This window comes from Perognathus longimembris, unplaced genomic scaffold, assembly GCF_023159225.1.
Source record: "Perognathus longimembris pacificus isolate PPM17 unplaced genomic scaffold, ASM2315922v1 HiC_scaffold_5453, whole genome shotgun sequence".
Classification (NCBI taxonomy): Eukaryota; Metazoa; Chordata; class Mammalia; order Rodentia; family Heteromyidae; genus Perognathus; species Perognathus longimembris.
The window spans coordinates 56,100-128,188 of record NW_025960882.1 but is presented as its reverse complement, the minus strand read 5'-3'; the positions used below and the strand labels follow the sequence as shown (position 1 = coordinate 128,188).

The following is a 72,089-nucleotide window of genomic DNA, read 5'->3' as shown; positions in this document are numbered from 1 at the left end:
AGCCAATTTGATTATATACCAACTTTACTTATACGCTCTAATTTTAAGACATACTGATACCAATTGTCACATACTCACTTTCTAGGGATTGTCTTTCTCACTTTTAACATGCCAAAACCTTTTAATCTAAAGGAAACTTTTTTGTTTTCTCTCTCTAAAGTCTTTCCTTATACAGTTTTATAATCTGTGTCTTATAAAATTTAACATATCCTCACTCACACCATCTTCTACTTCCTCACACCATCAGTGACTTACTGGAACATTCTGTGACAATTTACTTTTTAAATCCCTTTCTTATCCAGAGGAAACCATTTCTCTATCCCTTTCTCCAAGGCTTTCTATACTAACTTTCCTCTTTACATTTCCTGGGCCTTCTTTGCTGCTAGAGTTTTAAACTGTCTACATTTTCTGGTTTATCTCAACTACATCAAGGCAATTTACTGTGACTCCACCCACAGGCTGTTGGGAAAAACAAAGATGGGGCAATCGTCAGTACAATGGGACTGCTGCTCCTAAGAAGCCAGAACAGAGCCAACTATCATGAGCCAACTATTCTATATCTGTATTCTATATCTATATTCTATATCATGAGCCAACTATTCTAGAGTGAATTTCTCCAGTTTCCAGTTCCTCCAAGTGCTTAAGGTTGGCCAGTGGCATCTGTAAGATCCACCACCAGGAGGGCTCCATGAAGATGCCCCCGGCAGTTTAAATCTCTGTCCAGTTACCATGGTACCTGGCACACCTGATGGCAGTTACCTCCCTCTCTTCTCTGAGGTCACACCCTAATCCATCTGGACACATTTTAATACTCTTGGACACACCTCCCACCCCAGGCATTGCCTGGAAGTGATTCTCCAGCCTGTCATACATGCTTTGAATTTAGCAGCAGGCCAGTATGCTTGAAAATTTCTTACAATATCCAATTTTCTTAACTCCAGTCAACTCCAGTCAACTCAAGAATGTCCCCCCAAAATTTAAGTTTTAGCAGATCCAAAGCACTTTCCTGCACAAATCAGAAATCAGCTACGTGTGATGAGAGTCCCATCTGAAGATGTAGATTCTTCCAGATGACTGTTAGACTCTCCTTGATCCTCACTCAAATGCAATGGGCAGGGGCCGTGGTGTTAGGCAGCAGTGGCTCCCAGTGGTTCCAGTAGAATGTCACACCTTCTGCTGGGTTATCTGCAACTTTCTCCATAGACTGGCTAGAGAAGCTTAACCTAAGTTAACCTAAAGCCTAACTTTAGTCAAATTTTTCCTGATTCCTTCTTAAGCACACTAGCTTTTGTAGGCTGGCAAAACACTGAAAGTCAAGACAGCTTTAGGCAATCAATGGCCCTTGTGTCATTTTGCCAGGGCAATAAGTTTAAATCAGATATTTCCAATAAGGCTTGGATTTTTTTTTAAGCCAACATAGAAGGCTTGGCCTGTAACCATTTCTCACAAATGTAGTCTCTGCATACTGTTACCTCTGTTTTCAATGCCTCTAGTTTATCATGCCTCCTCTTCCCAAAAACAACTCTGGTCTCTTGGTCCTAAAAGGGGAGGCTGATGGGCGAAGATCATCCATCTTCTATAACTTCTTCAGGCTGACTCAGGGACATTGACCTTACCTAGCCAGGAACCTTAACCTTAGTCTACTTTACCAAGGGGCTGCAGGATCAGATGCCCATTAGGAGCTTTACTCCAAACTGGAAATTACATTCAACATTTTAACTTTCAACTATACAGACTTCTTTTTGGGCTACCACAGTGTAGTCTTTTAACATTCTAGTTTGTAAAAGCTTTTTCCTGACTGGCTAGGGAACTGATCTCTGATGACCTAAAAAAAAATGCCTACATTACCTTTGCAGACCTTTAACAGATCTCAATAAGGACACAATCTCAGGTCTACAAGCTCTTTTTCCTGAACAGATGTATCAGCTTAAAATTCTCACTGCCAGTCAGGGCTTTGAGTAGATGCGGGGGATTGGGATTTTAAACTATCCTCCCATTTGACACTTACCCTTACTAACCACTATCACAGATGACTGGCAAGTTCCTGCCCAGTAGACAGACATGGGCATTAGAAAGGAATGCTTACGAACTATTCTTCTAGGACTTCCCGGCTTTGATTAACTTTTTTTTTTTTTTTTTTTGGCCAGTCTTGGGCCTTGGACTCAGGGCCTGAGCACTGTCCCTGGCTTCTTCCCGCTCAAGGCTAGCACTCTGCCACTTGAGCCACAGCGCCGCTTCTGGCCGTTTTCTGTATATGTGGTGCTTGGGAATCGAACCTAGGGCCTCATGTATCCGAGGCAGGCACTCTTGCCACTAGGCTATATCCCCAGCCCTTGATTAACTTTTGAAAGGCCAAACAAGAGTCACTCTAGGATCTGACACTATCTCTGCCATCCAAGCAGTGGCTTACTGCATCTGTATGCTCCATCACTTTTGTCCCAGGAGGAGTGACTTTTCTCTGGACTTGGACTCAGGGCTCTCCAGCTCAAAACTAGCACCCTACCACTTTTGAGCTCCACACAACTCCGTTCCCAGAACTCTGCTGGCTGATTAGAGACAAGTCTCTCACAGGGACCTTTCTCTGCCCGGGCTGGCTTCGAACTGCAGATTCCAGATCAGTGAGTCTTACAATAGGCCACTTTACTCCAATTAAAAGCAACAAGGTGGTCCACACAGAAGTAGTTTTTAAGCATGCTCTTACCTAGAACTTATTAAGGGCCAATGTTACATCTTGACAAACTTGTAGGAATCATCTGTCCTTCTTTGTAGGTCTGCTGGAAACTTACAAAAAACCTACAGAGAAACTAGAATGGCAATTAAACGCTCATTTTGGTAGCCATAATTCTCCTTTTCTCACTTTGCAATAATCATTTAGGACAATTTTACTTCCAAATTTCTTATCTATAAATGTATTCTTGATTTCCAAAGCCCTTTTTACTAACCCCTGCTTTAACACTAACACTTTGGCTTTTATCTGCATTGGAAAAACTCTGAAGCTTACAGGCATTCTGAAACCAGGTGTCGCCCTTTGCCTCCGGGCTGCTTGTTTAAAAACCTCTTTTCTTTTTTTTTTTTTATTTCTTCAGTCCCAGTTACTGCATGGCATGAAGACCTTTGAACTCAAATGACAATTTTTCCTTAATGCAAGAAGTACAATTAGAAATACTTATCCATTCAGCTTTCCAATATATTAGTGAGAAAAATTGGCCCATTTAGCCATTTCTTCCTACCTACATAGAATTAATGAGAGTTTACTCCTATCCCCATTAGTTTAATATATATCCTTTAAAATCCAAATTTCTGACACTTAGCTCTGATTTTTTTTTTTTGGCCAGTCCTGGGGCTTGGACTCTGGGCCTGAGCACTGTCCCTGGCTTCTTTTTGCTCAAGGCTAGCACTCTGCCACTTGAGCCACAGCGCCCCTTCTGGCCATTTTCTGTATATGTGGTGCTGAGGAATCGAACCCAGGGCCTCAAGTATATGAGGCAGGCACTCTTGCCACTAGGCCATATCCCCAGCCCAGCTCTGATTTTTTAATTACACATTTTTTTTTTGTTTTTTTTTTTTTTGGCCAGTCCTGGGCCTTGGACTCAGGGCCTGAGCACTGTCCCTGGCTTCTTCCCGCTCAAGGCTAGCACTCTGCCACTTGAGCCACAGCGCCGCTTCTGGCCATTTTCTGTATATGTGGTGCTGGGGAATCGAACCTAGGGCCTCGTGTATCCGAGGCAGGCACTCTTGCCACTAGGCTATATCCCCAGCCCTAATTACACATTTTTAATTAAACATTTTTAACTATAGTTCCTCTTTAAAACAATGCAATAATCCTTTGAAGCATTTGTTAATGCCCAAACTTGATGACCATTTGAATTTAAACTTAAACTCACTCAATTTTACTAACAGTCTTGAACATGTTCACATGCACACACACACATATTCAAAAGATCTTAAAGCGCGCAAAATAAGCATCGACCATACATTTTCCAATGGCAAGAGGTATTTTTGTTAATCTTACTCCTGCAACACCCAAATTTTAAGATAAAACCTTTAACAAATGATTTTAGCATTCTCCAGCCTCATTTTCCAGGGCTTGATAGTCTTAGTAAAACCCTTATTGGTTTCTCTTTTGTCTGGATGGCCCAAATGAGGGGTGTAGATTAGGTGTTGCAAAGTCTTGATCTTACCTATGTCAAAGCTTCCCTCAGGTGGCCAATTAGTTCCCTTAAAGGTGGGCCATTCTGACTTGCACAGGGTGATCCACTTTTCCTTCTTAAGGGCCACACTCTGGTTCTGAGCTATCTCCTTAACCGCCTTCCAGTGAGCTAGGATCAAGTCTAGGGAGCTAGATGGAGGTTCCCATGATAGAACTGTTGTGCCAAGTCGCAAGACCACCACCAAGAAGACCACCAAGACTCAGACATTCCGAAATGCAAAAAAGCAAGGCAAGGCTTTATTTAAGCAAGCTGCAACTCGAGCCTCGTCCTACCCACCAACACAGCGGAGGTTAAGAGGAAGCCCTGAGCTGTGATTACACAGGGCTTATAAAGGCAAAGAACAAGGTTACAGCAATCAGCTGTTCAAGCAAGCAAGATTAGGACACAGGTACAAATCTGATTGGCTCAGGGTTCTATTCTAAAATGGGGCTCGCGTGGTAAAATGGGGTTCACATGGTAAAGTGGGGCCTGACTTCAAAGTCTGGCACTTCATTTCCCCCTTTTTCTTTTTGGTACCTTGGGAGCCAATCATGGCTCCATTCTGTCCATTTCAATGGCTTGCATGTCTAGGGGATGATATAGAGGTAAGGCATGGGCCAGTAAGGCCCAAAGTAGTAACCAAAGGGCCTGTCACCATTTCTTACAAAAATAGTCTCTGTACCTCTGTTTTGCATGCTCTAGTTTATCCTGCCTCATCTTCCCCAAAACAACTCTGGTCCCTTGGTTTTAAAGGGGTTGATGGGTGAAGATCATCCATCTTCTGTAACTTCTTCAGGCTGACTCAGGGGCATTGACCTTACCTAGCCAGGAACCTATAACCTTAGTCTACTTTACCAAGGGACTGCAGGATTACTGCAAACTGAAAATTAACTTTCAGCTATACAGACTTACCATTAGCTGAACAGTGTTTAGTATCCAAATGTAAGCAACAAAATAATACATAAACTTCTCAACTGTGCTCTAAGGGTCGGGTGGCTATACCTGTATTCCTGAGCAAGCCCAAAACTACCTATAAGGGGGTCACCTCACTTTGGAGTGAGCTGCCAAAATCCCACAGAGGCGAGCTCCTTTAGTAATCTGTTGATTGGGGGCATTGGCAAGCTGACAGGCCTTGAAATTTTTAACAATATCTTCAATAAAGTTGATCTCCTTGTCTAATTTTCACTTTGGAGTGTCGGAGTAAGTCCTGCATTTTTCGGGTTCCCATGTGAGAAACTCAGTGGATTCCCTTAAGGATCCCCTTACCCAGCCCTTGTGGCAGGATAAGTTTCCCTTCACAAGTTTTCCACCAGTCATTGTTTCCTTCTCTGTCCAGGGTTTTGTGGGCCATGGGAATTTTCTTTATCCACTCCAAGTCTTCTTGGGAATACTTGGGTCACAGGAGGCAAAGCTCGTGGCCCTGGGTCTACTATAGTCAATACCTCTGTTCATATAGAAGCTTGACCATCTCAGCAAACCCAGGTATCCACAGCTGGCAAAAGCCTGCTGTTGCTGTTCCCAGGAACTCTGACTTGTCTGGCTGATTTGGGCACAGGGACTTTTCAGGACAGTCTCTTTACGTGCATCTGACAGCCAACGCTTGCCCTCTCTTAATATGAAGCCTAGATAGGTGACTTCAGGTTTACAAATGTGTGCCTTTTAACATTCTAGGGAACTGATCTCTGATGACCTAAAAAAATTACCTTTGCAGGCCTTTAACAGATCTCAATAAGGACACAATCTCAGGTCTACAAACTTTCTTTCCTAAACAGATATATCAGCTTAAAATTCTCACTGCCAGTCAGAGCTTTGAGTAAATGCGGGGGGGAGGGGAGGCAGTGAGATTTTAATCTATCCTCTCATTTGACAAACTTACCCTTACTAACCACTATCACAGATGACTGGCAAGTTCCTGCCCAGTAGACAGACATGGGCATTGGAAAGGCATGCTTATGAACTATTATTCTAGGACTTCCAGCTTTGATTAACTTTTGAAAGGCCAAACAGGAGTGACTCTAGGATCTGATACCATCTCTGCAATCCAAGCAATGGCTTACTGCCTCTGGATGCTCCATCACTTTTGTCCCAGGAGGAGTGACTTTCCACTGGACTTGGACTCCGGGCCTGAGCACTGTCCCCCAGCTCTCCAGCTCAAGACTAGCACCCTACCACTATGACCTCCACACAACTCCGTTCCCAGCACTCTGCTGGCTGATTAGAGACAAGTCTCTCACAGGGACCTTTCTTTGCCCGGGCTGGCTTCAAACCGCAGATTCAGATCAGTGAGTCTTATAAGGGGCCACTTTACTCCAATTATAAGCAACAAGGTGATCCACACAGAAGTAGTTTTTAAGCATGCTCTCTTACCTGGAACTTATTAAGGGTCAGTATTAGATCTTGACAAACTTGTAGGAATCACCCGTGCTTCTCTGTGGGCCTGCTGGAAACTGTTACAAAAAACCTACAAAGAAGCTGGAATGACAATTAAACATTTTGGTAGCCATAATTCTCCTTTTCTCACTTTGCAATAATTACTTAGGACAATTTTACTTCCAAATTTCTTATCTAGAAAAGTATTCTTGATTTCCAAAGCCTTTTTAACACTAACACAACACTTTAGCTTTTATCTGCATTGGAAAAACTGAAGTTCACAGGCATTCTGAAACCAGGTGCCGCCCTTTGCCTGTGGGCTGCTTGTTTCAAAAGAGCCTCTTTTTTTTTTTTTTCTTCAGTCCCAGTTACTGCTTGGCCTGAAGACCTTTGAATTTTTCCTTAATGCAAGAATCACAATTAGAAATACTTATCCATTCAGCTTTCCAATATATTAGTGAGAAACATTGGCCCATTTTGCCACATTGGCCCATTTTTCCTACATACATAGAGTTAATGAGAGTTTACTTCTATCCCCATTAGTTTAATATATATATATATATATATATCCTTTTAAATCCAAATTTCTGACACTTAGCTCTGATTTTTTTTTAATTTTAATTAAAGAACCCTGAGAAATCCTTTTTTAACTCTAGTTCCTCTTTAAAACAATGCAATAATACCTTTAAAGCATTTGGTAATGCCCAAATTTGATGACCATTTGAATTTAAACTTAAACTTAGTTTTGCATCATACTGCAGTCTTGAACATGTTCACACTCACACATGCACACACACATACATTTTCAAAAGATCTTAAAGCGCGCAGAATAAGCATCGGCCGTACATTTTAAGACAAAAACCTTTTAACAAATGATTTTAGCATTCTCCAGCCTCATTTTCCAGGGTTTGATAGTTTTAGTAAAACATTTTTAGTCTTAGTAAAACATTTTAGCACATCAAACAATTTTTTGCTTAAGAAGGCTGGGTGGGGGTCCCCTAGAGTTCTTTTTTGAGGACACTCTCACTGATTGACTGATTGTGGGCTGTCATCTGTACATCTTTCCAGTGAGCTAAAGTCAAGTCCAGGGGGGTGGAAGGAACGTTCCCCATCATCCGTTTGTCAGTCAGGCACAGTGCAAGAAAGAAACACAAAAATAATCACAGGCACAAAGACCAGACAACACTTACAGACAGACTTAGGGAGCTGCAGCTTACAGGTTCGACTGTGTCTCTCCTGCCCCAGTGAGGAGGCAGACCACACAGTCTCACTGTGCCTCTCCTGCCCCTGTGAGGGGGCAGACCACACAGTCTCACTGAGTCTCTCCTGCCCCTGTGAGGGGGCAGACCACACAGTCTCACTGTGTCTCTCCTGCCCCTGTGAGGGGGAAGACCACACAGTCTTGAGGCTCTCTCTCTCCCGTTCCTGTGTAGGAGCGGACCAGACAACCCCGAATATAGAGTGGACTGGACGGGTGCCCGTTAGAAGGGCCTCCCGGTCCAGTCCTTCAGGTTCAGGGTGGTAGTGGGAAGCCTGAGCCCCCTGTGCAGGGCTTGAGGTGTCCCCCAAGTCCTCCAGGACTGCCCATATGAGCGCGTCCACTCCGGCTGGTCCTTCATTACCTACAGGTTCAGATTCAGGCGGCTGGTCAAAACAGAAAATAAAACTACAAATCACACAGACACACAGAATGAACAGCGCTTTTTTCTTACCTTCGGAGTCTGGGGTCTCGGGGATCTCTGGGGCCATCCTGGACGAGCCCCCAACTGTTGTGCCAAGTCGCAAGACCACCACCAAGAAGACCACCAAGACTCAGACATTCCGAAATGCAAAAGCAATACAAGGCTTTATTTAAGTGAGCTGCAACTCAGGCCTCGTCCTACCCACCAACACAGCGGAGGTTAGGAGGAAGCCCCGAGCTGTGATTACACAGGGCTTATAAAGGCAAAGAACAAGGTTACAACAATCAGGTGTTCAAGCAAGCAAGATTAGGACACAGGTACAAATCTGATTGGCTCAGGGTTCAATTCTAAAATGGGGTTCACATGGTAAAATGGGGTTCACGTGGTAAAATGGGACCTGACTTCAAAGTCTGGCACTTCAGAATGTTACTCATAGCTCTGATCAGATGTTCAGTCCAAAAGGCTACAAAAAACAAAACAATTATAGCAATAAAAAAGGAGGAAAACACACACACCTGAGAACCAGATAAGCTATGAGTTGGAGATGGAAATATCCCAAGTTGGCCCACAACCTCCTGCAAAGGTGCAGATGCAGTGGACCATTGAAGGCGGGGTTCCAGGGGTCCCCCTTCAAGGGTGGAGAGTCTGGGGCATCACCCAGTCTCCCCAGGATTGCCAAGTAAGCGCGTCCACTTCGACAACCCCTTCAAGAAATAAGCAGAAGCAAAACAGACAAACAGACACATTACAGGACAAGACAAATGAACAGGGCTGTTTTCTTACCTTCGGAGTCTGGGGTCTAGGGGGTCTCTGGGGCTATCCCGGATGAAACCCCAAATGTTATGCCAAGTCGCAAAACGACCACCAAGAAGGCCACCGAGACTCAGACATTCCGAAATGCAATAGCAAGGCAAGACTTTATTCAAGCGGGCCACAGCCCAGGCCTTGTCCTACCCACCCAGACCGCGGAGGTTAGGAGGAAGCCTCAAGCTGCGATTGCACCGGGCTTATAAAGGCAAAAAACAAAGTTACAGCAATCAGGTGTTCAAGCAAGCAAGATCAGGACACAGGTACAAATCTGATTGGCTCAGGGCTCGAGGCATCCTGGGCGGTTAGAGTTCTTGACCGGCTGGCCCCTAATAAGCTTGCTCTGGGTTTGCTCATAGTTTAAACAGACAACAAAATGGGGGCTGCCTGAAAATGGGGTTTACTTTAACTCTTCATTCCCCCCTTCACTGGGAAGCGTTGAAGCACACTGCACCCTGGGTAGTGTCTGCCGACCTTTTCAGCCTAGCTACTTGGGATGGAGTAGAACAAATGGTGAGATGGAGGGAAGTTAGCTTGGGAGAGGAGCTCCCTCACAAAGCCTTCCCAATCCTCTGGGCCCTTGAGGCTTGCTTTTCCTCAGGCCCCCTAGGGGGGAGCATCTGGGCCCTGGAGGGATCTGTGGGGGAACATCTTGGATGGGAGGGAAACAGCCTTCCCTCTGCCTAGGAGGAGAGGGACTCAATGCCTCACTCCAATTAGCCCATAGACAAGCCTTGGCCTGATCCCCTGGATCCCGGGCCAAGCCCCTCAGCCCCGGGACACGTGGTGGACGAGCAAGGGTGGGGCGACCTCTGCCGCCTGGTCACCCCTCTCCCACCGGAGGCTTCCCACCATCTTGAACAGACACAGGAGAGGATCGCCCTGGGGACAGTGAAGGCCCTTTTAAGACACTCACTCCTCCAGCTTCTGAGGTGGCCTCAAAGAGCCTTGGAAGTATTTAATGAGAATGTCTTAGATGGAGGGGAGATAGCCCCCTGGCTGCCCAGGAGGAAAAGGGCTTATTTACTTAACATCTGCTTCAAAAGAGACAAAAAAAAAAAAAAAAAGGCTTTCGGTTCTTTTGTTGATGTTTGCTAAGTTTGGAGATTTGGTTAAGTTCTGATTGTTGTTGGCTAATGCCTTGCAATTCAAATGCTGGAGGGTGAAGGTGTCTCGCTCTGAGCCTGCTGAGGCTCTGACCAGCTCCACCACTCTTGTGTATGTGTTCTGTTACCGACTTGTCTCCCATCTCCTGGACCATCTCTGGTCATAGCTGAACTGGTTTTTCAAAATGTGGCTTCTTCATTTCCTTGCCAGATAATCTGTGAAAATTTTTGTTTCCTAGGAAAAGTTTTTGTTTTCTAACTGACCACGTGGTTCTACGATATGGACAAAATAATATAATTTTGCCACTGGAATTCCAGGAAACTTACATGTCCAATTCAGAAAAAGAAAAGTTTTTTTCTAAATGCGCCCAAAGCTTGTGCACAACTGTCTATCTCTGTCTGTCTGTCTGTTGGTACAACATGTAAAAACTGGCATCATGGTTTCAAAATTACTTGCTTTTGACTATTTTAACTTGCTTTAAAGTTTTATGTTAAACGGATCCTTGCAGCCTGTAGGTGGAGTCACAGTGAACAGCCTGGAGGCAACCCTGACTCTTCATAAATTTCATCGAATCAAGGGACCAGAGTCATTTTGGAACAAGTGTGCAAATGTGGCTGCTAACCTAGATTTTCCTGACCCAGGATTAATAATTTGCTGTATAGGATGCAGGTCAACATGTGTGCTAGCTGTGTGGACTGTGGCGGTTCGTGAAGCTGCCTCCACAGTCTGCTCCCAAACTGCCTGGTTTCACTACTAATGATTCCTTATTCTCTCTCTTGCATGGGAATCTGCTCAGGGAATCTAAGAGTCCTGTGAAGATTTTGATAGGCTTAGAGTGCTCCCAAGCCTTCTAAAATGTTTTTAAAGTTGTCACCCTGCTTAAATCAGTAGGACACCAACCTACAAAAGCCAGAATACTCAGAGTAAACAACCAGTAAATACTGGGAGATTTCAAATGTCTTTAACCAGTCTGTGTAGAAATTTGCAGGCAACCCAGCAGGAGGCCTGCTGACTCAGGGTGGAAGACACAGCCACTTCCAATCTGCTGAAGCTGAGACTTATGCCCTCTTCATTGTTATTCAATTGTGTTCTCTAACACCTGCCAGTAAGGTTAAATGATATGATATGATTTGATTTGATGACATCTATGTTAGGTTTTTAAAGTAGGTAGCCGGTAAAAGAGAACGCCATGCGGTATTCAGGCAGGAGAGAACGTTTATTACCAAACTGCTGGCCTGTGGCCAAGATGATCCATGGCCGGAGAGAAGGGAGAGAGAGAGCGACCCCCACCCAGCCCTGCTTTATTTAGGGCAGGGGCAAAGGGTGTGGCCAGGTGGATTAGGAGGTGACTTCAGGGAAAGGGGAGGTAACTGCCTCCAGGTCTGCAGGTTACCCAGGTAACTGGGTGGAGACTTAATGAGGTGGGGGCATCTGCATGTAGCCCTCAGGGAGAGGACCTAACATTCCAGCCTTTTAATAGTAATGAAAAAGGACGAAGACTCTCTCTGGCTGCTTCCTGCTGGCAAGGGGCGTAGGCATTAGGGGTAAAAGGCAGAAATGTGGCCTCTCCAGGAAAAGGCGAGCAGCAGGGTCCCTTGGTGGTAGATGCCAGTCCTTGAATGAAGCCTGGAAGAAGTCTCATGAGGCAGGGGCTGGACAAAAAAAATATTAAGGCAAAAGGAAGGGTTTAGGGCACAAAATTAAAAATTGGATGACTTGGACAGTTCTTATACTCAGGCATGGACATTAGATGGACAAGCTACTATCTCTTGATCCCCCGGCTCTGATTAATTTTGAAAGGGCGAGACAAAGTGACTCCATTTAGGATCTGACATAATTCTCCTCTTACTCCTCTCCATGATCCTTGTTCCCTGAACTGGCTGAGTCCCAGGGATCTAGGTGCTTGTTGCTGGGATGGCTTGCCCCCATTGGCATTCACGGGGTTTGAACTCAGGGCCTGGGTACTGTCCCTGAACACTTCTGCTCGAGGCTAGTACTCTACTACTTGAGCTCCACTTCCAGCATTTGTCTGGTAAGAGATAAGTCTCTTCAGCCATGCTTCCAGCCTGGCTCTTTGCTGATTAATTGGGAGATGGAGTTTGAGAGAGATTTTCAGCCCTGGCTGGCTTCGAACTGCAATCCAAGGAGTCTTTGCCACAAAAGCCCTTTTTGATTTCCAATTAAAACAACAAGGAGACCAAGGGGACTAGAGCTTACCTGTTCCTTGTCAAGAATTGACCAAATACTTGCCAGAATTCTGCAATGACAAAACTCAATAGATGTGATGAGTTTTAGCACAGATATATAGCTAGATGAACATATTAACAAATGACATTTACACAGACATACACACTGTGCACATAGGTTTTACAGCATGCAAAAATGAATTTCAGCAGTAGACTCTTTCGGAATTCCAATAGTAAATGACAGGGGTTTTTTTGCCCAATATTTTAAAACCACGTGATCGATTAGAAAAACAATTTTGCTAGCAAACAACAATTTTCAGATTATCAAATGGAGAAACCATATTTTGATAAACTCCAGTGGGATGCCATGTTGAGGGGGGTGGCAGGAGGACACACACACTCTAATAGAGAACACGTGGCATGGCATAAAGGTGCCTGAGCTGATGCCTGTTAAACCCAATATTCACCACGTGGTAAATGCTAGAGAAAAGAACTTTAAGATATCTTTGCTGACAAAGCACATTGGTGGTCAATCCTCAGTTTCAGAGGTCTGTGAAAAGAGGCAGCTTTGTGAGCAAGGCACACAACGATGGTACGACTTGGGAATTTTATAAAGTAAGCAAGTAAGCAGGAAGATGAGAGAGAGAGGGAGAAAAAGGAAGAGAAAGAGAGGAAAAGAGAAAGAGAGAGAGAGCCTGAATATAAGTGACTTCTGACCATTTACCATTGCAGTGGCAAAAACTGTATCTGAGTGAGTATTTCGAGCAGGCCCCATTGCACTGTCAAGAGGCGTGCTAGCAGAGTCTTCATTGCAGTGGCAAAAACTGTATCTGAGCGAGTATTTCGAGCAGGCCTCATTGTCAAGAGGCGTGCTAGCAGCATCCCGGCTAGGGTGTGACTGTGATGCAAAACCCAAAAAGCACGGGAGGGAGGCGCCTGGTGAGTGAATGAGCTTACCGGGCAGAAGCGGCAGGCAGAAGTGGCAGAAGGAGCGGCAGAGAACCCGAGCAGCAGCAGTTTCACTCACCAGGGCAGACAAGTGGTGTGGAGGTGGATGTGGATGTGGAGGCCAGCAATGGTATTAGTGAAAAGTGCCGCGTGGCTACTCGCAGCAGTTCGGTTGGCGGAAAAAGGGCCGTCAGGACTGGGGATACTCCGAGAAAAAGAAGAAAAATAGATGGGAATTCCGCCTGTCCTGACTCTTAAGCCCTTCCCGAGTCACGGCACCATATATGTTAGGTTTTTAAAGTAGGTAGCCGGTAAAAGAGAACGCCATGCGGTATTCAGGCAGGAGAGAACATTTATTACCGAACTGCTGGCCTGTGGCCAAGATGATCCATGGCCGGAGAGAAGGGAGAGAGAGAGAGCGACCCCCACCCAGCCCTGCTTTATTTAGGGCAGGGGCAAAGGGTGTGGCCAGGTGGATTAGGAGGTGACTTCAGGGAAAGGGGAGGTAACTGCCTCCAGGTCTGCAGGTTACCCAGGTAACTGGGTGGAGACTTAATGAGGTGGGGGCATCTGCATGTAGCCCTCAGGGAGAGGACCTAACAATCTATACCTTAGTGGAGTTTCAAAAAACTATTACTCAATTGGCTAAGGCCTTGGCTTCACCTGCCTACAGAAGATTTGCTTTCATTTTTTGACTCTTTAAAGGATAAAGCCTCCACTGATATTATTACAATTACTCTATCACTTCAAGTAATATTTCAAAAACTTCAGATGGCCCTAAATATGGCACAGTTGGCTCATTATAGGCCCGAATGCCCCCTTTGTCTCTGATCCTTCCCAACTCAGAGCTTTCCTCAGCCACCATTACTCAGGCAGGCGAGCCTCTCCAATGGGTACATGCATCAGTATGTCCTCCGACGAAAGGGGGGCTGGGTGTGGGCAGTCTGTCTGCCCTTTCCTCTTCTTGGCTCATCCGGTTGGGGTGTGTTTTCCCATCTCTCCCACAGGTCAGGAGAGTGGGGGACGCTAAAAACTCTGATACTCCCTGAACTTGGCAAACACAGGAAGGATTATCAGCTAGCCTAGGGGACATGACAAGTTCAATAGCATCCTGGACTACATAGGAAGATCTGTCTTCTAAAGAAATATGGAAAAATCAAATTTTGGATTATATCAATTTTATCAGAGATATAAGTGAAATATGTATCTAATTTCCCTATTCATGTTAAGCAGCTGAACTACTAAATAAGTCAAAATTGTTGGGAAACATGCTAAAATCATTTTTAGCTTGAAATATAAACTTTAAACACACATAAACAAAAGATATGAATTATATAATCTGTGCAACTTGCTATTATTATTTGTATATATATTTTTGCCAGTCCTGGGGCTTGAAGTCACTGGATTCTTTTTTGCCCAAGGCTAGCACTCTACCACTTGAGCCACAGTATCACTTTTGGCCTTTTCTACATATGTGGTATTGAGGAATCAAACACAGAGCTTCATATATAAGAGGCAGGCTCTCTTGCCAGTAGGCCATATTCAAAGCCCCTTTATATGTATTTTCATTCAAGACTATGCAAATGTGTCATTTATTCCAGCATGATTTCTCCCAGTAAGTTCTAAGGATATATTGCCACACACATTACCTACCAGTAAGGATATTAAGATACCATTTTTTTGCCAGTCCTGGGACTTGAACTCAGGGCCTGAGCACTGTCCCTGGCTCTTTTTGCTTATGGATAGCACTCTGCCACTTGAGCCGCAGCACCACTTCCAGCTTTTTCTATATATGTGGTGCTAAGCAATTGAACCCAGGACTTAAGATACCAATTTTTCTACTGAGCAAATACCTGTAGATTTTGCTACCAGTGACAACTCAAAAAAACCTGGTCACTCTATTATTTATTGTCAAAACTAGATTCTGTCTTACACTTCCAGCGAAAGAAAATATCCAAATGGAGTAAGACAGAAAAATAAAACTGCAGTACCACACATCAAATGAGGCTAGACCAGATAAAGACAGAATCTGCAAAAATCAATTACATTGGCTCTGTATCAATGGGGGGAATGTAGAAATTGTCCTATATAGGAAGCATGAAAAATGTCAATTCTAACAGTCTCCTCAGCAAGGAAAATTGATCAGTAAGAAAATCTAGTTCCCAAATAGAGCAGTTGAAGAAAAAACAAACATGAAAAACAAAGGGAGAAAAGGGAGACTGAGAGAAAGAGACAGAAAAAGAGATTAAAAGAGGAAGACAGAAACAAAAAAACTAGTGAGCAAGAAATAGAGAATAAAGAGTGAAAGAGGGCTGGGAACGTGGTTTAGAAGTAGAGTGCTTGCCTAGCATGCATGAAGCCCAGAGTTTGATTCCCCAGCATCACATACACTGAAGAAAAAAAAGGCAGAAGTGGTGCTGTGGCTAAGGTGGTAGAGTGCAAAAAGAAGCCAGTGACAGTGCTCATGCCCTAAATTCAAGCCACAGGACTGGCAAAGAGAGAGAGAAACAGAGAGAAAAGAGAAAAAAATAGTGAAAAAACATCTTGTGAGGCCACCTCAGAATGAAAAACAGAAAAAAACAGTGGAATTTCTAGAAAGAACACAAACTATGTGAAATATAGCATAAGTTTCAAGAATGACAAATATCACAAAGTAGTCATGGAATTAAACCAATGAGCTTTAAAGAAAACACAAGTCTAAGTCTACTGCATTTCCTACTAAAAGTGTATACTAACAAGAAATATGTATGGCTAGTACTTTAAGTACCAATGGCCTATGCAGTCCTCTAGAACATTTGAAGGTGTTTGTGACCACACTATTTCAGTTACTCAAGTAAAACTTCATTAAAAGAGTTTAAAGTTATTAATGAGAATGTGATTTCTGATTAGTTGACAGCAAACCTTCACCTTCCATGTGAAGCCACTTTCTCTGGAAGATTGAATCACATATCAAGTGTGACCAATTCTCCTCACATCAAAAAACTGGGGACAAATGGAAATAAATCTATACCCAACTTAAATAGAAGGTGAGATTATTAGGTGCAAAATGTGCAGGCCATCTTTGTCTTATTTAGGAACACTTTGCAAAAGCTGAATCTATGTTTCCATTTTCAATCTTGGAATCCTACTAAATTCATACAATGAAATGTAAAACAAAGTGAAAAACTAAAAACTACTCACCAATGATCTATCCATTCTGTGTTGCTGTTGACAATGAACAGAAGATTCTGGAAGGAAAGCTGGGAAAAAAGGCAAATGAAGTAGTCAGGAAAGAACTATTAAAATTTTGCCCAAGATTTCCCAGCTCAAAGCATGATATATGTACAGGAAAAGAATACAGCCTTCTCAAGGGAGAAGAGACTTTTATGTTTTAAGTAGAATATTAAACTCTTCAACAAAGACAGATTTACACTCTATTAGTTGATAGATATTATAAAAGCAATTCATTACTATGTTAATTACATGCAAAATTGGTGAAAAAGAAAGACATTTATAGGTTTGAAAAGGTCTTATCGCTCGCCAGCCTAATCACAGTCTTATGAAGAACCTTGGCTTTCCTGCTGGAGATACATGACCTAATAAAGACGCAGCATAAAATAATAGTCATAGGGCGGCTCGGCCTGGGGATCGGAACCCCGGCTCCCGCGGCTTCCCGGCCATGGGCACTGTCTGGTCGGATCTGCTGGTGGGGGCGTTCTGGCCAGCGCTTTCTTGGTGTGGCTGCTGCCGCGGGGGCGAACCCGGGGGTGCGGTGCCGGGGGGGGGGGGTGAAGGAAAGGGGGGGGGGATGAGGCTTGGGCCGTCCCAGCCGGAGTTGCCCGCCCAGCCCACGACTCTGCGAGAAAGCAATGGACATTTAATTTCGGCAAGCAAAGGCCTGGACAACCTGCAGGAAGCCACCTGGACCCAGAATCTGTGTGGAGCAGACGGGGACAATGCAAGACAGCATTGCCCTGCTGCACGGATTCTAGACGCACACTCACCAGCTACTTCTGAGGCTGGCAACTCAGCAGGTTACTCTGAAGCTTTGAGAAATAAAACCCCTGAATCTTGTGGAGAAGAATGGAGCTTCCAAAAGTAAGCGACGCCTGCTGGCGCAGCTACAGAGTTAAGGGAGGGAGCCATGTACAGCTGGACAGTCTGGCCCCAGCTGACCAGGAGGACTGGGAAGTGGTATGGAGACACTCTTCTTGGGGGGACATTGGCTTGGGTGGCAGTCTTGAGTCTTCTGGGTTAAACCTTAGTCAGGGAGTGGACTGTGCCAGCACTTGTGTGTAATCGAAAGGCCGGGAAGCAGATGGGAAGGGCAGGTCTTCGGCACCTCAGCAAGTCAGCATTGGGTTCCAGGTTCATTACACCACAAGCACCGGTGCACAGTTCCTTGCTGTGACCGGAGACCATGAGATTCTTGGAGGGTGGAAGGCTTACGTTCCACTCCACGATCATAAGGATGGGTTCTGGTCTCATTCTCTCTTCCTGCCGGTAGACACAGTGGTGGAGTGGAAGTTTGTGCTGGTTGAAAAAGGGGAAGTTACACGCTGGGAAGAATGCAGCAATAGACTCCTAGAAGTTGGCCACCAGGATCAAGTGATCCACAGATGGTGGGGGGTTCCATGAGTTAGCTGGCTGAATACTGCAGAACTGCACCAGAATGTGGGAGAGGCTCCGCCATGGTGCACACTGAAGAATTTAAATTTAGCCATCAAGAGTTGCTTCCAGGTTGTTAGTGGCTTTTATCTAATGGGCATATATGGACGCAGAAAACGCTTCCAGCCTGTGGACTTCTTTCCTTGTGGCGCTGACTGGTTGGTTTGTTCTGATAGTCCTGTCTTGTCTTTAGGGCTTGAACCTCTTAAGGAGTGATCAGGCCAAGCTTCCAGGGGTGCTGCAGTCAGTCAGGAAGCATGGAGCTAACCGGCTACACAAGTACAAGCTTGAGTCTTTAGGGCTCCTGGTTTAAGATCCAGGGAGAAAATAGAGACTCATTAAAAGAGCTGGTTTACTACATGCACATTAAAAAAAAAGTTATGATTACTATTATCTGACCACCAGATGGGATTAGTAAGGCTCTGCGGCAATGCCCTGAGACTCAGTGTTTGTGCCTGGTTTTACTTGCTGTGTGGGAGTTAGCAGATCTTAGTGATCTGAGGCTGGTATGGAAACGGCTGAATCAGGGTGGGTTTCCAAGGCAGTCATCGGAGCAGCCCAAGAGGAAAGGAATCTGAATGGGATTGGGTTATGGGCTGGATGAGTTGGACTGAATGCTAGCTCTCTGAAGGCTGGAGGTCGAGTTGAGCATGGCTCCAGGAAGGGACACCATCATTTCCCATGGGAGCCTTGAGACCATCTCTTCCCCTCACCCCGACACCTACCAGGTCTCCACAGATGGACTGTCCTACAGCCACGCTTCTCTGTGTCTTCTCCATGTCACCCCTTTCCTTCTCCGTTTACACCAGTCACTAAGAGCATGGTGACAAAGTTATACAGAAGTACCTCCTTGCTCTGAGAAGAAATGTTTGAAGTGATATGTGAATAATAAAACCTGAGCTGTAAAAAAAAAACATAAAAATAAAAATAATAGGAGTGACACAATCCTAAACCAACCATCCTCACTCAAGCACCCAAATGATTAAAGCCTCATGTTACTGAGACAATATCAACACAAAATACCAAGCTGAAGGGCTAGGAATATCGCCTAGTGGCAAGAGAGTTTGTCTTACATGAAGCTCTGGGTTCGATTCCCCAGCACCATATATATACATATATATGTCCAGAAGTGGCGCACACCTCCCTGGCTCTCCCGCTCTGGACAACACCCCACCTGCTTGCAGAGCTCCCGGGGCCAGGTTCTGCCTCTGCCTGCGGCGCGGGCTGACAGCGGCGCCCACTCGGGAAGCCCAACTGGAGGAGCGCGCGGAGGGCTGACTCAGGTCCCGAGCCTGGCCAGTGCTTCTTACCTGACACCTTCCCTCCCTGGGATCCCTTCAGGTCACAGTCCCACGGCCCACTGAACACAGGCTGGGCACTCGGTGGCTCCAAACTTGGGAATGCAAACGCGTACCTCAGAGCACTTCCCAGAAGCCGAGTATAGAGAGAGGAACCGGAATTTACAGACTGCAAACAACCTCAATGGGCGGGCAAGCTCATGCTCACAAGGTTCCTGGCTTTGCCCTTCCAAGAAAAGTCAGCTTCAGAGGAGACTACATTTCCACTACATTTCCCACAATGCCGAACGCCAACTAGAGGAACTGGGCTTGGAGTCCACAGATGCTTGGGCACCTCGTGCAGATCAGGGTCAAATACCTTGTGTCTTACACGCCATGCTTTCTGATTCTGAGATGGTTCGTTACTTGCTATGAGGAGCCTGAGCAGCTGTTGCACCTCCATATTGTAGCTTGGGCCTGACCAGGCCCTGAAGCTCCCCGGAATAACTGCAGAACATGTCAATGTGAAGCCTGAACAAAATGTAGTCTAAAATAATCAAGGTAGCCAGAGAGACTTCATTTGACCAGAGGTCAGTTAAAGTTAGAATGCTTTAGCCATTGTTTGTAAGACGCTTCACTGCCTTGTTTGATAATAATGCTGTGTACTGGAATGTGTTTCTCATAGATGTGATTAACTACTAACAAAGTTCTGTTACTAGGTAAGAGCCAATAGCTTCCCCTCACCTCAGTGGCAAAATGCAGACTTTAAGAAACAAGGACCTGAATTCCAGGAAAGGTGTAAACTCCCCAAGCAACAGATCAGCAGATAAATATTAAGATAACGAACAAGTTACTGCCCCAATAAGTAACTAATGAATACATAGCAGGAGGGGACTAATGCCAAAAGTCCCTTGCAGCACCCCCCACTAACAGTCCCAAGGTCGATTACAGGAGAAGCTGACTGTCTTGCTGTTAAATGACAAAGCCCCAGCTAAGCAGGAATAGATAAAGGTTAACCAATTACATGTCTTTTTAACTGGGAATCCCCTAGACTTGTTTACTATAAAAACCCAATGCAATCTATGCTCAGGGCCTTTGTCTTTCTTGGCTGTGTCCATGGGGGCATAGGTTTGAGCTCAAGCTTGCTAATAAATGACTCGTTGCTTTTGCATTGGAATCAGCTTCTCGGTGGTCTTTGTGGGGGTCTCGAATTTGGGGCATTTCAGATATGCTTTCCAGAGGGTAGAAGTACTATGGCATTACATAGAAGAATGCAGAAAGACAAAACTTCCTCTATTCCACTCTTTTGTAGCAGCCTTAAACGTCCCAAAAGGGACAATGTCCCACTTTTAATGAACTGGAGATGAAATTTCCATTCTATGTGTCTTAATTGATATATTCAACACAGAGCACTTAGAATAATCCTATCACTAAATTCCTCACTGGGCACTGGTAGCTCTTGCCTGTAATCCTAGCTCTTCAGGAGGCTGACATCTGAGGGTCACTCTTTAAAGCCAACCCCGGCAGGAAAGTCCATGAGACTCTAATTCTCAATTAACCACCATAAAACCGGAAGCGCTGTGGCCCAGGTGGTAGATGCTAGCCTTGAGCTGAGCTCCAGGACATCACCCAGGCCCAGAGGTCAAGTCCCAAGAATCCTGCCCCCGCCTCAAAAAGAAAGAAAGAAAGAAAGAAAGAAAGAAAGAAAGAAAGAAAGAAAGAAAGAAAGAAAGAAAGAAAGAAAGAAAGAAAAGAAAAAAGGAAGAAAGAAAGAGGAAAAGAAAAGAAAGAAATTCCTCTGTCTGTCTTTTGGTGTCCCCATTGCACTATCTACATAAGCAATATGTGATGAATGATGGATTTTTCTTCCCACTTATTTTAATAGTTACAAGTCACTGAATTAGTACATGGTACCTACTTAAGACTGATAAAGTTTTTAGAAGACAGAGGAGTCTCCAGACCACAGGGAAAATGAAGAGGAAACCCCATTTGAACAAACTGAACAAAGTCAGACATCAGAGCCTCTAGACATTAAAGACTATTGACTTTCTGCCTTACATGTTGGTGGTGAAAAGCTGCAGGTGCTGATGGCAGAAGAAAGATAGTAAGAGGTTCCTGGAAGAAAATAACTTCAACTGTGGGGACCAGAAGGCTATGTATATGGCACAAGCAAGCAAAGTGAAAACCTCTCTCTCTCTGTATATTTACTTTTATACCTATATATAAACACACATAAATGTGATGTATGCTATACATGTAATGTGTTATAAACATTTTTATATACAGACATACACCATGAATATATGTGTCTACATGTGTATGGAATGTTATGCATACTAACATATAAAACTATATATTGTATACTACCTGGTTGTGTATATGATCTATATACATATATCATTACATAAAACAAGATCATATGCCTGTTGGAGTAGAGGGAAATTTTGCTGATTATTTTCAAGATGGAGTCTTCAAAGATGTCCTTTCCAGGCTAAAACTCATAATTCTCCAGATCCTTAACCTACTGAGTAGATACAATTATAGTCATGAGCTACTAGTACTTGATTTTGATTTTCAATGTGATCCTAATCTTGACTTTCAATCAAGGTGTATTCTTTTATTTAGTTTTACCTGAGCATAGGTGTACTATTTTCTGAAACACAAGTTGGTCTTAGGGACTGTGATGCATTCATAGGCCAATGATGCTTGTGTGGTTAATCCAAATAACAAGTATGTTAACCTATTATATGCCAAAAAAACAAAGGTTTTAAAGCAAGATTATACAAGTTGTTGACACAAACAACTCTAATAATTGATATAAGACTTATCTGTATTTTAACATATGGAAATAGGATCTGTACAATGCTGTCCAGTATTTCTTGAGGTGACATTCCACACATATTATTGCAAATGAAATGCTATAGGAACTAATATGATACGACCTCAGGTGACTAGTGACACCTACTGTGTCACTACAGCTTGGCCAATGGATAACCTATTTCTGCAAAAATCAAGACAAAACAGGTAATATGGTGATAAAATAGATTAGGTAATATTAGGGAACAGTCACCAAAATGCATAATTGAGAGTAGAGTTAGGGAGGTAAAGGCAAAATCTGACAAGTATTTTTATATGAGTCTAAAGAAAAGTGTCTTCTAGGTAAACAGAAGACAGCCTGTGAGAGCTGCAGCAAACTTGCTATAACAAGCACCAAGTGAAGAAGGTGGAAGAGAAGTGTTTATCCTTATCCAAGAAGAGAGACACTACTGTTGTGCAGAGCAATGATACTATGTTCACTATTACCTCATTTAGAACTAAGCATAGATGATTTGGAAGAGTGGGTTGTAAGCAATCATAACTGGCTGTCAGGTTTCTCATGTGAGCCATCTGTATACAATGGTGCCACTACTGACTGCAGAAGAGCAAGTCTAGGAAATCTGCATTATATTCTCTGGAATTTTGTGACTCAGCAAACTCTGGCTCAGTTTTCAAGTTGGAAATTGTCTCCATGTTCACGACTGAAAACTACAGAGCTTTAAAAGAGATTTTCATCTGTTTCTCAGATGGGGAAAAATTCTGCTCCATAGGTTTACCTTGTTGTAGAATCCTATGGGTCTACATCTTAAGTGTCTGTGTTTATCAGAGATTTCAGTATGTTTAAGCATCAAATATCTCCAGGAACACAGAATATATTAGAGCCCATAGTACTAAGAGGAGGGCAGTTTATTACATTGCTTGGAGTGACAGATAGGCATTGTAATCTCACTGGGTACCTCTAGAACCAGAGAATGCCTTCAGATACGATCCATTTTTCAAGATGGACTGCTGGAGGGTGGCCTGCCTATCATAGACAAAACTCTTCTAGGAATTTCACACTGGGGTCATTAAAAATAACTTTAGCTACCTGTATTCTGTATATTTGAGCTTCTAAATTATTCAACTCAATGTGACATGAGCCACAGAGACCTAGCTTTTGGTTAATGTTGGTGCATTCTTTGAGAATAATTTCTTTTTCACTTTTGTGGAAATCTAAAGTAGTTGTGAGAAAAGGAGGTCTATCCCAATGAGGTGATGCTTCTTCCCAATATGGCAGGAACTGAGGATTGTGCATCATTTGGGGATTTTAATGGTTTAAACAAGGAAGCTCACTAGGATCTCTGAGCAAATTGCTCCAGCGGACAACATTCTGAGCTGTCATTTTTTTTTCTTTTTTTGCCAGTGCTGGGGCTTGGAACTCAGGGCCTGAGCACTGTCCCTGGCTTCTTTTAGTACAAGGCTAGCAAGCACTCTACCACTTGAGCCACAGCACCATTTCGGGCTTTTTCTATATATGTGGTGCTGAGGAATCGAACCCAGGGCTTCATGTATATGAGGCAAGCACTCTACCACTAGGCCATATTCCCAGCCCAACACGTGAATTTCTAAATAATACACCTATGAATAGTGCCCAGAGGACAAGTTCTATCCAAAGCTTTTTATTAGACCATTTTGTATATGATGAGTTTTATTCATTTATTTATTTGACACTCAGTGATATAACTAAGCATTGTAGTTCAGGCTTGCATGGCTAATTTTCAACCAATATCTTAGCAATGATTTGTATTAATTAATTGAATTACTAAGTTATTTATGCTACTATGATTACATGTCTTTCTACCTCACTAGCTAAAGCAATACTGTATGTATTTATTAATTTACTGATTCATTCATCCATCTGTTTCTAGTATAATATTTTTCTTGATGTCTCACATTTGGCTTGCAAAATGCCAGGTCAGGTCAACATCATCAAATAGTTTTACACACACACACACACACACACACACACACACACACACACAGAGAGAGAGAGGGGGGGGGGTTCTTTAATTCAGTGGGCTATCCCCAGACTTACTAGCTTCTTCCTGAGGCACACCTCAGATATGCCATCTATTTCTTACCTATATTGATCTACCTGTCATCTATCTACCTACCTACCTATCTTGATAGCTAACTGGCTCTCATCTATCTATTTACCTACCTATTTATACTCCCTCTTCCTATATACATTCCACCCACAGTAGAGTTCTTTATTCAATTCCTTTTTTTCCATTTCCTTCTTATAGCATTTCTATTTAGCTTAGTTTCTTTTTTTTTAATACTTATTTATTGTCAAAGTGATGTACAGAGTTTACAGTTTCATACATTAGGCTTTGGGTACATTTCTTGTACTGTTTGTTACCTCCTTCCTCATTCCCCCTCTCCCTCCCCCTTTATCTCTCCCCCATGAGTTGTTCAGTTGGTTTACACCAAATGGTTTTGCAAGTATTGCTTTTGGAGTTGTCTTTTTATCCTTTGTCTCTTGATTTTGATATTCCCTTTCACTTCCCTAGTTCTAAAACCAGTATACACAGTATCTAGTGTACTCAGATGAGTTACAGTGATAGCATGGGTCCAACTACAGGAAGGGGATACAAGAGGATCATCAACAAAAGAAGCTACGGTTTCACATGACATGCAGAAAGTAATTACAACATTGAGCTGTCAATGTTTTTATCCAGCATAGGAATAATGCCCCAGTTGGAATGAGAGTGGGTATCATAGTCTACTGATAAACCTGTCCAAGAGGAAAGGCTTATTCCAAGGCTTATTCCCTGAAACTTAACCATCCATTGCAAGTTTGGAATAGTGTATTCTGCTTACTTGAGTGCTGGAATGAATGCCTGCTCTCCAATGCTGTGCCTGCTGTCAGAATATTTCCACATATATGGTAGGAACTGGAGAGAAGGGGAACCTGTCACTGGGTGTAGATAGAAAATACCTCCCAGGAGGTCACAGAAATTTCCTGAGGTCTCTATGAGGCAAACCTTCTCTTCCTTCAAATGCAGAGAAACTTCTACAGTTTCTGGAGATCTGAATAGAATTGTAACCATAGTTCTACAGGCTGTGATTTCTTTTTGCTTTTTTTAATTCATTGTCAAGGTGATATACAGAGGGTGTGTTACAGTTATATAATGTAGTGTGTACATTTCTTGTCATACTTCTTACACCCTCCCTCATTTTTCTCTCACCTTCCCTCCCCATCCCAGCCTGCTAGTTGTACAGTTTCTTTCCAGCATATTGTCTTATGAGTATCGCTATTCAACCTGTGATTTCTTAGGCTGATGTCTTAGCCAGTACCTGCTTTCCCTTTTTCTCTTTGACCTTTAATACAGTTTGGCTAAAATGCTTTTGTAGCTGACTGCTTTCCCTTATTTATTTTTCCTAGTCCTGGGCCTTGGTCTTGGGGCTTGAGCACTACCTTTAGCTTCTTTTTGCTCAAGGCTAGCACTCTGCTACTTGAGCCACAGCGCCGCTTCTGGCCATTTTCTATATATGTGGTGCTGAGGAATCGAACCCAGGGCTTCAAGTATATGAGGCAAGCACTCTTGCCATTAGGCCATAGTCCCAGCTCATAGCTAACTGCTTTTTCTTAAAGGAGATGGAGAGGGAGAGGAAGAGGGAGAGGGAGAGGGAGAGGGAGAGGAAGAGAGAGAGGGAAAGAGAGAGGAAGAGGGAGAGGGGGAAGGAGAGGGAGAGGGAGAAGAGAGAGAGAGGGAGACAGAGAGGGAGGGGGAGGGAGGGAGAGGGAAAGGGAGAGAAGGAAGGAAAGGGAGAGAGGGAGGGGGGAGGGGGAGGAAGGAGAGGGAGCTGAAAGTTTGGCTAGGGCTCCAGTGGCAGAGCACTAGCCTTGTGCACAGAGAGGCTCAGGGACGGAGCCCAGGACCTGAATTCAAGCCCCAGGACTGGCAGAAAATGAAAAAAAAACAAAAACTTCTAAGTTCTATTTTCAAATAAAGCAGGGCAATGTTTAACCTAAGTTTCTAAGTGACGTTTCCTGACTTAGTTGAAATGTTTTTGTGTTGTTGTTGTTTTTTTTCCTTATTAAAACACTGTAATCACTCCTGACTGGTAATGAGGCAAAGTTGGTAGAATCAGTCACTGGCCAGCTGGGGCAGTTCTTCAGAGGCAGCATAAATTAAAGCAAACAGCCCTGATTGGATGCTCAGTGGTGTAAAGGGAGTGTTTGCATAGTGGCCAGAATTCAAACATCAGTATTACCCAAATAAAAGCTCTCCAGAGCAAAGGCAGGAAGTTCCTGCAAACTGTCTGAACATTCGCCCATTTTCTACTCTAGATTCCATATTCCAGCAGAAAAAAACACTTAAATCATCAGTGCAAGTGCAAGAAATATGCAAACAATAGAGAAGGGCTTTATCAAAGGAGAACACCTGAAAAATTAACTGACTCACATGAAATAAAATTGAGAAAAAAACTCATGGGACTGAAAAGCAAATTGGCCATTGTGCAGAAAATGAAAGGGAAATTGTACTGAAGATTTTTATTCAGCAGTCTCTTGTGTAAAAAGTGACTCATTTGAAAGGAGTAAAGCCACTGCAGGCAGAGAGATGTTTGGTTATGTTCTATCGAACAGCAGTTTGTTTTTTGGGGAGATTCCACTCTTTTGTATGTACTATCTATATCATATCTATTATCTATTATTTTAAATCTATAATATCTAGTATCCATATTATCTATTGTTTCATCACAACCTAAAAGATACTTTACTCCTTTTTTTTTTTTTTTTTTTGGCCAGTACTGGGCCTTGGACTCAGGGCCTGAGCACTGTCCCTGGCTTCTTCCTGCTCAAGGCTAGCACTCTGCCACTTGAGCCACAGCGCCGCTTCTGGCCATTTTCTGTATATGTGGTGCTGGGGAATCGAACCTAGGGCCTCGTGTATCCGAGGCAGGCACTCTTGCCACTAGGCTATATCCCCAGCCCACTTTACTCCTTTTGATTGGACTAATACTGTAAATGGAATGAAGCTTTCCCCTCATACTCTCTAAATGGGTCACAAATTCTAATAAAGAATTTGTGTTTGCCCTATGACACTGTCCACTTCCTACAATGGCAAAAGAGAGACAAGGCCAGAGAGGATGGAGCAGGGACTGCAGTAGTGTGCACCTGACATGGTTAGGAAAGCTCTCTGGACTTGATGCCAAACTTTGTGTTTCTTTATCACCTTAGAAAGAGATTTTCTGTTTGAGAGATGAATCGAGATGAGCTGATTCACTCGCTGGGGCACTTAGAATATGAAGAGGAATTCAGAGAAAGAACTTTACATTCAACATACACAACAGGGTAAATTAAAGCACATTTCTGGTTTCAAATAGACTTACACTATTGTTTTTTTAAGCAAAAAAAGTTTAAAATTTTCAAGACATATTGAATAGGACTCAGTAGTGTGCTGAGATGAAATGAAATTCTATTTTCATTGCTAGCTTTCAGTGAATCTGTCTAAATTCTGATGACAGAACATTTGTAACTTACTCCTTCTGACTGACTGCAGTCTTGTGTCACAATCCGTGTTTCACAGGACAGAGAAACAGCAGCTAGCACAGGTGGTGGGGCTCCAGCCACAAGTGGCCGAATATCTGTTGCCATAAAGTGAGTCAAGGATGTTTTTGTCATTTTGATACCGTTTGGTTTTGGATTTTTTTCTGGTTGTTTATTCATTCATTTTTTAGTTGACTTTGTAATCGCAGCTACAAATAGAAGCCAGGTTCTTGAGCAGAGAGCTTAAGATGCTGCAGCTGGGGCAGCCTCCATCTTCCGGGATTGTCTGGGAGGGAGACAGCTCTGTGATCCACTGCACCTACACAGACGCTGCTTCCCATTACTTCTACTGGAATAAGCAAGAGCCTGGGGCAACTAGATAGTGTTTCAAATATGGAGAAGAAGCCAGAGCACAGACTCTGCTGAACTGAGCAAGAAGGACAAACACCTCTCCCTGCACATTAAGCTGCTCAGCCCAGGACTCAGACACAATTACCAACTTTTTAATACATGCTGAAGTTTGGCAATCCTCACTTTAGGAGTCACCTAATGTCCATAGGGGATATAGTATAAGAACTCAAATATAACTAGCTAGACCTCAGAATGAAGCAAACTCCACATCTATAATTTTTTTCATGTTCATACATATATATACATATATAATAGAATGTTATAAACAGAATAATAGGGAAATTTAACAATCATATTATATACTATTGGTTGCCCTGTCAGATGGAAAAGAGGGTCAGATACTGATTCTTTACTATTTGTAAGAATCCAGAAGCCTGACTAGATGAACTGCTAAAAAAAAATTTTAAAAATAAACACCTTCATTTCCAAGGTTGGTAAAGTGGTGACATCATATTAAGTACTATCTAAAAGTAGAAAAATTCTATCAATGCTTTGACCATACAAGAATTCTATTTCATATCCTCTGGGAGAGGAAGATGGTGCATCCTTGAGATGAGAATTTCTACAAATGCACCTATGAGTAGTGCCCAGAGGACAAGTTCTATCCAAGGTCTTTGCATTAGGCTTTTTTGTTCATCATGAGTTTTATTCATTTCTTTATTTATTTGATGTTCAGTGATATATCTAAGCATTGTACTTCTGCCTTGCATGGCTAATTTCCAACCAATTTCTTACACTGATTTGTATTAACTGAATTACTAAGTTACTTATGTTACTGTGATTACATGTTTTTCCACCTCACTAGCTAAAGTATGCTTTATGAATTTGTTAATTTATTGAGCCATTCACATTTGTTTCCAGTATAAATATTTTTCTTGATGTCTCACATTTGGCTTGCAAAATAGCAGGCCAGGTCAACTTTATCAAATTATTTTACACACACACACATACACACACTCACACACACACACACACAAAGGTTCTTTAACTGAGTGGGCTAATCCCAGACTTACTAGCTTCTTCCTGAGCCACACCTAAGATCTATTTCTTATCGTCTGCCTACCTACCTATTTATATCCTTCTTCCTATATACATTCCACCCTCAGTAAACTTGTTTATTCATTTCCTTCTTACAGCATTAGTATTTATCTTCGTTTCTTACCTGCTGCTAGCTATATAAATTTCCAGGCAGTCTCTATCAGACATATAATTGTTACTTAATAAGTCTGTATTATTGTGAGCTTAACTAAGGTTCTCATTTCAAGATTGCTGCAGAAATGTTATGTCTTTGTCATCTTACTGCATTTAATCAGGTCCCTAATTTCTGCTTCATACAGCATGATTATTTAATTAGGCAGATTATTGTAGTTTCACTCTCTGCCTCATATCAGGATTTCTAGGTCCAGTCTCAGGACATTATCAACAAGATTATTCATTTAGAAGATGTTGGCATATTTCTAAAACCCTCTACCACTTGAGCAACTGCACAACTTCCAGGATTTTCTGAGTAATTTATTGGAGATAAGGATCTCACAGCCTTCATGGGGTTAAGGATCTCACAGCCTTTCCTGCTGGGGCTGGCTTTAATCCACAATCTACAGATCTCAGTCTCCTGAATAGCTAGAATTAAGACAATGAGCCACTGGCACCTAACTAGAATCTACTTTTGATCTAGGCATACCTCTTTTTGGCATCTATTCAGACAATTACAAATCAGAAAATGGTAAAGACACGTGCAAATCCATGTTCACTGCTACACTATTCACAATAACCAAGTTATGTTCTTTTTTTTTTTTTGGCCAGTCCTGGGCCTTGGACTCAGGGCCTGAGCACCTTCCCTGGCTTCTTCCTGCTCAAGGTTAGCACTCTGCCACCTGAGCCACAGCGCCCCTTCTGGCCGTTTTCCATATATGTGGCGCTGGGGAATCGAACCGAGAACTTCATGTGTAGGAGGCAAGCACTCTTGCCACTAGGCCATATTCCCAGCCCACAATAACCAAGTTATGAAAACAGTCCAGACGGCCTAAAATGCAAGAGTGGATGAAGAAAATATAATGTCATTTTCAGGAAAAATGGTTGGACCTAGAGGAAATCATGTTAAGTGAAACCAAGCTCAGAGAGAAAAATCACACAAGCTTCTTCTCATATATGGAAGTTGATCTATAATACAATTAAGCATGGTAAGATACACAGAGCTCAAGGCATTTACCCACAAACTCATCAAAGGAGACTAGAGGTAAGGGAGGAATCCAAAAGCATACCCAATCAGAACAACTAAAGTAGTGTTTATCAAAATGAATAGCAGGAAATGAACACAGGTATTTTTCCTGGGAGGGAGAACAAGGAATGGGCGTAAGAAGCCAGAGTAAAGGCAACCTTTGTGAAATTTGTGGATTGGAATAGGAAGGGATAAAATGGGGAAGAATGAAAGGGGCGACATTGTTCTGGGGCTGAGGAAATGGCCTAGTGGCAAGAGAGCTTGCCTCGTATACATGAGGCCCTGGGTTCAATTCCCCAGCACCACATATACAGAAAACAGCCAGAATGGCGCTGTGGCTCAAGTGGCAGAATGCTAGCCTTGAGCAAAAGGAAGCCAGGGACAGTGCTCAGGCCCTGAGTTCAAGGCCCAGGACTGGCCAAAAAAAAAAAAAAAGCATTGTTCTCATAACATGACTTAGGGAATTGTAACCACTTCTGACAACTACTTACCAATTATTAAGAACAAACTTGTTCTTAATAATTAGGTAACATTTAAGATGAAAATTTCAGATATCCTCATTTTTCTTTAAGAACCTCTAACACACTGAAAGGAAGAAGCCAGATATGTATCTACCTATGCAATCAGAAAACTATGAGGATAATTTCCCCCTCAGTTTTACTCTTCCACATGCCTACTACATTTCTACCTCTAACTACTTGCCTATATCACCCCTTGGATTTCTGTAAGTATCTCCTAACTACTTCATCTTCCACATTTTCTTCATGAATCTAATTTTTTTTGCCAGTCCTGGGCATTGAACTCAGAGCCTGACAATATCCCTGGCTTCTTTTTGCTCAAGGGTAGAATTCTAGCACTTGAGTCACAATGCCACTTCTGGCTTTTATATTTACACACACAAACACACATGTGGTGCTGAGGAATCAAACCCAGGGCTTCATGTATGCAAGGTGAGGACTCTACCACTGCCAAATTCTCAGCCCCATGTACCTGATTTTCTAATTGCTGCCAGAATTAATTTTTTAAAAGCATGTCTTAGTTGTGTTTTGGTACAATTATCAACATGGAGCTAGACAAAAGGGTAGTACTGGTCTTAGAGACATATTCAACCTCCAGAGAACTTCATTTCTACCATGAGACCAGTGAGAAAAAACATGCTCTTCATTATCATCTACAGTGGTGTTTTATTATAATTCACTCAGATGAACAACTGAGCCGTCTGAATCAATCACAATAAAGAAGTGAACATCAGCAGTCATTAATTAAATATAAAAATAGTAAGTACAAAGTCATTTTACTTTACTCTTCCAAATCCAAATCTAGTCCACCAATAGCAAACAAAGCAATTAATGAGTGCTTTAATTTCAACCACATTCACAACAAACTAAATAAATTCCTGACAGCATATTATATTCAGAGAATGTTCTATGAAGAGAATCACTTCTCGAGTATATATTGGGATTTCAATTCTGGTTGGAAGATGTTCCACATTGTTCCATTTGTAAGGTTTCCCTCTTGCATCTTTGAGACAAGAACACTAAGGTCTGCATTCTGAGTCAAAGATGTTCCACATATTTTACAGATGTTTCTCCTCTGTGTGTATTCTGATGCACATTGAGGTAAATACTTATCCTTAAAAGACTTCCTGCATTTGTTTCATTCATAAGGTTACTTCTGCATGTGTTCACTGAACATGAAGTATTTTCTACATTTGTGTTTTGCTTTTGGTTTTGTTTATCCAGTCCCCAGGCTTGGGACTTGAGCACTATCCCTGGCTTCTTTTTACTCAAGGCCAGCACTCTACAGCTTGAGCCACAGTGCGACTTCTGGCTTTTTCTATCTATGTGGTGCTGAGGAATTGAACCCAGGGCTTCATGTATGCAAGGCAAGCACTCTACCACTAAACCATATTCCCAGGGCCCACTGATAAGGTTTTTCACCTCTGTGAATTTTCTTATGCAAGTTAAGGAGTGACCTCTAGGTAAAAGACTATTCACATTTGGAATATTCATACTTTCTCACCTATATGATTTCTCTTGTGCTTCTCGAGTGCTGACAAGTGGGTAAAGGACTTTCTACATGTGTTCCATTCCTAAGATTCTCTTCTATATGTCTTCTCTTATGTTTACTAAGATTTGCCTGCTGGCTGAAGGATTTCCCACACTGGTTACAGTCATATGGTTTTTCACCTGTGTGAATTCTCTTATGTCTACGTCGATTTGAGAGGTTACGGAAGGACTTTCCACATATGTTACATTCATAAGGTTTCTCTCCTGTATGTGTTCTCTTATGTTCAGTAAGATATGACCGCAGGATGAAAGACTTCCCACACTGGTTACATTCATATGGTTTTTCACCTGTATGGACTGTCTTATGTCTACTTAGATATGAACTCTTCCTGAAGGACTTCCCACACTGGTTACATTCATAAGGTTTCTCTCCTGTGTGTGTTCTCCGATGAACACTAAGACATGTCTTCTCAATGAAACACTTTCCACATATGTTACATTCATAAGGTTTCTCTCCTGTGTGAATTTTCTTATGTCTACGTCGATTTGAGAGGTTACGGAAGGACTTTCCACATATGTTACATTCATAAGGTTTCTCTCCTGTATGTGTTCTCTTATGTTCAGTAAGATATGACCGCAGGATGAAAGACTTCCCACACTGGTTACATTCATATGGTTTTTCACCTGTATGGACTGTCTTATGTCTACTTAGATATGAACTCTTCCTGAAGGACTTCCCACACTGGTTACATTCATAAGGTTTCTCTCCTGTGTGTGTTCTTCGATGAACACTAAGAAATGTCTTCTCAATGAAACACTTTCCACATATGTTACATTCATAAGGTTTCTCTCCTGTGTGAATTCTCTTATGATTACTTAGAGATGACATTGTTGTGAAGGACTTTCCACATATTGTACATTCGTAAGGTTTCTCTCCTGCATGTGTTCTCTTATGTGTAGTAAGATGTGCCTGCTGCGTGAAGGATTTCCCACACTGGTTACATTCATATGGTTTTTCACCTGTGTGAATTCTCTTATGATTACTTAGACTTGAACTATAACTGAAGGACTTCCCACACTGGTTACATTCATAAGGTTTCTCTCCTGTATGTGTTCTCTTATGTCTACTAAGACTTATCTTCTGGTTGAAAGACTTCCCACACTGGTTACATTCATAAGGTTTCTCTCCTGTGTGTGTTCTCTGATGAGCACTAAGATATGTCTTCTTAATGAAACACTTTCCACATGTGTTACATTCATAAGGTTTCTTTCTTGTGTGAATTCTCTTATGATTACTTAGAGATGACATCAACCTGAAGGACTTTCCACATGTTGTACATTCATAAGGTTTCTCTCCTGTATGTATTCTCTTAGGTGTACTAATATTTGCCTGCTGCCTGGAGGATTTCCCACACTGGTTACATTCATAAAGTTTCTTGCTAGTGTTAATTTTCTTACGTTTTCTTAGATATAAATTGTTTGTAAAGAACTTTCCACATTTGTTACATTCATAAGGTTTCTTTCTACATTTGGTATACTTATCAGACTGCTCTGAATATTTGCTCTGATGGTTAGTAAAGTGCATTTCCTTACTGAAACATTTCTCACATTCACTATAAGAATAGGGATCGTCTCCAGTATGGTTTTTCTGATGTGTACTGACTGTAGTAGGTCTTAAATAGATTGTTTGCCCTGACACAGTACATTCAGGTGGTTTCCTCACTCCTTGAAGTATTTCTTGGACAATGTGAGCTGACTTACAATTGCTTTCTCTATATTCACTATGGTTGTAAGGGAGATTTCCCGCACAAACATACTTATGTCTAGAGAAAATAGTCTCTGAGTTTAATACCATTCCTTCTCCTCCATCTTTAAAATACTGATGCTCATAAGGACTCTCAGATTGTTGAATAAAATGCTTCCAATGTCTAAGCGCTTGCTCAGCTACATGAGAGACAACAGGTCTGCATGGATCACGCATCCCATCAGGCTCACTATAGAGAAACAGGTTTTGACATGTAATGATTTCCTCAGTCCCCATTGCTAAAGACTTATTATTCCTAATCAGCTCTGGCATATGTTTTAAAGTCAAATGAAAATTTCTTACTGAATTCACTCTTTCCTTTACTTTGTTGCTATTAGTGACTGCTACTTCATATAGCCATTCATCTGGCCTTTCGTGGCAAGTCTTAATCATGTCATTCATTTCTTGGACATCTAAAATGATACATCAAAAAGAGAGAAAAACAAAAAAAAATGGTGAGATCTAAACCTTAACATAAAAAATGACATTTCTTCCCATTCTAATTATTATAGATTTTAAAATATCCATACTAGGGGCTGGGAGTATGGCCTAGTGGCAAGAATGCTTGCCTCTTACACATGAAGCTCTCAGTTCGATTCCCCAGCACCACATATATGGAAAACGGCCAGAAGGGGCGCTGTGGCTCAAGTGGCAGAGTGCTAGCCTTGAGCAAGAAGAGGCCAGGGACAGTGCTCAGGCCCTGAGTCCAAGCCCCAAGACTGGCAAAAAAAAAAAAATCCATACTAGAAATTGATGTATGAGAAATATAGGCTTTTCTTGCAAAAGGCTTAAGATCTTCATACTTGTACTTTACAATTCAAAATGATGTTTTTCTGTTTCACTTTTTTCTTTTCATATCAGAGGAAATATTTACTCAATTTGCAAAATTATAGTTTTATAGCAATAGATTTAAAGTGAACATTTACAATCTGTCCTTAGCATTGCTAGAGTTACTTTTACAAATATCTGTTTTGTTGTAGAAGTGTTGCTTGGTTTGCTTTTATTTTTGTGAAATAATTATACTTAGTGCTGCTTTTCTTCTCAACCATTAGGTTAGGAACAACAATATTTTCTGGATTCATACATTCTCACAAAAGTTGTTTTTTTTTTTTTTTTGGCCAGTCCTGGGCCTTGGACTCAGGGCCTGAGCACTGTCCCTGGCTTCTTTTTGCTCAAGGCTAGCACTCTGTCACTTGAGCCACAGTGCCACTTCTGGCCATTTTCTGTATATGTGGTGCTGGGAAATCGAACCCAGGGCCTCATGTATACGAGGCAAGCTCTCTTGCCACTAGGCTATATCCCCAGCCCCCTCACCAAAGTTTTATAGAGCCCTTTGCCTTTCACTGAAGCAGGAATAGTTTTTGTGAATGAGGATTTATCCCTACATTACTTTTTTTTTTGCCAGTACTGGGGCTTGGACTCAGGGCCTGAGCACTGTCCCTGGCCTCTTCTTGCTCAAGGCTAGCACACTGCCATTTGAGCCACAGCACCTCTTCTGGCCTTTCCTATATATGTGGTACTGAGGAATCGAACCCAGGGCTCATATATACAAGGCAAACACTCTTGCAACTAGGCCGTATTCCCAGCTCCCTTATCCTTACATTTCTTCAGGTCAAATTTCTCACTAAGAATTCCTACAGGCATATGTGGGATCTCTTTTTTTTTTTTTTTTTTTTTTTGCCAGTCCTGGAGTTTGAACTCAGGGCCTGAGCACTGTCCCTGGCTTCTTTTTTGCTCAAGGCTAGCACTCTGCCACTTGAGCCACAGCACCACTTCTGGCCTTTTCTATATATGTGGAGCTGAGGAATCGAACCCAGGGCTTCACATACACGAGGCAAGCACTCTACCACTAGGTCATATTCCCAGCCCCCATATGTGGGATTTCTAAAAAAAATCATTTATCCCCATCTTACAAGGAATCTCATCAAAATTCCTTTTCTGACACTCTTAATCCTCAGAACCATTGATGACAAAGGACACTGCAAACACCACATAGGTGATATTTCTTGCTAATGTAAAAGATTGAGTTGTGAATCCCAGAGGCACTGATAAGCATTTTCCTTCTCGGTGGACAGCAGTCCAGGTGTCCTCATTATTTCCTGACACCTACATAATCCTAGATCCCTGAAGCGATATATCTTTTACATTTTCCTTTGTTTTTTTTATTTTTTTTTATTTTTTTTTTTTGGGGGGCCAGTCCTGGGCCTTGGACTCCGGGCCTGAGCACTGTCCCTGGCTTCTTCCCGCTCAAGGCTAGCACTCTGCCACTTGAGCCACAGCGCCGCTTCTGGCCGTTTTCTGTATATGTGGTGCTGGGGAATCGAACCTAGGGCCTCGTGTATCCGAGGCAGGCACTCTTGCCACTAGGCCATATCCCCAGCCCCTCCTTTGTTTTTTTTAATGTTTCAGAATAGGTATCACAAAGAGAAAAGGATTTGCTAAATCTACCTGTGTTTCCACAGAGAATTTAGTATGTCTCCAAACAAATTCTTTTTTTTTTTTTGGCCAGTCCTAGGCTGTGAACTCAGGGTCTGAGCACTGTCCCTGGCTTCTTTTTACTCAAGGCTAGCACTCTACCACTTGAGCCACAGCGCCACTTCTGGCCATTTTCTGTATATGTGGTGCTGAGGAATCGAACCCAGGGCCTCATGTATACGAGGCAAGCACTCTTGCCACTAGGCCATATTCCCAGCCCTCCAAACAAATTCTTGATTCCCCACTCTTAAGACAAAGAATCACCTAGTTCCCCACCAAACATAGCACTCAAGGGAACAAGGCATACTACTGCTCAGTACAGCTCAAAATGAACTTACCAACTGGGCTCTGTCTCCAACATCACTGTGTAAGATGCATTCACTCACCTGGGAAATTCATTTCTAGTACTTCTCCCATACACGGTTCTGTACCTTCCTCCAACTTGGGTTCAGAAACACAGTGCCCTGTTAAGATCAAACAATGGATAAGTATTGCTCATGCTGGGTCATCCTTGCTGTAAAATGATCTCACACATTCTGGTATACAGAGTTGTTCTAAAACCTGGTTTCTCATTTCTCCTTATCCCCATGGCTGATTTTCCCCATTAACACAAGCTTTGGGTTTTTCTTGTCCATGTTTTGCCTTGAACCTAAGGCATGGGCAAGGACTCTGAGCAGTTTTCCTCAAGGCTAATGTTCTACCTTTTTCAGTTACAGTTTCCCTACTGGGTTTGGATTGGTTAATTGGACAAAAGGAGTCACATGGCAACTCTTTTGCCTGAGCTGTCTTCCAACCACTTTCCTCAAATTTCAGCAGCTAGCATTATATCTGTAAACTACCCAGTGCCAGCTTTGCATTTTAAATGCTTGCCTTAAACTAGTGATTTCCAGATCATCCCTTCAGTAGTAATATACATTCTACACCAGATTACATATCCATCTATAACAATGAATCCCTTATTCATATAACATATTTGAGTACTTTTGTGAAAAACTACTGCTCCCTTGACTTCTTGAAGAATGAGAATAAAATTGATTCTGGAGGAATATAATCTTTCTTAGAAGTGATACTTCCCGTGGTCTGGAATCCTACACCTAAACACCATTGCAACTTTGAAAAATAGTCAAAGATCTACTAAAAATGAAGCATTTGAACTTGTGAGTCAATGTGACTTTTGCTCACCCAAGGACACCAAGTTGCTGTAGGTCTCCAGCATTACATCCCTACACAGGATCCTCTGAGCAATGTCAAGGTCCCGCCACTCCTCCCAGCTGAAGTCTATAGCCACATCTTCAAATGATACTGGATTCTGTAATGGTACATTTTCATCAAAATTAGCCCTGATTCGTGAGAACATCAAATTTGGAATTTTATTCTTCTACATGTGTGCATTTGTATTATATAAAATGTTTTGAAAGCATGAGATATACTCAGGCCCTGAATTCAAGGCCCAAGACTGCCTATAAAAAAAAGAAGAGAAAAACCAACTATTTACATATGACTTAAGTTGGAATATATATGAATATATATCAGAGGTGATTTACAATGCATAGAAAATTTCCCAGGCACCAGTAACTCATGCCTGCAATCCTAGCTACTCAGAAGGCTGAGATCCGAGGATCACAGTCCAAACCCAGCCCAGGCAGAAAACTCCTTGAGACTCTTCAATAATCACTGAAAAAACAGGAAGTGATGCTGTGGCTTAATTAGAGTACACTAGACATGGGCTGAAGAGCTCAGGGACAGCTTCCAGCCCAGAATTCCCATGGGACTAGCCCCATGGAGAGATAAAAAAATAAAACAATAGAAGACTATTTGCAGGTTACATTACCAATGATTTACAGTATAATAAAGCAATGATTGACACAAACATAAAAAATTGTAAAAGGACCGTCACCGATGAAATGACATTATTATAATATAAATATAGTATAGATACATAGAGAGGTACAGATAGATAAATAGATGGCAATGTTTGACTTTACCATCAGAAAAAGAATAACACGTCAAGAATATTTTACTCAAAAAGACATACAATAAACAAAGAGAAATCAAAAGACATAAAAAAATAAATACAGATACAGATCATGGATAATAACAGACAGATCATACATCTCCATATTAAAAGGTACATGATCAACATCAAGGTTTCCTAACACATGATTTTAATGTTGGTTTTTTCGTAAATAGGCCATTACTATTGGAGAAGCAATATGCCTTTTTTTTTTTCCTGCCAGTCCTGGGGCTTGGACTCTGGGCCTGAGCACTGTCCCTGGTGTCTTTTTGCTCAAGGCTAGTGCTCTACCACTTGAGACACAGCGCCACTTCTAGCTTTTTCTGTTTACATGGTCCTGAGGAATCAAACCTATGGCTTCAGTCATTCTAGGCAAGCACTCTACCACTAAGCAACATTCCCAGCCCCAATACTCCTCTTAATAACTGATAGAACTACAAGCCAAAAAGTCAGCATGAACATACACATGGATGACATTATCATAACCTAAAGACAGGAAATAAAGCACAGTGCTGCTGCATTTACCACAACCAACACAATGAAAGTAAAAATAAACCTCAAAAGGAAACGTTACAGAATTTGACACAATAAAGCAATAAGTTACAAACACAGTAAAATCAAACAATACATTTCTAATAATCTATGAGTGAAATAAACATAGAAAAATTAGAATGCATCTGGAACAAAATGTTCCCAAGCACTGGGATTTTTATTATATTAAAAATGACCACTCTCGGGGCTGGGAATGTGGCTTAGTGGTAGAGTGCTTGCCTAGCATGTATGAGCCCCTAGGTTCGATTCCTCAGCACCACATAAATAGAAAAGGCGAGAAGTGGTCCTGTGTCTCAAGTGGTAGAGTGCTAGCCTTGGTCAAAAAGAAGCCAGGGACAGTGCTCAGGCCCTGAGTCCAGACCTAGGATGGCAAAAAAAGAAAAAAGAAAAAAGAAAAGACCACATGGCCACATCTTTACTTCAGTTTGAAGATGTTGTCCTTATGTATGGTGTATTACATGGGTAACTCCTAGAAGGTGGAGGGAGGGCATAGACCTCAAGGAAATAGTGTACAAAGTGTATCAGTGGAGGTAACTGCATACAGATGAAAGTGGACTATACAATTCGTGGGTGAAGACAGGATGGAGGGAATGTGATAGTGACAGAATAGAAGACACTGTATGAAAGGAAATGTATTCCTTACCTGATGCATGAAATTGTAATCTTCATATATAAACTCTATGACAACAATAACATATCAATTATTTTTTCAAAATTCCATTGAATTGTGCTGGCCTAGGCTATTTCCTTAGTGTAGAAAATATACCACAGATAGAAGAACAGGTAAAATTATAAAAAATAAAATGCAACACTTAATTTGAAACATGAAATAGTTGAGGCTGCCTATTACTTTCTACATAAACAGTATGGCATTATCCAATGTTCACTTAAGAAAAAAAAGCACAAAAAAACAATGAGGGCTGTGGCTCAACTATATTTAAAAAAAAAAAAAAAAAAGGCTGAGGTCTGGAAGCCAGACTAGGCAGACAACTCAAATTAACAAGCTAATAAACAGGTTGGAGGCATGGTTCAGGTGAGAGTGTCAACAGTGAATAAGGAAGCTGACTGACTGAGAGCCCTGTGAGTTTTGTGCTCTATTGTTGACACAAGAAAGGCAAGGTGGAGGCTGAGGTAGGTGTATCAGATAAGCTTCTGAGTTAGAGACCAATGGTGGCAATACAGCAAATCCCCATCTCAGAGAAAAAAAGATGAGTGAGAGGAGGAAGGAAGCATAGAAGACAGAAGGGGAGAAGAGGGAAAGGAAAAAGAGGAAAAGAAGATAGGAGGGGAGGAAGCTTCATGACATTAGATTTCACAGGTACTTTCTTGGATATGATACCAACCATGCCTAATTACAAAAGCAAACATGATTAAGTACAAACAGATAAAACTTTCTGCCTCAAAAGGCACAGAAGCAAAGAGGATAAGGCTTCCCATAATATGCGAAATTATTTGCATGTATTGCTAAGTAGATCAATAACCAGAGGGAATTAGAAAATATAAAACAAAATCTTACAACTAACCCAGACACACAAACTCTGATTTGAAAATGGGAAAAAGAATTGAAGACACTTTTCTTAAAAAGATTATATTCAAATGAAGGCTTTGCATATAAAAAGAAGTTAAATATCAACAGTCACGAGAAAAATTCAAGTAAAAATAACAATGAAATTACTTTATACATGTTACTATGGTCATAGTTAAACACACAAATACATATACACTAAAAAGTAGTGTGAGAGCGTCCTGGGGACGGGGGCTGCTTAGGCTCAAGCCAAAGGACTTCGCATATGTGGCTGGGACCGTGAGGGTACCAGTGACCATGAGATCACTGCAGCTTCTCAGAGCCCCTTTCCTGTGTGGCCTGCTCTGGGCCTTTTATGCTCCACATACCAGGGCTCAGGAGCCTGGGGCCACTGCCCCCCATCCCGGCAGCGTGGGCCTGGATAAGAACACAGTGCATGACCAAGAGCATATCATGGAGTATCTAGAAGATGTCATCAACAAACCAGAGGCAGAGATGTCCCCACAAGAACTGCAGCTTCATTATTTCAAAATGCACGATTATGATGGCAATAATTTGCTTGACGGCTTAGAGCTCTCCACAGCCATCACACATGTCCATAAGGAGGAGGGGAGTGAGCAGGCACCACCAATGAGTGAAGATGAACTAATCAACATAATAGATGGTGTGTTGAGAGACAATGACAGAAATAATGATGGATACATTGACTATGCTGAGTTTGCAAAATCACTGCAGTAGAGGTTATTTGGTTATCTCCTAGTTAGATGCAAATGTGACCCGTGATAATGTGATCGAACACTTCTGATAATGTAAAATAAAGTATTTCCAACTATTGCTACAGCATTTTGGTAAAATTGTGTAAAGATTTGTTACACTGGGGTGAAAAGGAGAAAATGAGAAGTAAAAGAGGGAAAATAGAACATCCTGTAATCACTAAGTGCTGTTAAAAGTCTTATTGGGGGCTGGGGATATAGCCTAGTGGCAAGAGTGCCTGCCTCGGATACACGAGGCCCTAGGTTCGATTCCCCAGCACCACATATACAGAAAACGGCCAGAAGCGGCGCTGTGGCTCAAGTGGCAGAGTGCTAGCCTTGAGCGGGAAGAAGCCAGGGACGGTGCTCAGCCCCTGAGTCCAAGGCCCAGGACTGGCCAAAAAAAAAAAGTCTTATTGGACAAGGGCTTGATTAAAGAATTATTTTAAAGAATATTAGATAATTGGAGCCAAGCTCAGGAATTTGACTACAGAATACTGCTTTTTTGTCTTTTTTAAATTTCAGTTCATGTTACCTAAAAACGTAAGACACTAAATAGGTTTTGCCAAATGGACACACTTTTTAGTAACAATCAAAGGACAGAGTGAATACCAGATGTTTGCCCTGGCAGGTCTTGCCTCCTTAGGTAAATGGTCAGTGTTTTGTGATGTTATCTTGGCTGCATAATAGGTAATTTCTCTGGACAAGTGGCTCTGTGTAGGCTGCATCAAACTCACAGCCTAAAAAGAATGTTAAATATTGAGTTTATCTGTCTATGCTGTCTAAGATTCTGTGTATCTTCTGGCATTTTTGAAATGATATTCACTGGCCTCAGTGATCAATCTCTTTCAGTATTTTATACAACTACTGCCACAATCATGTACTTACCTTCTATTGTCTTCAGTCTAGGAGACCTTGAATTTAAAAATACTCTCAAATCAGTAGCAAAAATTCTAGTTTTCTTAATATTTATACTTTGCTTTTATTTCCAGGGTTTCCTTTTTGGAATTTAAGAACTATTAGTACTGTAAGGACCTGGTACAGCAGGTTTGAACTATCAGCTGGCCCAACCCGAGTGATGAGTGAAAAGTTCATCTACCAAACATGGTGACTAACTTGATCCAAGTTCTTTTTTGAAGGAAAGTTGTTTATAAATTACCTCTTTCAGCCTGAATATATGACTTCTTTCATTTCAAGAAAGACTAGAAAACCTCTAACTAAAACCCCTCCAAGAGTGGATCTTCATAATATTTGAAAGTGAGAAGAAGCCACTGATGGTAACTTAGTTTGTTGGGTGTGATAGATGTGCTGTGATAGCAAATTGCCAAAGTGGAGCTTGAAGGGGGAAAAGAAACTGTGTAACAATTTGCTGTAAGATGTATAGAGACTTATTTTCTTTATTAAACTATTCTTGTAAGAAAATGTATTTGTAAAAACTGTTTCCTGTGTTAAGTATCAAAGCTGACTAGTAAACTATTCTTATATTATCTCATTATTTTGAAGGATTTATACAATGTATTCTGAATATCTAACCAATAAAACTGATGGAAAAAGGAAAAAAAAAGTAGTAAGTGCTGGGGATGCTGTCAAAAAAGTGTGAAACATGGTGCATTTCTACCAGGAATCTAAAACAATCAACGATGGATTAGAGAATCCCAAAAAGATGTAAATAGAGAATTACACAGGCATATGATCCAGCACTTCTTTTTCTAGATGTGTACCCAATAGATAAAAGGCAAGGACTAAAACAAATATCTGGAGAATCACTTCACAATAACTACTCACAACCAAAACATAGAAGCAAGTAAAACAATAGATAAATGTGTCGAAAGGAAAAAAAAAATGCTACATGTTACAGCAGGGATGAAACTTAAATACAATCAACTAAATAAAATGAATCCATTACACAGGAACAGCCACGGCATGATGTCCCTTATTAGGCTTCCAAGGATCAACAAACTCAAACCAAAAGGAATGATGGTTCTGGAGACTGGGATAGAGAGGAACAGCAGCTGTATACTTCAAGATTAAAGAGCTTCACACACGGACGATGAGAAATTCTGTACATGGATGGAAGAGATGGGCCCACCAAAATGCAGCCTTACATCATATCAGCAATCTGTGCTATTAAGTATGCTTAATGTAGCCAGCCAGACAGGATTGAACACACCTGTACTACCTGAACTTGGCAAACTCAGGATTATCAACAAGTTTGTGCCACAGACAAGTTCAAGAGCATCCTGGGCTCCATAGGAAGATCTGTCTTTAAAAGAAATATTTTGGATTATGTGACTTTTATCAGAGATACACATAACAGATGTGTCTCTTTTCCCTATTGATTTTAAGTATTGAAATAACAAATAAGTCAAAAGAGATAACATGTTAAAATAGTTTCTAGCTTGAAATATAAACTAAAGCACACATAGACAAAAGATACAAATTATTATAATCTGTACATCTTGCTTTTTTTCTTTGTATTTTCATTAATTACTCTGTAAATGTATCACTTATTCCAGAAAGATTTCTCCTGGTTCATTCTAAAGCTATATTGCCACACCTGGTGGCTAACAGAAGAGTTCATGAGAGATCAAAGTGTACACTAACATCAACTATGTATGGATAGTACTTTAAGTACCTATGACTTACTCAGTCCTCAAGAATATTCAAATGTGCATTTCACAAACTCAAGTTTAATAGCAGTAAAATATTTTAATGTTATTAACAAGGATGTGATTTCTGAGTAGTTGCCAGCAAACCTGCACCTTTCCATGACAAGTGACTTCCTCAGGGTCACTGAATCACATAACAGGTGTGACTATTTTTTTCTCACATCAAAAATTACACAAACAAATGGAAGCAAATCTGCACTCAACTCAGTTAGAACAGAAGGATTTTATCAGCAGAATCTGTAATGCATCTTTGTCTTCTTTAGGAACATTTTCCTGAAGCTGAATATAATTTTCAATCTTGGACCCCCATTAAGTTCATGAAATGGAATGTAAAACAAAGTGAGAAACCAAAACTCACTCACCAGTGATCCATCCATTCTGTGCTGCTGTTAACAATGAACAGAAGATTCTGGAAGGAAAGCTGGAGGAAAAGGCAAATGAAGTAGTCAGGATAGAACCATTTTGATTTTGCTCAATATTTTCCAGCTCAAAACATTAAACATGGACTGGAAAAGAATAAAGAATTCTTAAGGGAGAAGAATTTTTATGTATTAAGTGGAGCATTATATTCTTAAATAAAGACAAATTCACAGTCCACTAGTTGATAAATATCACAAAAGCAATTCCTTACTATGTTTTTTCATACAAGTTTGGTGAAAATCAAAGACGTCTTCATAAGTTTGAAAAGGCCTCAGTACTCACCTTCCTAAACACAGTCTTATGAAGAACCTTGGCTATCCTGCTGGAGATACATGACCTAATAAAGAGGCAGCATAAAATAATGGTCATAGGAATAACATAATCCTAAACCAACCATTCTCACTCAAGCAACCAAATGATTAAAGCATCATGTTACTGAAACAATATCAACACAAAATACCAAGCTGAGTACACCACAAAGTGAAGTTCCATAAAACTTAAAACAAATAAAATGGCTGTATGCTTTTTCGTATGTGTTAGTTGATTACATAGAAAATCCTATTATTCAAGTTTCTTAAGAACAAATATGTAGGATAGAAACTCAAAAGGATCTTTTAGAGTGAAGTACAAAAACGAAAATCTACTCTGTAGAATATACTGACGTTGTTTGTGCTAAGAAAGACAATATAAAATATTTAAAAGCAATGTCAGAATATTAATATTGGCTTTTCTACATTACAAGAATGTTTTCTTACTTAAAATAATTTAAAGGAAGTTCATTATAGACTAAGTGTCCATAATCACAATGCTTGAGAACAGCAGTGTTATTGATTTCAGCATGGGATATTTTATTTTTGTCTTGGGAGATGGACTATCATCAGACACATTAGTGACTGAACCTCTGTGCTTATAAATTTAAAGTTTTCTATTTCAGATTATTTTATTAGAAATGGTAGAGCATTGTAGCTGGGATTTTATAGCACATGGATGAATTCCTAGCTACTGTGAAATCTGCCACCTGAGGATCACAAAATGAAGCCAGCTGGGACAGCAAAGTACAGGAGAACCTCTAATCTCCAATAAACAACAAAAATTGTTTTAAGTGGAGTGATGGCTGAAATAGCAGAAAATTAATCTGGAGGAAAAGAAGCCCATAGTCAGTGGCCAGACCATGAGCTCAAGATCCAGGACTAGCACATATAAGAAGAGCAAATGTGGGGTCGGGGAATATGGCCTAGTGGTAAAGTGCTTACCTTGTATAGATGAAGCTGTGGGTTCAATTCCTCAGCACCACATATATAGAAAAAGCTAGAAGTGGTGCCATGGTTTAAGTGGTAGTGTGCTAGCCTTGAGCAAAAAGAAGCCAGGGACAGTGCTCAGGCCCCGAGTTCAAGCCCCAGAACTGGCAAAAAACAAAACTTAAAAGGGCATTGTATTTTTTGTTTTGGTTTGTTTTTGTGCCAGTCCTGGGACTTGAACTCAGGACCTGAGCAGTGTCCTTGGCTTCTTTTTGCTCGAGGCTAGCACTCTACAATTTGAGCCACAGCGCCACTTCCAGCTTGTTCTAATTAGGTGGTGCTGAGGAATCCAACCCAGGGGTTGGTTCATGTGTAGGAGGCGAGCACTCTACCACTAGGCCATATTCCCAGCCCCATTGTACTGTATTTAAATTACATCTTATCAATTCTTTTCGAACCCAAGTTTAGGCAAGCTCTCTCATCTTAAGTAATGTAAAATAGGTTCAAAAATGTGATGCAGAATTTGTCATTTGTCAAGAACAGATGCAGAAAATAAAGTGTAGAATAGTCATTTGAGCCACATATGAAACTCACAATACCATATTAAGTGCTGAGGATAAAAATAGAATCAGCATGTTTCAAGTAAGGCATTTGTGGCAAGAGTGCTTGTCTCGTATACATGAGGCCCTGGGTTCAATTCCCCAGCACCACATATACAGAAAAACGGCCAGAAGTGACTCTGTGGCTCAAGTGGCAGAGTGCTAGCCTTGAGCAAAAAGAAGCCAGGGACAGTGCTCAGGCCCTGAGTCCAAGCCCCAGGACTGGCCAAAAGGAAAAGAAAGCAATCTTTATGATTCATTGACTTCAATTCCCAAAAAGAATTTCCTAAGTGAATAATACTTCTTTGAAAAGACTGTCACAAAACAGGTAACACTAGTTAAAAGTTGAGGAAATGTCTTATCATAAATCACACAACATTGAGCATGGTACATTGCCTTAAGTGTAGTCTTGCTATATTTCTTTTAATGCCAAAAGTCTCTTACAAAAACTTCCTGAACTAACAGGAAGAACCAACAAGTTATTGTAGTACCCTGGTCACCCAAGATTCAAAACTCACCACAATCAAATCATCAGCACTAAGTCAATCCAGCTAGGAGTATTTATTTAGCTGTGCAGAGCATCTACTCTCCACCATTGGGATGGAAAAGAACAGTACTGAGCCTCTGTAGGTTTGGGTTTTTAAAGGTAAAAGCTATGCATTGTACAGCAGGTGGTCATGAGGTACACACAGGGGGCCAATGCAGGGGGTCAAAGCAAGTATCAACTTCATTTTTTCACAACTGTTACCATGTTCCCCTAATATCAACTAAGCAAGTTTGAGTGGACTAAAATAATCCAGTATTTAATTATAAGTGGGCCAACCTGACAGTTGCCATGGCATTTTTATAACCACTACTATGATTATTCCTATAATCTATTAGTATGATCCTTTTCATTTTGATTTGTTTTGTTTTTGTTGCCAGTCTTGGGGCATGGGCTCAGGGCCTGAGCACTGTTCCTAGCTTCTTTTTGCTCAAGGCTACCACACTACCTCTTGAGCCACAGCGCCACTTTCAGCTTTTTTTCTATATATGTGGTGCTTAGGAATAGAACCCAGGGCTTCATGTATACGAGGCAAGCACTTTACCACTAGGCCATATTCCCAACCCCAGTATGATCTTTTTCACAATCTGTTACTATGGATGCTACCCAGATACAGAGAGGAACAAGGGCTACACATATTTTTAAATGTCAATCTATAAGGAGCTAGTCCCACTGGTAGGGGTGCAGCTCTCTAACATGGAGTCATGAAAATGGAGTTATACAAGCTAAGAGAAAACGCTAAGGCAGTGAAATTTTACATGACCTATTGTTTCTAGAAGCTGGGGGGGGATACACTTTTCCTTGTTTTTTACAGTTACAGCTAGCATGAGCACATCCATACATGGGACATTTAGGATAAGTTTAAGAGATCCCATGCTACAATAATACTGACAAGAGGAAGTTAAAGAAACTAATGAGAATAGGGTTAGGGTATTATTACATAGATACTTCCAGTTGTGAGTGTTATCCTTTCAACCCCAAACCACAGCCCCATGTCACCTTGGATACCTAGGCTCTGGCTTATTCAGCAGTCCACCTCATCTCCTCCCCTAAAAGTTGGTCTAAACCTTCAAGCACCAAGTGATTGAGAGTGTTACACGAACTAGTACCACCAGAACTTGTGCTCTGGGAACTAGAACCGACGGCGATTGGTTTAGGCAATTATATCTAAATGTATCTTTTCCTTCCTGTGTTTTTCTCCTTGTGGTTTTGAGGGATAGCCAGACTTCACAAGATCTCTTCCTTCAGGAAGGAGATTCCTATGACAGCATGCCCTCCTTTAAACACTGGTAGTGTTGATTCTATAAATACTCGACCATCAAATAGTACTCCAATAGCTCATGTAGAACAGTTTCTACAAACAAGGTTGGGTAAAATCGTGTGTGAACTCGAACTAGGAGTGAACTCAAACCAGGCTTACAAGGCAGGAGCAGAGAAAAAAAAAAAAATACCTAGGGGCAACCACCCAGAACCCGAAAACACAACTGCAATATGACAAGCCCCAGGGCCAGCGCACACTTCACGGTTTCATTACCACTGTGGCCACGCTCGCCGTCCCGCAGGGCAAAGTGAACGCCTTCACCGGGGTGCTCGGCGGAACCTCAGTCGGGGAGTGTGCGCGCGCAGCTCCCCGGTTCTCCCGCTCTGGACAACACCCAACCTGCGTGCAGAGCTCCGGCGGCCAGGTTCTGCCCCGGCCGGCGCGCGGGCTGACAGCGGCGCCCACTCGGGAAGCCCAACTGGAGGAGCGCGCGGAGGGCAGACTCCGGTTCCGAGCCCGGACCGCGCTTCTTACCTGACACCTTCCCTCCCTGGGACCCATTCAGGTCACAGTCCCACGGCCCACTGAAGACAGGCTGGGCCCTCACTCGGTGGCTCCAAACTTGGGAATGCAAACGCGTACTTCAGAGCACTTCAGAAGCTGGGTAAAGAGAGAGGATCTGGAATGTACAGACCAGAAACAAACAGTGGGCGGGCAGGCGCAGGCTCACGAGAATACTGGCCAGGAAAAGTCGGTTCCAAAGGAGACTACATTTCCCACAATGCGGAGCGCTAGCTAGAGGAGGTGGGCTTGGAGCACTACTAGACCTTATGGGCTAAGAGCCCACCGATGCTTGAGCATCTCGTGCAGATCAGGGTCAAATTCCTTGTATCTTACAAGCGATGCTTTCTGATTCTGAGATGGTTCCTTAGTTGATATGCCAGAGGGTAGAAATACTATGTCATTACATAAGCAGAATGCAGAACGACAAAACTTCCTCTGTTCCACTCTTTTGTAGCAGCATTAAACGTCCCAAAGGGACAATACCCCACTTTTAGTGCACTAGAGATTAAATTTGTACTCTATGTGTCTTAAGGGATATATTCAAAACAGAGCACTTAGAATAATTCTATAAGGAAATTCCTCACGAGTCGCTGGGAGCTCTTGCCTCTATTTCTAGCTGATCAGGAGGCTGACTACTGAGGGTCACTCTTTAAAGACAACCCAGGCAGGAAAATCCATGAAAGTCTTATTCTCAACCACCAGAAAACCGGAAGCGCTGTGGCCCAGGTGGTAGATGCTACCCTTGAGCTGAGCTCAAGTCCCAAGACTCCTTCCCATCCCCCCAAAAAAGAAAGACAAATTCCTCTGTCTGTCTTTTGGTGTCCCCAGTACACTATCTACATAAGCCATATATGATGAATGATGGATTTTTCTCCCCACTTATTTTAATATTTACAAGTCAGTGAATGAGCACAGCTTTTATTTGGGGAATACTGATACTTGAAACATTCCCTTTACACCATTGAGCATCCAATCAGGGCTGTTGGCTTTAATTTACACTGCCTCTGCAGGTTTGCCCCAGCTGGCCAGTGACTGATCCTACCAATTTCGCCTCATTACCAGTCAGGAGTGATTACAGTGTTTTAACAAGAAAAAAAGCATTTCAACTAAGGTAGGAAAAGTCACTTAGAAACGTAGGATAAACATCAGTATTCCCCAAATAAAAGCTGTCCAGAGCAAAGGCAGAAGTTCCTGCAAGCTGAACATTCACCCATTTTCTACTCTATTCCATATTCCAACAGAAGAAACACTCACTTAAATCATCAAGGCAAGTGCAAGAAATATGCAAAAAAAAAAAAAAGAGAAGGGCTTTATCAAAGGAGAATACCAGAAGAATTAATTGACTCACTTGAAATAAAATTGAGGAAAAATCTCATGGGACTGAAAAGTGAATTGTTCATGGTACAGAAAAAGGAAGGGAAATTGTACTGAAGATTTTTATTCAGCAGCCTCTTGATTAAAAAGTGACTCATTTTGAAAGCAGTAAAGCCACTGCAAGTAGAGAGATATGTTTTGTCATGTTCTGTCGAACAGGAGTTTGTTTGTTTTTTTCTGGGAGATTCTATTCTTCCATATCTATTATCTATATCATATCTATTATCTATTATTTTATATCTATGATATGTATTATTCATATTATCTATTAATTTATCACAACCTAAAAGTTACTTTACTCCTTTTGATTGGACTATTATAAAACCAATGAAGCTTCCCCTTCATACTCTCTAAATGGGTCACAAATTCTAATAAAGAATTTGTGTTTGCCCCCATGACACTGTCCACTTCCTACAATGGCAAAAGAGAGACAAGGCCAGAGAGGATGGAGCAGGGACTGCAGTAGTGTGCACCTGACATGGTCAGGGAAGCTCTCTGGACTTGATGCCAAACTTTGTGCTTCACTCTCACCTTGGAGATTTTCTGTTTGAGAGACAAATCAAGGTGTCTGATTGAGCTGATTCACTCTCTGGGCATTTAGAATGTGAAGAGGAATTCATATGAAGAACTTTACATTCAACATACACAACAGGGTAAATTAAAGAACATTTCTAGTTTCAAATAGACTTACACTATTTTTTAAGCAAAAAAAGTTTAAAATTTTCAAGACATATTGAATAGGACTCTGTAGTGTGCTGAGATGAAATGAAATTCTATTTTCATTGCTAGCTTTCTGTGAATCTGTCTAAATTCTGATGACAGAACATTTGTAACTTACTCCTTCTGACTGACTGCAGTCCTGTGTCACAATCCGTGTTTCACAGGACAGAGAAACAGCAGCTAGCACAGGTGGTGGGGCTCCAGCCACAGGTGGCCGAATATCTGTTGCCATAAAGTGAGTCAAGGATGTTTTTGTCATTTTGATACCGTTTGGTTTTGGATTTTTTTTTCTGGTTGTTTATTCATTCATTTTTTGGTTGACTTTGTAATCGCAGCTACAAATAGAAGCCAGGTTCTTGAGCAGAGAGCTTAAGATGCTGCAGCTGGGGCAGCCTCCATCTTCCTGGATTGTCTGGGAGGGAGACAGCTCTGTGATCCACTGCACCCACACAGACGCTGCTTCCCATTACTTCTACTGGAATAAGCAAGAGCCTGGGGCAACTAGATAGTGTTTCAAATATGGAGAAGAAGCCAGAGCACAGGCTCTGCTGAACTGAGCAAGAAGGACAAACACCTCTCCCTGCACATTAAGCTGCTCAGCCCAGGACTCAGACACCTACTTTTGACCAGCAGGAGCACAGCACTCACCAGGCACCAGTACCTGTACCCAAACCCACATCTGGGGTGACAGTAACACTACATTATTTTTATATTTCTATATGGGAATCGGGAGTGTCTATTAGAAAGCTGACTACTGAAAGTGGACCCAAATCCCCAAACCTTGCAGTCCCAAATGCCACCAGCACAAACGTTATAAAGGGAAAAACCACATCAAGAAAAATGCTGCATGGTATGAGGATTAGCAAGTCCTGTTTACAGAAGTAAAACAATCCAGTTAAGGGTTAATTAAGGGGAACAGAGGTAATAGAGATGATCATGTTAATAGCAATTAGGGGAACAACCAGGGGTAGGAATTTTAATAGCCAGGAAAAGAGTTTTCCTGGAGTTTAACAATTCATGACAGGGCTGGGAATATGGCCTAGTGGCAAGAGAGTTTGCCTCATATACATGAAGCCCTGGGTTCGATTCCCAAGCACCACATATATAGAAAATGGCCAGAAATGGTGCTGTGGCTCAAGTGGCAGAGTGCTAGCCTCAAGCAAAAGGAAGCCAGGGACAGTGCTCAGGCCCTGAGTTCAAGGCCCAGAACTGGCAATCAAAAGAAAAACAAGAAAAAAAAAACAATTCATGACATATCTGCAGCTCTTAGAATGACCTATTATATCCCTCCCACATTTCTCAAAATTGAGAGAAATGGCCTAGTGTCTACTGAGGTACCAAGGTGGCGGTGAAGACAAGATGGCATTATTTGGCCTTTCCATCTTTGACATAAGGACTTTTCCCTATTGTGCTTTTTTTTACATTTCTTTATTGTCAAAGTGATGTACAGAGGGGTTACAATTTCATACATCATATTGTGTTTTTATTTTATCTCATCTTTAGTGTCAAGGTGATGAACAGAGGGGTTACAGTTACAAACGTAAGGCAGTGAGTACATTTCTTGTCAAACATTACTTCCTTCCTCATTTTCTCTCATCCCCAATCACCCCCCGCATGTTGTACACTTGGTTTACACTATATTGTCTTGTAAGTAATGCTGTTGCCTTAGTTTGCCTTTTACCCTTTGTTTCACCATTTTGATGTACCCTTTACCTTGCCTAGTTCAGATAAACATATATACAATATACAGGGTATCAAAATAAAATACAGTCACCACAGGGTTGTAACCATAGGGAAGAAAAACAAAAGAAAAAGCATAATTCACATAGACAGCTGAAAATAACAACATTGATTAACCACTTATTTCCTTAACTTGGAATTCTGGAGTTTCTGTAATACAAACTATAGAAATGATCCCTGAAAATGAGTGTTTTATTACTGTTGTAATTATTTTCAACATGCCATGTGAAACCATAGCATTTTGTTGTTGTTCCTCTTGCATCCCCTTCCTGTGGTTGTGCCCACACTATCACTGTATCTCATCTGAGTACCCTGGATACTGTATATACTTGTATTAGAACTGGGGAAGGGAAAGGGAATATCAAAATCAAAGGACAAAGGACAAAAAGACAAACAACTCCAAAAGCAATACTTACAAAACCATTTGGTGTAAACCAACTAACTGAACAACTCACAGCGGGGAGAGGGGAAGGGGGAGGGGAGAATGAGGGAGGAGGTAACAAGCTGTACAAGAAATGTACCCACTGCCTTACTTATGAAACTGTAACCCCTCTGTATATCACTTTGACAATAAATAATATTCAAGAAAAAATAAACAAAGAAATGATCCCTGAATGTGTGTGTACTCTTCCTATTGTACTTTTATTATTATGTGAGCTTTCTAAAGCATCCTAAAATGATGTCCATTTAAATTGACCCCAAATATTACATTTTGCATCAACTTTTATTGAGAATTAATTACTTAATTAGATGCCAGAACTAGTCAATTTGTGAGCTCAAAGTGTGAGATTTGTGAACCATTAAGGATATTTTGGTCAGAGAAAAATTTTCATAGTGAAAAGGCTACTAGATTCACTAGATTTCTGTGACTATATAAATTATTATCTGTGTGGCCTGGAGAAAATAGTAAAATATAACGTAGGATATTTAAATACCTGACCAAATTGTTACACTGATAAATCTTTGACCATATTTGGTTCTCCATTAAAATGTAATTAGCATTAGGATCACACATCATGATACATTGATTTAATCCTTTCAATATATTTTAACTCAGCATTTCACTATTGCCAAATCTTATAAAAGATTAAATAATAATGATTGTAAGAATGGTTTGATAAGTCACTAATTCATTAAGCTTTCTTTGTTAACTGATGTTCAAGGGTTAATCTAAAGTCCTTCAAAATCAGGCATGAAGTTTATAGTTCCTTTGGAATTCCCATAGGGGAGGCCAAGATGTCGGCTGCTGATAGGGGTGGCCTTTCACCATGCTGATTATCATCACTGGCCACTATATATAAAACATGTGCTTCATGTATATTTTAAATGTCTAATTTCAATAGTGTTTATTAAATGCATATGAATCTCGTGTGTTCTATGTAAGTATTATCCATGTCTGCAAAGTGTGTGGACACGTGCACATGGGTCTAGCTTTCCTGTCCTAGAGGGATTCAGTTCCACAAATAAAGTTAGGACACAAAAAGAATGACATATTTGAAATTTTAGTCCATATATTATGTCATCCTTCCAATAATATTTATCAATTTCATTCTTCATCAAGTGGAATTGCCCTTTCCTTTACTATGCCAAACATCATCATTATTTTTTGGAAAGGATTTATTTTCACGTCTCTGATATGTTGCAAGGCTGAATGTCTAAGAAAATTACGACATATAAATAATGGTAACTATTACAAAAATGTAAATGTATTTGATATAAGAGTACCAATTTTCTAGGTATGAAGATTTCCTTGATTATGTCCTATTATGTCCTGAAAGCTTTTTCACAAAGTCGCTGGTTTGCAGCTATCACATGCTGTCTTGGTAGAACTAGTGCATCTTGGGTGATAGCAGTGGCAATGGCAACAGCAGCCCCATCCCTGGGGTTTTTCTCTGGTTCCCTTTCATGCTTTTCCATTTTTCTTTAACTTTTAAGGAAAGCTTGATCATGAAAATAAATGCTATAATTTATAAAAAGAATTTTGTTTTTTTATTGTAATTTATCATTAGACCCAATTATCTCTGGTTTCAGTTTAAAATATCTATTTTTGCTCAGTTGAAATTTTTCATTAGAGGCCACTGAAATTGTTGTAAAACAAACTGCGTTGAATCTCTTTAGGTAAAAAACACTGTTTTTCTTAACATTTTAAAACATTGTGTTCTTTTCTTTTGCCAATCTTGGGGCTTGAACTCAGGGCCTGAGTACTATCTCTGGCTTCCTTTTGCTAAAAGGCTAGCACTCTACCACTTGAGCCACAGAGCCACTTCTGGCTTTTTCTGTTTACATGGTGCTGAGGAATGGAACCCAGGCAAGCACTCTACCACCACGCCACATTCCCAGCCCCATTAACCTCATTTTGACCAAGTTGTTTTGTTTTGTTTTGCTTTTTGCCAGTCCTACCTGGGATGGCTTTGAACTGCAATCCTCAGATCTCAGCCTCCTAAGTAACTAGGATTACAGGTGTTAGCCACTAGCACCCAGCTGAATTGTCCTACTTTTAGATATCACTTAATGCTCTTGTACCACTAGTACTTGCCTTGCAAATGGAGTCTTTTATTACATCACCTTGCCTAACTCCTCTATAAGGTCGTGGCTTCTTACAGATAGTAAAGGGTCAATCTCTGGCCCTCTCTTTTCCATCTGATAGGCCCACCTATAGTATATAATGCACATATACATAATTGTATGGGTGATTTTATTATATTAATACATTGTTTTAGCTGGGAATGTGGCTTAGTGGTAGAGTGCTTGCCTAGCATGCATGAAGCCCTGGAATCAACTCCTCAGCACCACATAAACAGAAAAATCCAGAAGTGGTGCTGTGGCTCAAGTGGTAGAGTGCTAATCTTGAGCAAAAGAACCAGGGACAGTGCTCAGGCCCTGAGTTCAAACCCCAGGACTGGCAAAAACAAATTATTACATAAATATTTTTTATAATCTATTATATATGTATATGTGTGTATATACATGTGTAGAAGAAAAATCATGTGCAGTAGGATTTACTTCATTCTGAGGTTTAGCTAGAGTTAGAGTTCTCATATTAGAGTTAGTTTAGAGTTCTCATATTACCTGTGGACAGAATACTACTAAACCAAAGATTTCCCAAACTTCAGCATGTATTAAAACCTTGAGAATTTGTTAAGTTCAACATTCTGCTCTGTAGACATCAGTGTTTTAATTATCAAGTCCTGAGTGAGGAGGATCATCCCCACTATTATTTCTTTAAATGTGGATTTCTGACACATTCCATGAGAATGCTGATGCTTCTGGTTTGCACACCCCATTCATAGCCTCATTGAAGAAATTCTAACTTACATAGAAATCAAGCACCTTTTCATTTGGAATTCCTGACTACTGGGATGTATTCTGAATGAAAAATATTTATACCCTGGAGAGACTTAAGCTGAACATTCCAAGAGTGGAGTATCCTAGTGTGATACTGGTGGTTTACTCTCATAATCTGCGCTACTCTTTAGGGTGAGACCTGAGGATGACAGTTCAAACCCCTTGTTGGCATAAAGTTTGGGACTTTTATCTCTGTTAACTACCAAAGATCCCAAAGTAGAGCAAAAAGCTAAGAAAGTGCACCAGACCATTTACAACATAATGGCTGAGATCTGAGAATTGTAGTTCAAAGTCAGCATGGGCCAGAAAGTCTGAGAGATTCTTAATTTCAATTAACCACTACAAAACAGGAAGTGGTGCTGTGGCTTAAGTGGCAGAGCACTAGCATTGAGCTGAACAGCTCAGGGACAGCACCCAGGCCCAGAGTTCAAGCCCCATGACTAACCAGAAAAAGAAAAAAAGAAAGAAAATGTTCACACAGGTAGGAACTTTTTAAGACAACTTTCAGATATTTCTGAGTAATTTATTGGAAATAAGACACTCATGGCCTTTCCTGCCTTGGCTGACTCCAAACCATGATCCTCAGATCTCAGCCTCCTGAGTAGGTAGGAATAAGATGTGAGCCACTGGCACCCAGTTAGAATCAACTTTTGGTTTTTTTGTTTTGTTTTGTTTTTGCCAGTCTTGGGGCTTGAACTCAGGGCCTGAGCACTGTCCCTGGCTTTTTTTGCTCCCGGCACTCTACCACTTGAGCCACAGTGCCATTTATGGCTTTTTCTATATATGTGGTGCTGAGGAATCAAACCCAGGGCTTCATGTATATGAGGCAAGCACTTTACCAGTAGGCCATATTCCCAGCCCTAGAATCAACTTTTGATCTAGCTATACCACTCTTTGGCATCTGCAGAACATTGTAAATCAGTATATGGTAAAGACACTTGTGTTGACTGCTACAGTATTCACAATAACAAAGTTATGAAAACAGCCCAGATGCCCTAAAGTAGAAGAGTGGATCAAGAACATATGATACATGCAAATTTACTCACCCATAATAATAAGTCATTTGCAGGAAAATGGGTGGACCTAGAAGAAATCATGTTAAGCAAAGCCAAGCTCAGAGAAAAATCACACGTACTTTTTCTCATATATGGAAGCTGGATCTAAAATAAAATTAGGCATAGTAACATACACAGGGCTCAATGCACCCCTCAAACAAACTGACTAAAAGGGAGTAAAGGGAGGAATCCAAAGGCATAACTCCTGTGAACAACTAATAGTGTTTATCAAAATGAATAACAGGAAATGGAAGCATGTATTTTTCCTGGGAGGGAAAGCACAGGAGTGGAGGTAGGAAACAACAGTAAATGCAATCTTTGTATTCAGTGTACACTATGTAAACATAAACTATGAAATTTGCATGATGTCTTTTTTTTTTTTTTTTTTGCCAGTCCTGGGGCTTGGACTCAGGGCCTGAGCACTGTCCCTGGCTTCTCTTTGTTCAAGGTTAGCACTCTACCACTTAAACCACAGCACCACTTCCGGCCTTTTCTGTATATGTAGTGCTGAGGAATTGAACCAAGGGCTTCATGTATGCTAGGTAAGCATTCTACCACTAGGCCACATTCCCAGCAAACTATGAAATTTGTGGATAGGAATGGGAAGGGATAAAATTGGGTAGAATAAAAGGGGTGACACTGTCAAGGAGCATTGTTCTCAGAATCTTAGGGAATTGTCTTAGGGAATTGTAACCCCTTGTACAACTACTTACCAACAAAATAAACTTGTTCTGAATATTTAAAATGAAATTTTGAGTAACAAAATAAACTTGTTCTGAATATTTAAAATGAAATTTTGAGTAACTACCTTTCTTCCTTAAGAAACTAATCCACCGAAAGGAAGAATTTAGATGTGTACATGCTTATGTAATCAGAAAACCACGAGGATAATTTTTACCTCTTTTACCCTATCAAATATCTACTACAGTTTTACCTTTATGTACTTGTCTCTTTCATCCCTTCCATTTTGGTAAGCATCTCTTAACTATCTTTTGTTCCTCAGTTTTTCCATGTTTCTAATTTTTATACTGCTGCCAGATTTAATTTGGTAAAAAGCATGTCTTAGTTGTGTTTTGGTACAATTATCTACTGAGAGCTGGAAAAAAGGATAGTAGCAGTGGTAGAGGGATAGTCATTTTCATGAGAATTTCACTTCAGCCACAAGAACTGTGAGAAAACACATGCTTTCACATCATCTGCAGTGGTGTTTTATTATAATTCACTTAGATGAACAACAGAATGAGCTAAGAGTGAATCAATCACAAGGGAATCATCACCAGTCATTAACTAAATATAAAAATGTAGGCAATAGTGGCAAGAGTGCTTGCCCCGTATACATGAGGCCCTGGGTTCAATTCCCCAGCACCACATATATAGAAAATGGCCAGAAGTGGCGCTGTGACTCAAGTGGCAGAGTGCTAGCCTTGAGCAAAAAGAAGCCAGGGACAGTGCTTAGGCCCTGAGTCCAAGCCCCAGGACTGGCCAAAATAAATAAATAAATAAATAAATAAATAAATAAATAAATAAATAAAATAAAAATGTAGGCACAAAGTCATTTTTAGTTAATTCATCCAAAACCAAATCTAGTCCACCAATAACAAGCTAATCAATTAATGAACATTTCAAGCTCAACCACATTAACTTACAACACTCTAAAGAAATTCCTAACAGCATGTTATAGTCAGGGAATGAAAATGAAGAGTCAGTTCTCTGGCACATGCTCTGAGATTTTACTTCTGGCTGGAAGATTTTCCACATTTGTTACATTCATAAGGTTTTCCTCTTGCATGTGTGCTCTGATGAACACTAAGCATTGCCTTCTGGGTGAAACTTTCCATATCTGTTATATTCATAAGTTTCTCCTCTGTGGATATTCTTTGATGCACATTGAAGAGAATACTTATGCATGAAAGAAAGATTTTCCACATTTGTTACATTCATAAGGTTTCTTCTGGGTGTGTCCTCTGATGCACATCGAGGGTTGACTTGTGCATGAAAGACTTTCCACATTTGTTGCATTCACAAATTTTCTCACCTGTGTGAATTCTATTATGCAAGCAGAGGTGTGATCTCTGAGTGAAGGACTACTCACATTTATTATATTCATAGTTTCTCCTCTGTGTGATTTCTATTATGCTTGTTGAGTGTTGACAGATGGGTAAAGGACTTTCCAGGTGTTACATTCATAAGGTTTTTCACCTATGTGAATCCTCTTATGTCTACTTAGACTTGACTTCTCTGAGAAGAACTTTCCACATGTGTTACATTCATAAGGTTTTTCACCTGTGTGAATTCTACCATGTCTTCTTAGACTTGACCTGTCTATGAAGGCCTTTCCACATTTGTTACATCCATAAGGTTTCTCTCCTGTGTGTGTTCTCTGATGAACACTCAGATATACCTTCTGGGTGAAAGACTTTCCACATTTCTTACAATCATAAGGTTTCTCTCCTGTGTGTATTCTCTGATGAGCATTAAAGTATGCCTTCTGGGTGAAAGACTTTCCACATTTGTTACATTCATGAGGTTTTACGTCTGTGTGTGTTTTCTGAGGAACACTAAGGTGTGCCTTCCAGGTGAAAGACTTTCCATATTGTTTATATTCATAAGGATTCCCTCCTGTGTGTGTTCTCTGATGAACACTAAGTTTTGCCTTCTGGGTGAAAGACTTTCCACATCTGTTACATTCATAAGGTTTCTCTCCTGTGTGTGTCCTCTGATGCACTCTAAGGTACTCTTTCCTGGCAAAGGAGTGTCCACATTTGTTACATTCATAAGGTTTTTCTCCAGTGTGTATTCTCTGATGAACAGTAAGGTATGCTTTCCTGGCAAAAGACTTTCCACATTTGTTACATTCATAAGGTTTTTCTCCTGTGTGTGTTCTCTGATGCAAAGTAAGGTGTATCTTCAAGGTAAAAGACTTTCCACATAGGTTACATTGATAAGGTTTTTCACCAGTGTGAGTTCTATTATGTCTATTTAGAACTGACCTCTGGGTAAAAGACTTTCCACATTTGTTACAACCATAAGGTTTCTCACCTGTGTGAACTCTATTATGTCTACTTAGAGTTGATCTTGCAGTGAAGAACTTTCCACATTTGTTGCATTCATGAAGTTTCACTCCTGTGCATGTTTTCTGATGAACACTAAAGTATGCTTTCCTGGAAAAAGACTTCCCACATTTATTACATTCATAAGGTTTCCTTCCACATTTGTTATAATTATCAGAATCAGACTTCTCCTCTAGATATTTGCTCCAATGGTTACTAAGGTTTATTTCCTTACTAAAAAACTTCTCACATTCACTCCATGAACAGGGATTGTCTCCAGTGTGTTTTCTCTGATGTGTACTAACTGTAGGTCTGAAGTAGAATGTTTTCCCCCATACATTACATTCAGGTGTTTTCTTCACGCCCTGAAGTATTTCTTGGCCAATGAGAGCAGATTTACCATTTGTTTCTCTGTATTCATTATGGTTCTGGGAGTGTTCTTCCACACAAACACAATTATTTCTAAAGAATATGGTCTTTGAGAGTAATACCATCCCTTCTCCACCATCCTTGAAATCCTGCTGCTCATTTGGACTCTCAGAATGTTTAATAAAAGGCTCCGGATGGCTAACGGATTTTTCAACTAGAGAGACACCAGGCCTGGATCCAGCATGCATCTCTTCAGGCTCAGTATGGAGAAGCATGTTCTGACATATAGTGGACTCTTCAGTCCTCATTCCTAAGGAGTTCCCATTATTCCACATCAGATCTGGCATAGGTTTTGAGCTCAAATTAAAACTTCTAACTAATCTCACTCTTTCCTCCACTTTGTGGCTATTGGTGACTGCTACTTCACATAACCATCCATCTGGAATTTCCTGGAAAGTCTTAATTATCTCATCCATTCCTCGAATATCTAAAATGATTCATTCAAAAACAGGGGAAAAAAACATGAATGAGATACAAGCATTCATTAATGTAAAAATAATGACAGTTCCTCCCATCCTAATTATTATAGACTTGAAAATACCAGTAATAGGGATTGATTTGTGAGGAATATATGCTTTTCTCCCTAAATATTTAAGAATTTAATAGTGATCTCTTGCAGTTCAAAATAATGTTTTTCTGTTTCATCTTTTTTCTTTTAATATCAGAAGAAATATCTACTCTAATTACTCAACTATAGTTTTATAGCTACATTTTAAGATGAAGATTTACAATCTGCCCTTAGAATTCCTTGTGTTAGTTTTACAAATATTAGCTTTGTTATAGGAGAATACTTGCTGTGTTTTTTTTTAATTTTCTTGAAATAATTTACATTTTGTGCTGCTTTTCTTCTTAACCTTTAGGTTAGAAACAGCAACATTTTTTTTAGATTCCTAGATCAAAAAAGTGTTTTATACACCTTGCCTTTCACCTATATGGATGGGAATGGTTCCTGTGAGTAAGGATTTATCCCTACATTTCTTCAGGTCTAACATCTCACTAAGAATTACTACAGGTATCTCTGGGTATTTTAAATTCGTTTTTGATGAGGAAGTTGGATCAAAATTCATTTTCTGACACTCCTGCCCCTCAGACCCATTCATGACAAAGGATACTCCAGCTTACCATCTGGGTAATCATCCTTGCTAGACTGAAAGCTTTGGTTCTGAATCCCACATGTACTGGTAAGCTATGTTCCTTCTTGGAGGACAGCAGCCCTGGTGTCCTCCTTATTTCCTGACACCTGCATAATCCTACATCCCAGAAAATGATATGTTTTATACATTTCCCATTTTCTTTTTGTTTTCAAATGATTATCACAAAGAGAAAGTCAATTTCTAACTTTAAGTCTATTTCCACAGAGAATTCAATATGTCTCCACATGAATTCTTGATTTGTATGAGACAAAGAATCACCTAGTTCTTTAACAAACACAGGACTCAGGGGAACTAAAAACATTACAGCTCAGTACAGCTCAACATGAACTTACCACCTGGGCTCTGTCTCCAACATCACTCACCTGTGAAATTCTTATCTGGGGCTTCTCCCATCCATGGTTCTGTACCTTCCTCCAGCTTGACAATCAAATTGGGTTTAGAAACACAAAGCCCTGTTAAGAAGAAACACTGGAGAACTATTGCTCATGCTGGGTCATCATTGCTGCAATGACCTCAGACATTCTGGTATATAAGGTTGCTCCTAAATCTCATTTCCCATTTCTTACTAGCTCCATGGTTGAGTTTCTCTGTAAAAACAAACTGTGGAGTTTTTGTGTTGTTGGTTTTGGTTTTTTTTTTAAATGCTGAGTTTTGTCTTGAATTCAAGGCCTGGGCAAGGTCCCTGAGCCCTTTTGCTCAAGGCTAATGTTCTAACTCTTTCAGTAACAGTTCCTCTAGAGGTTTTGAAGTGATTAATTGAAGAAAGGAGTCTCATGGGGAATTTTCTGCCTGGGCTGGCCTCAAACCCTTTTCTCAGATTTCAGCCTCATGAATAACTAGGATTACAGGTGTGAACCAATGTGCCCGGTGCCAGCTGTAGATTTTAAATGCTGGCTGTAAACTAGTGATTTCTAAATTATATGTCCAATAGTTATATACATTCTAATCTAGATTATGTATCCATCTATAACTATCACCTCAAGTTTCAGAAGAGAGTCCCCTGTTAATAGAACATATTTTAGAACTTTTGCCAAACTGCTGCTCCCTTGACTTCTTGAAGAATGAGAATAAAATTACCTCTGGAATAATATCATCAGGTTAAGGGTTTTCTTAGAAAGAAGTGACACTTCCCAAGGACTGGAATCTTATACCTAAAAGCATTAAAAGCTTGAAAAATATTCATAGATCTACTAAAAACAAAGCACTTGACTTTGTGTGTGACTTTTGCTCACCCAAGGACACCAAGTTGCTGTAGGTCTCTAGCATTACATCCCTATACAGGGTCCTCTGAGCAATGTCCAGATCCTGCCACTCCTCCCAGCTGAAGTGCACAGCCACATCTTCAAATGACACCAGCTTCTGTAATGGCACATTTCCATCAAGAAATTAGCCCCGAGTCATGAGAACATTAGTCTGGAATTCTATTCTTTTACACGTTTGTTTCTGTTGTACATAAATGTTTGGCACTCACTGTATTACCTATACAGTGATAAAAAGAAAAAAAAACCAACATAGAAATATTTGCCTTCATATTAACTTAATAATTAAAATACAAAGTTTCCCTAATACATCAGAACATTTCTCTGGTGCTAGCAATAGAGACAATTTAAGTTTCCAGTGGCTATAAATCTAACACAACAGAATTAAGTATAAGTAAGTGCCTGGTATAGTATGTTTACCTTACTTTGATAATATTCACTACATATCAGGGTAACAATTTTCTTGCAGGTTTTGCTTCTTTGGAAGCTTCATGCTTCAGCCTAAGGATGGTTTTTGTTCTGTACATAAAGTATCTGGTTACTTTATTACGAATGAAACAGTCAAACTAACAGTGTAGATTAAGTGTTAATACATAGTAGACTTCTCAAAGGAATATATGAGCTCTTGCATATTTGTGAGTCCCATAGACCCAACCAAAATACTTGAAAAAGTATGGCACCTATACTAAAATATGTATTCTTTGAACAAACCTTCATTTTCCTATGAACAATGCAATATGGCAACTATTTCCATAGGACTTAAATTGGAATAGATATCAGAGGTGATTTACAGTACACAGAAGAATGTACATAGAGATGATTTACAGTGTAAGGATGTGTGCAGACTACATGCAAGCAAAATAGGAAATAAATATCAGACGAGACAGATAATAAGTAGCAAAATGGCCACCAAAAATTAAATCACATGAATATAATATAAATATAGTATGGATAGATAGCACTCTTTGACTTAACCAGAAAAAAAAATACCTCAAGCATGTGCTGTCCAAAGAGACATTACATTAGAAATACAGAGAATGAAACAAATAAATACAAAAATACTATAAGGAAAAATTAAGAATGTAAGCTACAAATAGTGAAAATAGGTAAGCAAATCAATGTCAGCATAAAGTGTATGACCACGGATACAGAACACTGATAATAACAAACAGATCATATATTTCTGTAATAAAAGTTGCAGGCTAAAGTCTCCAAAGACATGATTTTAATGGATTTTTTTTGTAAATATGCCATTACTTATGGAGAAGCAATACTCCTCTTAATAACTGATAGAACAACCAGGCAAAAAGGCAGCAGAAAACACAGATGGATGATATTATCATAACTTAAATGCAATAAATAAAGCACTGTTGTGTGACAATTACCACTATGAACACACTGAAAGTAAAAGTAAACCTCAAGACTGTGAGAACCAAGGAAAAGTGCACCTCCCCCACACACCCCAAGCTGCTAGAAACAATATAGCTTATAAAATTTTACTGTCTTAGAGTTTACTCTTAGCTTGTATAACTCCATTTTTGTGACTCCATGTTAGAGGGCTGCACCCCCACCCATGAGACTAGCTCCTTATAGTTTGACATTTACAGATACATGTAGCCTTTGCTTCTATCTGTATCTAGGTAGCAACTATAGTAACAAATTATGAAAATGATCATAGTAATAAATTATAGAAATAATCATAGTAGTAGTTATAGAAATGCCATGGTAACTGTCAGGCTGCTCTACTTATGATTGCTTACTGGACTATTTCAGCCTGCTCATGATTACTTAGTTGATATCAGGTCAGCCTGACCACAAAATTCTGATTCTGTAAATGACTTGCTTAACCTGTTTTTGACTTGCTTTGACTCCCTGCGTCGACTTATATCAGAGATATAAGTGACATCTATTTTCCATATTGATTTTCAGTAGTTGAACAAATAAGTCAAAAGTGTTGGGAAACACATTAAAACAGCTTTTAGCTTGCAATATAAACTACAAACACACGTAGAAAAAAGGTACAATATATTATAATCTGTGCATCTTGCTTTTATTCTTTGTATGTATTTTCATGCATTACTATGCAAATGTGTCAAATGGAGACAAAAAATAAAACTGCAGTACCACCTCAAATGAGGCTAGACCAGAGAAAGACAGAATCAGGAAAAATCAACTTAGGAATGAAAAATGTCCATTTTAAGAGCCACCTCAGCAAAGGAAAATTGATCAGGAAGAAAAACTAGTTCCCAGATAGAGCAGTTGAAGAAAAGACAAAAGTGACAGAGGGAAGGCAGAGAGACTGAGAGAAAGAGATAGAAAAATAAATACAAAGACAGGAGGAGAGAAATAAAAAAGCTAGTCAACAAGCAACAAAGAAGAAAGAAAAGAGAAAAACATTAGAAAAAAAATCTTGGGAGCCCACCTCAGAATGAAAACAAAAATAACAGAATGATTTTTAGAAAGACCACAGAATATATGAAACAAAGCATAAATTTCAAGTAAAACAAACATCACAAAGCAGTCATGGGATTTAATGAGCTTTTGAAGAAAACACAACTGTAAAGTCTACTGCATTTCCTATTGGAAATGTATACTAACAAAAAGTATGTATAGACAGTATTTTAAGTACCTTTTGCTTACTCTGTCCTCTAGAACTTTCGAAGGTGTTTGTGACCACACTATTTCAGTCATTCCAGTAAAATTTCATTAAAATAATTTAATTTATTAACCAGGATGTGATATCTGATTAGTTGACAGCAAACCTTCACTTTCCATGAGAAATGACTTCCTCAGGGTGACTGAATCACATAACAAGTATGAATACTTTTTCCTCACATTAAAGAGCCTAGGAAGGTCTGGGAATATGGCCTAGGGGTAGAGTGTTTGCCTCATGTACATGAAGCCCTGAGTTTGATTCCTCAGCACCACATATATAGAAAAAGCCAGAAGAGGCACTGTGGCTCAAGTGTAGAGTGTGAGCCTTGAGTAAAAAGATGCCAGGGTCAGAGTGCTCAGGCCCTGAGTTCAAGCCCCAGGACTGGCAAAAAAAAAAGTGGTGCTTTGGTTCAAGTGGTATAGCCCTAGCCTTGAGCTGAAGAGCTCAGGAAAAGTGCTCAGGCCAGAGTTCAAGCCCATGACTGACCAAAAACAAACAAAAAGCCTTGAAACATGACTGGGAATGTAGCTGAGAGGTAGAATGCTTGCCAGGCATGCATGAAGCTGTGGGTCCATTCCTCAGTACCACATAAACAGAAAAAGGCTGAACTAAGGCTGTGGCTCAAATGGTAGAGTACTAGCATGAAGCCCAGATGCTAGGGACATAGCCCTGGCATCGAGTTCAAGCCACAGGGGCAGCAAAAGAAACAAATGAACAAACAAACCTAGAGACAAATTGAAGCAACTCCCCACATAATTTAGATAGAATGTAAGATTTCATCAGCTGCAAAATGTACAAGCCATCTTTCTTTTATTTAGGAACATTTTCCTGAAGCTGAATCTACTTTTCCATATTCAATCTTGGACCCCCATTAAGTTCATAAAATGGAATGTAAAACAAAGTGAGAAACCAAAAGCAACTCACCTGAGATCCATCCATTCTGTGTTGCTGTTGACAAGGAATAGAAGATTCTGGAAGCATGGCTGGGAGACAAGACAAAGGAAGCAGTCAGGAAAGAAGTATTGTGATTTTGCCCCAGATTTTCCTGCTGAAAACATTATGCAATTATCCAGTTTTTTTAAAAAACACAATTATGTAGGATGGAAACTCAAAAGAAAATAATGTGAACTTTTACAGTTAAGTACAAAAATGAAAACTACTTCAGAGAGATTGTTTGTGCTACGAAAGACAATATGAAACATTTAAAAGCAATGCTTGCTCATTATTATTGAGTATTGGTACATCACAATAATGTTTTCTTTAAAAAAATTAAAATAAATTCATTATAAGCTAAGTTTCCATAATCAAAATGCTTGAGAACAGCAGTGTTATCGATTTCAGGGTGGGATATGTTATTTTTGTTTTGGGATTTGGACTATTTTCATGCACATTTAGTGATTGAACATCTGTGCTTAAAAACTTTAAAGTTTTCTATTTCAGAAGGTTGTATTTAAAATTGGAGAACACTGTAGCTGGGATCTGGTGGCTCATGACTGAATTCCTCGGTATTCTGGAGTCTAAGATCTAAGGATCACAAAATGAAGGCAGCAGGGCCAGGGGAAACCTCTAATCTCCAATAAACCACAAAACTAGTTTGAAATGAGCTTGGCTGAAGTAGTAGAACATTAGCCTTGAGTAAAAAAGCTCAGTGTCAGTACCCAGATCTTGAGTTCAAGAACCAAGACTAGCACACATAAAAAGGGCATTGTGTTGTATTTAAATTGCATTTTATCAGTAGTTCTGGAACACAAGTGTAGGCAGTCTCTCTCATTTTAAGTAATGTAAGACAGGCTCTGTAGTGCAGAATTTGTCACAAACAGAAAAATAAAACAAAGTGTAGAATATTCATGTTAGCAACATCTTAAACTCACAAAACCAGAGGAAATGCTGAGGATAAAAATAGAATCAGGGGCTGGGGATATAGCCTAGTGGCAAGAGTGCCTGCCTCGGATACACGAGGCCCTAGGTTCGATTCCCCAGCACCACATATACAGAAAACGGCCAGAAGCGGCGCTGTGGCTCAAGTGGCAGAGTGCTAGCCTTGAGCGGGAAGAAGCCAGGGACAGTGCTCAGGCCCTGAGTCCAAGGCCCAGGACTGGCAAAAAAAAAAAAAAAAAAAAAATAGAATCAGCATGTTTCAAATAAGGCATTTGAAAGCAATGCTTATGCTTCATTGACTTCTATTCTCAAAAAGAATTTCCTGAGTGAATAATACTTCTTGAGCAGATTGTAACAAGATGAGTAACAGTAGCTAAACTTTCAGGAAGTGTGGTATGTTCAAATCCTACAACCTTAAGCAAGGTACTTTGCCTTAAGTTTACTTTCGTTATTTTTCTTTTTTTTTTTTAGTTCCACATAATGTATTTAAAATAACAATGAAAAACCTCTTGTTTCCATATCTTGGAGTTCATTTCACTTAGCTTCATCATATATGATCATATGTACATTACCAGACCCAGAGAAACATAGATTCCATGGTTTTCATCATTGGTAATAATTCATTTATGTCTAGAATATTACTAGCAGAGGATCGTAATAACTCACTAGCTATGTACATATGATCATATAAGATGAAGTTAGGTGAAAAGAAGCTCATTTCTGTAACCATAACTCCAGAAAGTCATTAAACTCAGTAATTTTTTTCTTGTAATTCAAAAAGACCTTTAGAACACTTTCTGAACTGACAGAAGAACCAACAAGTTATAGCACTTCCATATATTGGATATTTAGGATAAGTTTGAGAGATCACATACTAGAAATGATACTGGGAAGAGAAGGCTGAATAAATTAATGAAAATAGGGTTAGAGTATCCCTCCGCCCTCCAACCACAGCCTCAGGTCCCCTCTGATAACTAGGTTCTAGTCTAGTTATCCTCAGTCCACCCGTTGGTTGAAACCCTCAAGCACAAAGTGATTGAGAGTGTTACAGCAACAGTACCACGTGATTCTCGTGCTCTGCAAAGGGTAACCAATTATTGCTTAAGGCAATGAAACCTAAATAGATTTTCCCCTTCTGGTGCTTTCTTCCCTCTGGTTTTTAGGGCTGGCCAGACTTCACATGATCTCTCTCTCTCCTCTTTCCTCTCTCTTCTCTCTCTCTCTCCCTCTCTCCATCTCCTCTGTCTCCCCTGTCTCTCTTCTCTCCTCTCTGTCTGTCTCTTCTCTCCTCTCTGTCTGTCTTCTCTCATCTTTCTCTCCTCTCTCTTTTCTTCTTCTTCTTCTTCTTCTTCTTCTTCTTCTTCTTCTTCTTCTTCTTCTTCTTCTTCTTCTTCTTCTTCTTCTTCCTCCTCCTCCTCCTCCTCCTCTCTCTCCTCTCTCCCCTCTCTCCCTTCTCTCCCCTCTCTGTCTGTCTCTCTTCTCTCCTGTCTGTCTGTCTCTCTTCTGTCCTGCCTGTCTGTCTGTCTGTCTCTCTCCTCTCTCTCCTCTGTCTGTCTTCTCTCTTCTCGGTCTCTCTTCTCTCCTCTCTGTCTCTCCTCTGTCTCTCTTGTCTCTCTCTGTCTGTCTGTCTCTCTCCTCTCTCTCCTCTCTGTCTGTCTCTCTTCTTTCGCTCTCTCCTCTCTCTCTCCTCTGTCTGTCTTCTCTCTTCTCTCTCTCTCCCTCTCCCCTCTCTCCCCTCTCCCTCTCTTCTCTCCTATCTGTCTGTCTCTCTTCTCTCCTGTCTGTCTGTCTCTCCTCTCCTCTCTCTCTCTTCTGTCTGTCTGTCTCTCTCCTCTCCTCTCTCTCACCTGTCTGTCTCTCTTCTCTCCTGTCTGTCTCTCTTCTCTCCTCTCTCCTCTCTGTCTCTTCTCTCCTCTCGCTCTCTCCTCTGTCTGTCTTCTCTCTTCTTTCTCTCCCCTCTCTCTTTTCTTCTTCTTCTCCTTCTCCTTCTCCTCCTTCTTCTTCCTCCTCTCTCTCCCTTCTCTCCCCTCTCTCCCTTCTCTCCCCTCTCTGTCTCTCTCCTCTCCTCTCTGTCTGTCTCTTCTCTCCTGCCTGCCTGTCTGTCTCTCTCCTCTCTCTCTCTCCTCTGTCTGTCTTCTCTTCTCTCTGTCTCTCTTCTCTCCTCTCTCTCCTCTCTGTCTGTCTCTCTTCTTTCACTCCTCTCTCTCTCTCTCTCTCTCTCTCTCTCTCTCTCTCTCTCTCTCTCTCTCTCTCCCTCTCTCTCTCTGGAAGGAGATTCCTATGACAGCATGCCCTCCTTTAAACACTGGTAGTGTTGATTCTCTAAATACTCGACCATCAAATAGTACTCCAATAGCTCATGTAGAACAGTTTCTACAAACAAGGTTGGGTAAAATCGTGTGTGAACTCGAACTAGGAGTGAACTCAAACCAGGCTTACAAGGCAGGAGCAGAGAAAAAAAAAAAAAAAATACCTAGGGGCAACCACCCAGAACCCGAAAACACAACTGCAATATGACAAGCCCCAGGGCCCGCGCACACTTCACGTTTTCGCTACCACTGTCCCCACGCTCGCCGTCCCGCAGGGCAAAGTGAACGCCTTCACCCGGGTGCTCGGCGGAATCTCAGTGGGGCAGTGTGCGCGCGCAGCTCCCCGGTTCTCCCGCTCTGGACAACACCCAACCTGCGTGCAGAGCTCCGGCGGCCAGGTTCTGCCTCGGCCGGCGCGCGGGCTGACAGCGGCGCCCACTCGGGAAGCCCAACTGGAGGAGCGCGCGGAGGGCAGACTCCGGTTCCGAGCCCAGCCCGCGCTTCTTACCTGACACCTTCCCTCCCTGGGATCCCTCCAGGTCACAGTCTCACGGCCCACTGAAGACAGTCTGGGGCCTCACTCGGTGGCTCCAAACTTGGGAAAGCATAAATGTACTTCAGAGCACTTTCCAGCAGCGGGGTAAAGAGCCAGGACCCGGAATTTACAGCCAGAACACCAACTGGCAGGCGCAGGCTCACAAGGACCCCAGCGATGCACTTCCACAGGATTTGTGCTTCAAAGACTACATTTCCCACGATGCGCTGCGCACCCTAGAGGAAGTGCTAGGAGTTGGAGCCGTGCTGGACCCCCGGTCCTAGGAGCACATAAATGTCTGTGCACTTTGGGCGGTCCTGGGTCTAATTGCCGGCATCTTACTGTAGTATGCCGACAACCCGAGTGGGACTCGAACCCACAGCAACAACGTCACCGACACTCAGTCGGGAGAGAAGTCTTTATTTGCCGCGCAACTCTTATGCCCCGCCACCGGGACTGTGCGGAGCTGCTCTGAGCTTCAGCAGCGCTGCGTTTCTAAGGCAACGATGGCCAGCAGGGGGCGGCATGCGTGCCCGAAGCCGCGGTGGAGAAGCAGAGCTGGCGGTCAGTGATGGCAGATGATTGCAGTTCTTCTAACCAAGGCTGTACTGACCAGAACACATTCCAGGTCTTCGGGCCTCTCCCGAGTTCTATTACTATTTACAGAATTCCAGCAACCTGGTGTTTAACTCCCTAATTTACGTCTCTGTTTCTGGAATTTCCCCACCCCCAAAGGCGTTTTGTGGTTTGTTTGTTTTTTTTGGGGGGGGGGGGGGAGTGGGAGTCATCACAGTCTGGATGTCAGACTTTCAAGTGATGCCTTGTGATTCTGAAGTGGTGCCTTAGTTGTTATGCCTTCCAATAGTATTACTGTCTACACCTTACATAACAGAAGGCAGAAAGACGAAACTTTCTCTATTCCATTCTTTTGTAGCAGCATTAAACTTTCCAAAAAGGACAACATCCAACTTCTAATGCATTGGAGATTGCATTTGCATTCCTTGTGTTTTAAGCGACATATCCAAAACCAGAGCACTTAGAATAACTTGATAGAGAAATTCCTCCACCTGCTTTTCGGTGTTCCAGTTGTATAATCTGCATAAGCAATATGCAATAAATGATGGCTTTTTCTTCCCACTTAACTTACCTGTTATTAGTAAATAAATGAGCACACTATATCTAACTGACTAATTAAGCTTGTACAAATGCTTGTAGAAGACTGAGGAGTTTCCAGACCACAGAGGAAAGGAAGAGAAAACCCCATTTGAACCAACTGAACCAGCTCAGACTTCAGAGCCTCTAGACATTAAATACTGTATTGTTTTTCTGCCTTAAAAGTTGGTAGTGCAAAGCTGCAGATGTTGATGGAAGAGGAAAGATAAGAAGATGCTGGAGGAAAAGTAATAATTACAACTGTGGAGAACCCGTTCCAAATTTCCTCTTTGTCCAAGTGGACAAGCTGAAAGGCTCTTGTCTAAAGAATGCATTTTCCCCCTCCAGATGCAGCACTGCATTTGGATGCCCTAGCGCCAAACAACTGAGATGCTAGTTTGATTCTGGTCATGGGAAAGGGCAGTGAATGGAGGCTACATATATGGGATAAGCATTCAATGGGAAGCCCTCTCTCTGTGTCTTTATATTTACCTATAGATCCATATATAGACATACATAGATGTTATCTGTCATAATATGTTATATATAAACATAGATATACACATATATCGGGAACACATGTATCTTGGTGTATGTGGAATATATGTTATGTATAATAATATATGTTATGTATAATAATAGTTATGTATAACTATATATAGAGGTGACAGAATACATTAATCAAACCTATTCCTCTAATGTGGTACATATACATAAAGGAATTTTATGCCTCTATCAGAAAGAATGACATTGCCCCATTCCTAAGGAAAGGAAGAACTTGGAAAAAATTATACCAAGTGAAGTGTGCCAG

At 40.9% G+C, this 72,089-nt stretch overlaps 3 protein-coding genes across 12 annotated transcripts; 1 reads left to right on the top strand and 2 right to left on the bottom strand.

Moving 5' to 3' along the window:
- Positions 1-32,068: 32,068 nt before the first annotated feature.
- Positions 32,069-70,257, bottom strand: LOC125345264 (zinc finger protein ZFP2-like). 10 transcript variants are annotated; one of them, XM_048337484.1, is made up of 7 exons: positions 70,100-70,257; positions 66,329-66,387; positions 62,722-62,848; positions 61,852-61,941; positions 33,226-34,422; positions 32,722-32,889; positions 32,069-32,637 (listed from the first exon to the last, which is right to left on the bottom strand). In XM_048337484.1, exons 2-7 carry the CDS (start codon positions 66,383-66,385, stop codon positions 32,219-32,221), a joined length of 2,058 nt encoding a protein of 685 aa, XP_048193441.1. In that variant the 5' UTR covers positions 66,386-66,387; positions 70,100-70,257; the 3' UTR covers positions 32,069-32,218. The 10 variants fall into 10 exon arrangements, with proteins under 10 accessions (XP_048193441.1, XP_048193433.1, XP_048193434.1 ...); XM_048337476.1 differs by having other exon boundaries at positions 32,071-32,637; positions 32,722-34,422; XM_048337477.1 differs by having other exon boundaries at positions 32,071-32,637; positions 32,722-34,413.
- LOC125345267 (multiple coagulation factor deficiency protein 2 homolog) lies at positions 40,823-41,328 on the top strand. The gene has a single exon (XM_048337487.1). The coding sequence runs from the start codon at positions 40,873-40,875 to the stop codon at positions 41,311-41,313; it is 441 nt and encodes a 146-aa protein (XP_048193444.1). The 5' UTR covers positions 40,823-40,872; the 3' UTR covers positions 41,314-41,328.
- LOC125345265 (zinc finger protein OZF-like) lies at positions 58,551-60,492 on the bottom strand. Its single transcript, XM_048337486.1, has 2 exons — positions 59,105-60,492; positions 58,551-59,022 (listed from the first exon to the last, which is right to left on the bottom strand). Exons 1-2 carry the CDS (start codon positions 60,398-60,400, stop codon positions 58,960-58,962), a joined length of 1,359 nt encoding a protein of 452 aa, XP_048193443.1. The 5' UTR covers positions 60,401-60,492; the 3' UTR covers positions 58,551-58,959.
- Positions 70,258-72,089: the final 1,832 nt, after the last annotated feature.

Bases quoted from the DNA above. Each gene is read 5' to 3' on its own strand.
- LOC125345265 (XM_048337486.1), bottom strand. From the start codon at position 60,400: ATGGTATTACTCTCAAAGACCATATTCTTTAGAAATAATTGTGTTTGT. The intron at 59,023-59,104 runs TTCTTCTCAGAG...ACACCTGGAAAG, and splicing joins AATGTAACACATGTGGAAAG to TCCTTTACCCATCTGTCAAC.
- LOC125345267 (XM_048337487.1), top strand. From the start codon at position 40,873: ATGAGATCACTGCAGCTTCTCAGAGCCCCTTTCCTGTGTGGCCTGCTC.
- LOC125345264 (XM_048337476.1), bottom strand. From the start codon at position 66,385: ATGCTTCCAGAATCTTCTATTCCTTGTCAACAGCAACACAGAATGGAT. The intron at 62,849-66,328 runs GTGAGTTGCTTT...GTGCCATTACAG, and splicing joins ACAGAATGGATGGATCTCAG to AAGCTGGTGTCATTTGAAGA. The intron at 32,638-32,721 runs GAGAGAAACCTT...GAACACACACAG, and splicing joins ACATAAGAAAATTCACACAG to GAGAGAAACCTTATGAATGT.